The 72089-nt window shown below is 44.9% G+C and overlaps 2 protein-coding genes across 3 annotated transcripts; one reads left to right on the forward strand and one right to left on the reverse strand.

The window, feature by feature from the left end:
- Window positions 1-9143: 9143 nt before the first annotated feature.
- Window positions 9144-11702, reverse strand: LOC120673606 (GDSL esterase/lipase At5g45910-like). Its single transcript, XM_039954539.1, has 5 exons — window positions 11282-11702; window positions 10960-11169; window positions 10688-10836; window positions 10299-10575; window positions 9144-9610 (listed from the first exon to the last, which is right to left on the reverse strand). The coding sequence occupies exons 1-5, from the start codon at window positions 11550-11552 to the stop codon at window positions 9393-9395; spliced, it is 1125 nt and encodes a 374-aa protein (XP_039810473.1). The 5' UTR covers window positions 11553-11702; the 3' UTR covers window positions 9144-9392.
- A 42790-nt stretch (window positions 11703-54492) lies between these two features.
- On the forward strand, window positions 54493-62331 carry LOC120673611. Of its 2 annotated transcripts, none has more exons than XM_039954551.1 (13): window positions 54493-55049; window positions 56306-56381; window positions 56481-57022; window positions 57216-57278; window positions 57435-57520; window positions 57811-58289; window positions 58424-58774; window positions 58960-59692; window positions 60003-60233; window positions 60334-60458; window positions 60551-60927; window positions 61166-61271; window positions 61353-62331. In XM_039954551.1, the coding sequence occupies exons 2-13, from the start codon at window positions 56375-56377 to the stop codon at window positions 61979-61981; spliced, it is 3729 nt and encodes a 1242-aa protein (XP_039810485.1). In that variant the 5' UTR covers window positions 54493-55049; window positions 56306-56374; the 3' UTR covers window positions 61982-62331. The 2 variants fall into 2 exon arrangements, with proteins under 2 accessions (XP_039810485.1, XP_039810492.1); XM_039954558.1 differs by having other exon boundaries at window positions 54500-55049; window positions 57219-57278.
- The last annotated feature ends 9758 nt before the right edge of the window (window positions 62332-72089 follow it).

Genomic DNA, 72089 nt, shown 5'->3' on the forward strand with positions numbered 1-72089 from the left:
AAAGGCTTTTTAGCAGTAGGAGAGACCGAAGGCAGATACTGCCCTGGTGAGGATAATAAAAGTTGAGTGCCTCGAGAGAGTCATCCTGGGAACTTTGCCATGTTTTCAAAAAAATCTTATAGATGAATCTCTTTGCTTCAGACTATGACATGACAGGTAAGGTACGAGTCAAAGTGATTTTCTGATCAACAACCTGATTTGTCAAACTTTGCTCGGGACGAACAAAGGACAGCTTGGGGGATCTTGTTGACGCTCACTAACAACCATTTCTAGGCGTCAACTTGATCAAAAAATCATGAGAGTTTGCATTTCTTACACACATCTTTATCCAATAAAGTCCCTAAACCACACTTCACCTTCTAGAAAATGCAAGTTGTGTTTTTGAGCTAATATGCAGGTTGCAATCACACTTTGACATGACATAAAATCACAAAAATTATCAGAGCACCAATTCAGGCTCAAATGGACCAAGTGTAGCCCAAGAACCCAGTTCAGACCACTCAAGACAGGCCAAGACCAACGGGGTTAGGACAAGGAGGCCCAGGACAGCCTGCTGGATGAAGCTGGGGGCGGTTGGCGCTTCGGGCAGGCCGACCGACCTACCTGGTCGGCCGACCTGGCCCGTGGGCCCCACCACCTCATCCAAGCCACGTGTCGCCTCCTCATAGGTCCCCTAGGTCAGTTCTGCAGGTTTCACCCCATGGCTCCCTGTTATAAATACAAGGGGGGGAGGTGGGGTAGAGAATAGGACACACACACACACACACACCACACCTCACTCACCTCTTGCTTAGTCTTTATCTTACCCCTGTTTATGCATTTGAATATCCAATCGAGATCAAGTTCATCAACTAGTATGTATCTCTTCACTCACCGCCATCCCTGCGGCAATATAAATGACACCCCGGTATACTCCCTGGTAAAATGCTACAATGGTATTCCGTGCACTTGCGGATTTATTCGTGGTTCATCAAATACTGCCACCCCAAATTGGCGTTTGCGGGCGTCATCGCTGCTTTCCCGGTGGTGACATTGGTGGGCGCCAACAGCGCATCGCGGTTCTGGCCGAGCCGCTGCTTGACCGGCACGTCTCCGTGTCCCCCATCATGGGCGCGATGATTTGCGTGGGAGTCACCTCGCTGGGGTCCGTTGTCGCGCGGACCACCCCATCGTGATGGTGAACTGCGCGCTCCACTCGCCCCGTGATGTTTGGGCCGGCGCCCTCTGTCCCTTGGGGCAGGAGCATCCTTCATCCCAGATGCTGCCGGGTCGGGGCGTCGCGCCTGGTCGTAGCTTCGTCATGATGCTGAGCTTTCCACCTGTTGGTCGGCCGCGAGGTGTAAATGTTTGCGCATTTTCTCGCGGGCGCGCTGCTCTTCAGGCGTCGTGGCTGCAGGGAGCGCCTCGAGCAAGGCAGCTGTCGCGATGACGTTTTGGCTGGCCCGGGCAAACACCGGGGAGCCTTGTCGGTCTTCCATTATCTTGCAGTTGACCTCGCTCGCATGGGCGCGAGCGCGTCCCCCGTTGGTGCGCCGCCTAAGCTCCCACTCGAGCTCTGCGCGTTCTTGCTCCAGCTGAGTCTGGGCTTCCTCCAGCTCTTTCTGGTGAGCGATGGTGCGCAAGCCGGATCCGTTGCCCACTCTCCGTCCGTACCGGCGGAGAGGGCTGCCGTGTCCTTGACTTCCTGGGACCACCCTGGGCTGCCCGTCTTCACCCGACAGGTCCCCCGTCTTCCCGGCGACCCACGTCTCTAGGTCTCGGGCGAGGCGGACCCTCCCCCATGAGGGTCGGGCGAGGCGGAGCCTACTCCGCGGTGTGTGGTCAGGTGAGGCGGACCCTCCTCCGTGAGGGTCGGGCGAGGCAGACCCTCCTTCGTGAGGGTCGGCTCAGAGCTGGGCTCCCGTCATCGGAGCGGGCCGTTTTCTTAGTTTTGGCCCTTGCGGGCCGTTAGCTGTTTTCCTGGGCTTTAATCACCTCATGTCACACCTCATGTCACTCTTTTATCAGCTTGTTTCCTCTCTGATGGACTAAGTTGGGGTACCCATAATCCTCACCCCCAACAGATCTCCCTCACAATTTCAGTTCAAAAATAAAGTAGAGCTACCGAAAAGGTAAACACAATTGACCTGAAATTTCACTATGCCCACCATGACTTCATCAACAGTATGCATAATAAAATGTAGCCTTTTCTTAAACATTACTCCCTCCATTTCAAACTATAGGTCATTTTAGTTTTTCTAGATACACAGTTTTTGCTATACATATAGATATTAGATATAGTTAGCAAAATAAACTGCAATTTGGAGTGAAGGAAGTATTACAAAAAAGTGGCTACATTTGTATTCTTGACCGAAAGGATGAATCTGGACACGTCGGCTGATGCTTTTGGGAGCCTCATTATCGACCGCGGCGAGTGCACAGTTGGTTCTTTGCTATTATACGTCGGAGTAAATGTCTACCAGAAAAGCTCTTCATCAGGAAAACTACCCCAAAACATAGTTCGATTCAGATTTCAAATTCCAGAGAGAGATCTCAGACTATATATTATGCATGTATTTGGTTAAGATTGGTTGTTGTTCCGATTCCGCAACATGTTTCAATTTATTTCTCTACTAGATGTATACCCATGCGTTGCTATGGGTTGTATAAAAATCTCAGAGTAAGAGCATCTCCAAAAGGCTTGTTAAACCGTTCGACTCGATAAAAAAAGGAAAACACTTGTCAATCTTTGTTCTCGCCTCTGCATCTCGCTTGCCATCGGCCCCTCTCCGCTATGCATCTCTGCCAAGCGCCTGGGACTGCCCATGCCCCCTCGTACCCCCTCCCATTCTTCCATCTGCCTAGCCTCGCGCCATTCTGCTGGAGCCAAGCTCGCTGCCGACAGGGCCCCACCGCTGCAGCTCGCTTAGCCTGATTCACCACCACCTGCACCACCTCCTCCACTCGCCCTACCTCCCCAGAAACCCACCTTCGGCTAGCTGCTGAACAAGTACACAAAGGCCGTTCAAAATGATCGGCCGCTAAAAAAGAGACCAAGGTCACCACCGTGCAGATAAAGGTCTTCATCTCCTAGGGGAGAATCTAACAAGAGCAGTGGTGATGTTATTCTGTTTCCTCCTCAGAAAGTGTATGCTACCATGCCATAGGTGCCGCCGGCGTCAAATTCTTCATGTCCAACATGGGAGCACAAGGAATCTAGATGCGGTGTTTCCCTATGCCTTATCCACCACCACATCGCAAGGAGGAAGGCTCGAGGACACCAGTGCATGACCGATTGGGTCCACGCCAATCAGGTCCAGTGCAGCATGCTACACCGGTCAGACCGATCCCCGACCAATTAGACCGGTCTCACCAGAGACCGGTCTGTATTTCTTCTCTGAAGCAAGAATACCGTATCAAAGAGAAGAAAGAGGAAATACAGCCTGCTACTAGTTTAGAGAATGCCAAAGCCGATGAAATTGTGCAAATCGGCGATGTTAAAGTGGTTGTACAAGACACGGGAAAGAGACTGATGGTATTTGGTAAATTGGTTGATCCCTCTATTCAGAAGCCTGACATGACCAATGACCATGAGGCCAGCACCAGTCGCGCAGTAGACAAATACCATCAACCCAGGTTGTGTCCTTTAGGCTTGACACACACTCAGAAGCAAAAGTTGCAGCATCTACAGAACAAAGAGAAGAGGAAATAGGAGGCAGAGAAGTTGAGGGACGAGCACTTCAACAAGTACATGCCCATGGTTCCTCAAGACAAAGTATGACAGGTCAAGTCAGTTCACCAGTCAGCAGCAAGACCGGTTGGACCGACACCGCCGACCGGTCAGACCAGTGCATCCAACCGGTCCGACCGCCCTGAGCCACCGGTCCGACCGGTTGAACCCAGCATAGAGCGGCCAGCCAAATCGGCAGTATCCATTTTGGCTTCTCACAATAATGAAGCACCATTGGTTTATCCAACACAAGGAGATGAGGAGCTGGTGGATTAGAGGCATCTCCAGAACACAGCAACATGGAAATTAACATTGTGCACTTATCTTTGGATTACTTTGTGGTTCCAGAGGAAGAGGTTGCACATCTTTAGTTTGGGCATCGTGATGTTGTGTTCCAGAAGCCCGGTGAATCAGATAACCATTTGAAGGCTCTTTACATGAGGGGCCACATCAATGGAAAACTAATTTCTTGCATGCTTGTAGACGGTGGGGTTATTGTGAATCTAATGCCCTACTTGTTGTTCAAGAAGCTGGGCGTGAAGGACGAGGAACTGATCAAGATAAACATGATGGTTACCAGTGCGGGTAGAGGTGATCCCATCTGTGCCAAGGGGGTTGCTTCCATGGAGTTGATTGTCTAAAGAAAGAAGCTCGCCACAACCTTCTTCATCTCCGAAGTGCAAGGTTACTTCAGTCTAATCCTTTGGCGTGATTGGATCCATGCCAATCAATGCGTGCCTTCTACCTTGCATCAATTTCTTTTTCAGTGGATCGGTGATGAAATGGAAGTGATGCATGGTGACACTTCATCTTTCATTGTGAAAGCCGATTCCAACTCTATTGGTGCTCATGACAACATCAAATGCCTATCGAGCTGGATCTGTCCGATTACAAACAGATTAGTTGCACATGCTCATGACAACATCAAATGCCTATCCCTGTTACACTAAAGCCAATGGAGAATTGGCTAAATCATTTAATGTGATCAAGATGAGTCAAGCAGGTGACTCAAGCACAACCGGTCAGACCGGTCCGACCGGTCTAACACAGATTAGCTGCAACAACAGATTGAGCACTATAAGGTGCGGACGAACGATATGTGCAAGACCATTGAAGGATTTGATGATATAGATAAGTTGGGCCAAGATTTTATGTCAGCCGATCCCTTAGAGAAGGTAGATCTTGGTGATAGTACTATCCCTAGGACGACTTTTGCAAACAAAAATTTATCGACTGAATATAAAGTTGATTTGATTAATTTTTTGAAAGAATATATTGATTGTTTTGCTGGGGAGTATTATGAAATGCTTGGTCTGAGTCGTGATCCAGTTGAACATCGGCAACTGATTAAAGCCGGTTTTAGACCTTATAAGCAACTTGCTAGGCATTTCAATCCTATCATATATGACCGAATTAAGGAAGAAATTAATCATTTATTAGATGCTAATTTTATTTGGTCTTATCGTTATGCTGATTGGATCTCTAACATTGTACCCGTTGAGAAGAAAGATTCAGGCAAGATTAGAGTTTATGTTGATTTTAGAGATCTTAATAAAACTACTCCCAAAGATGAATATCCTATGCCTATAGTCGATATGTTGATTAATGAGGCTTCCAGATATCGTGTTTTTAGCTTTCCTGATGGTAACGTGGGCTACAATCAAATATTCATGGCCGAAGAAGATACGTCTAAAACGATCTTTAGATGTCCTGAATTTGTCGGTTTGTTTGAGTGGGTTTTTATGACTTTTGGATTGAAAAATACTGGTGCAACTTATCAAAGGGCTATGAATTTAATCTTTCATGATTTGTTTGGGTTCATCTTGGAAGTATACACTGAAGATATTGTCATTAAATAGGATAATTTCAATCATCATTTAGCCAATTTAAAACTTACTCTTGAAAGGATGCGCAGGTATGGTTTGATGATGAATCCATTCAAATGTGCTTTTGGTGTATCTGTTGGAAAGTTTCTTGGTTTCATTATTCATGAGAATGGCATCGAAATTGATCCTAAAACAATTGAAGCCATGAGGAAAGTTGAGGCTCCTACCTACAAGAATAATTTGTAGAAATTTCTGGACAAGGTGAATTTCTTGAGGCGATTTATATCAACTTGTCTAGAAAGATTGATGCTTTTACTCCTATTCTTCGGTGGGGGCAAAATAACAGCAAGCATTTGAGAGAATCAAACATTATTTGTCTTCGCTACCAATACTCAAGGTGCCTAGGGGAGGGGTTCCTTTTAGGCTTTATGTGGCTGCTGAAGATAAAGTTATTGGGGTTGTTTTGACTCAAGAGATCGAAGGCAAGGAGTATATTATCACCTATATAAGCTGACAAATTATTGATGCGGAGACAAGGTATACTTTTATTGAGAAGTTGTGCTTGTCTCTATTATGCTTGTACCAAATTGAGGCATTATCTACTACCTATTACTTGCATAGTGGTATGTCAAACCAATGTGATCAAACATATATTGCACAAGCCGATTTGTGGTAGAATCGGCAAGTGGGCTTATGCATTAGTTGAGTATGATTTGGCTTGTGAACTTTTAAAATCCACAAAGGGCTAAATTGTAGCGAATTTTATTGTTGAATATTGGATTAATGATGAGCATAATTTGGAAGTCCCCTATGTTACTTGCACACCATGGGAGTTATATTTTGATAGATCGCTATGTGATGATGGTCAAAAAATTGATGTCGTTCTTATTTCCATGAATGGCGCTGTTTTTGAATTTTCAAACTGATTGGAAGATACTCCCTCCGTCCCATAAAACAAGTCATCCTAGGAATTCTAAGACAAATTAACAAGAAGGTAAAATGACCATGTTTGCCCCTATATATTATCTATATTTGGCACTAATTGATTCTTGCATGCACATGCACTTTCTAAATAGAGTAGGGTGACTTGTTTTTTTGGGATAAATTTTAAATCCCAGGATGACTAGTATTTTGGGACAGATGGAGTAGTTGCACAAATAATGAAGTCAAATATGAAACACTTCTATTTAGCTTGGAAGTTTTACAATCCATGTGCGTGAAACATGTTGAAGCCTTCGGTGATTCACTTCTGGTGGTGCAGCAAGTATTCAAGGTATGCCAATGTTAGAATGGTTCTTTGAATTCATATCTTGATAATATTTCTTTATTCAATGAGATGAAAAGACTAATGCTCTGGCTCAGCAGGCATCTAGTTATACTATCGTGAAGAAGTATTTTCACGTATGAAAGCTGATGCAAGTCAGAGCCGAGCTGCAAGTTTTTGACCAATCGGTCCGACCAGTCGGAGAAAGCGACCGGTCTGACCGCCCAGACTGCTGAAAACATCAATTCAGCTATGGAAGATTATTCAATTGTCAAAGCCGAAGATCAAGATTAGAGGGTTCCTATTGTTTTCTATTTAAAAGATCTTGGTTGAGGTGTAGAGAGGAATATTCGGCGTATGGCATTTAAATACATTTTGATCGATGATGAGCTTTATCGTGGGACCACAAAAGATTTACTTCTCAAGTGTTTAGACTCGGATCAGGCCAAACTCGCCATGGGTGAGGCTTATGAAGGCATTTGTGGTACACATTAACAGGCTCCAACACTGAAGTGGTTACTCAGAAGAGCCGATTTTATTGGCCTATCATGATGTCTGATTGTTTTGAATATTACAAAGGGTGTGAAGAATGTCAGCAGTTTGGGGATTTGCAGTTAGTGCCCGCTGCATTAATGCATCATATTATCAAGTCATGACCATTTCGAGGTTGGGATTTCATTAGACAAATTAATCCTCCATCTTCAAAGGGACATCGCTTCGTGTTGGTTGCTACGGATTATTTCACCCATGGAGCAAAGCGGTTCGTTTGAAGAACATGACACATAGAGAGGTGATTGAGTTCATTACAGAGCATATTATTCATAGATTTGGTATTCCTCAAACTTTGCGATGGATCAAAGTTCTTCATTTATTTCAAAATTGCTCAATTCATCTCTATATTAGGCTCAGGCCAATGGTTAAGCCGAGCCAAGTAATAAGATTCTTATTAATCTTATCAAGAAGAAAGTTCTAAAAGGTGGCATGAAGTATTATCCTAAGCATTATGGGCTCATCGTATATCTAGACATGATGCTACTAAAATTACTCCTTTTGAGATTGTATATGGTCAAGAGATTGTTTTACCTATTGAGGTAACTCTGGCCGCTTATAGATTGGCTTAACAAAATGACCTTTCTGCTGTTGATTACCATGATTTGATGATGGATAGTATTGATGAGGTGAACGACAAATGATTAAAGGCTTTAAAGGCGATTGAAAAAGACAAGCTTTGGGTGGCTAAGGCTTACAACAAGAAGGTAAAAGATAAATCTTTTCAGGTTGGTGAGCTAGTTTGGAAGACAATATTGCCTTTTGAGTTGAAAAGTAATAAGTTTGGTAAATGGTCACCAAGTTGGGAGGGTCCATATAAGACTATCAAAGTTATCTTCGGGAACTCATACATGATGGAGACGCTGCAAGGAGAACATCTACCTATGGCTATCAATTGAAGATACTTGAAGAAATATCATTCCAGGGTTCTGATACTTGCTTTTTGGCTTGCAAAGCTCACCAAAAAGGCAGAGGGCATATGTTGACAACTAAAATTGGCAAATACCATGGTTGACCGGTCTGACCGGTCGGCCCGACCGGTCAGACCGGTCCGACCAGCTGTAATCCGAATAGGTTTATATTTGTAGATAAAATTCTTTTGTAAATGATCTCATAAAGGGGTACGTCTTCTCCAGCCTGTATATAAAGTCTAAAGCCGATTGAGGTTATTCCCAATCAAATCAATACAATCTATCCTTTACTTTTTACTTCTCAAATCCTAACTTTTCCAAACCCACCTGCTTCTTCGCTCGCCTCTACGGCATTCGAGTGGTCTGATCGGTTGGTGCACGAAAATCATCCGGCGATGATCATTGCGATCCGCGTGCACTAGCGCATTCATGTGTTGACCAGAATCACAGTATCCTATGCAACTTAGGAGTTTCGACATTGGTCTGGGTTGAGTGATAAAAAGGTTAAAAAAATGGCAGTATTAATCTACAGTTGGTTATGGGTCTTTTTTTAGCAAGTTAATTATAGGCAAATAGTATTCTTTTTAGGGCTATCCTTGAGCAGGCAAAATTAAGGGCTTGTGATTTTTTTTAAATCTAGAAACATGGAGCATGTGACGGACATATATGATGTGTTGGGAAAAAGTAGATATACACTTAGGTGTCTCTGCTATGTTTGGGCTATAAACACCATCTTTTGGATTTAACAATATGCTTTTCTCTCTTATCTCAGGTGCTCTGTGTTTTATTATATATTTTCATACTTTATTTATTTTGTTTTTTAATTTAACCACTAGCAATGCACGAAGAAGAAGTAGAATGTGCCGCGGAATAGAAATGCTCCGTTTTAGAAATCCAGAATACCATTACCATTTGATTTGTGACGAATCTACGGCACCAAAAGCAAGTTGCAGCAACGACGATGGACATACTATTACATTTCCACAGTTGCCGTCGTTTCTTTCTTGGGCAACTTAATAAACACCTCCAAATTACAGAAATAACAAATTCGATAAGCCAACAACAATTAATCCCCTCCTCAATTAACCCAATCTAATAAATCATATCAATAAATACTAGAAATCCTGGCTTATTTAGCTGTGAAGGATGGGCGGGCGGCAGTAGCGCCCTTTGAGCCAGCCGTCCGTGATCTGCTTGTCCGCGGCCTCGGTGAGGTGGATGCCGTCCCAGCTGAGGTGCGCGGCGGGGCTGGCGCACGCGGACGCGCCCTGCATCCCGCACCGGGCGCTGTTCTGGTAGTTGTACTTGCCACCGCCCGACCCGCAGCACGTCTCGAACACCGAGCTCAACCCTGCAGCACCCGTGAGGAACAGAAAGAATGAAGATGTGTGGGAGTACGGCGGCGGCCACAAGCTAAGCCAGCATAAAGGGCAGGATCGGAGCGGTGGCTGGCCGGCCGGCGATGTCGGCGGTGTGTTTGGTTGGGAGAACAAACAAAGCCAGCCGACGTTGATGGGAAACGCTGGACACCGCACCACCTAAGCAAATGCTCACCAGTATGCTGCCCCGCCCGCACGACATGTTCACGTTTCCGCGTAACGGCTAGGCATGGGTCTCACTCACTGATCGAGGAATCTCAGCTCGATCGGTGCACATGGGCATGTGTGGCGCTCAGTGCTGCTAGTGGTAGTGCACGATGTTTTTCAGCTCAAATAAAATAAAAAAATTCCTTTCCCAACCTAGCTACCGCGTTGCTTGTTTTTGTACACACCTGTGGAGTGCAGTGTTTGTCAGGATGGCGCGTTGAAAGGTTTGTTCTGTGTGCGAGAGGGGGCCTGGCTAGAAGAGTAAGACTAGCTAGCGCCGTGTTCAGTTCCCAAATTCAAAATTCCAAAAAAAATTTGCTTGAAACCGCAGTAGCCGCCAAGCCGGCCGGTCGTCACGGACGCTCGGTTTGCTTGCGTGACATTTCCCCTTATATCACAGCTAGTTCAATCTGATTTGCAACTTGCAATATATAATTTGGGGATCGGACGCACCGTAATTCTGCGGGTTCCTGACCATGTCGTAGACGCCGGAGTAGAAGTCGGCGTACATGATCCGTGCCGTCTTCCTGTGCCTGCTCTGGATGATGTCGACCCTTTTCTGGAGCAGGGTGTTGTGGTATGTGGAGAGGTCATTGAACTTGTTGAGGCAGCCGAGGCCGTCGTAGTCGCTGCTGTTGGAGCTCTGGTAGATGGTCAGGTAGATGGGGAAGCACCCGATAGGCAGCACCCCCGGCACCACGATGTCCGTCGCGCCCATGGCGATCAGTTTCTGCACGGAGACGCAACAACAGGACCTACTGCGTCAACAATGCAAGAGACATACAGCAGCGCTCTAGCTAGTACTAGTCTTGCAGCTGGTCGTGCGGCGAAGATCAGCTCACATCGATGCCCCTGGAGATGGTGTTGACGATCTTCGGGGTGTATTTTCTGGCCTGCTCGGTGCTGTAGCCGCCAAAAATCATGGCGTTGTAGTCGTTGCCGCCGAATTCGCCGAACACGAATAGGGAGTTGGCCAGATAGCTTGCGCAACCGGCCCGGTCGTACACACATGATAAGGATGAGTTGCATTGGGCCCAGCGAATGAATTGATCGATAGGAACTTATTAGAGAAAGAAGAAGGTAATTAATGAAGCGCGTGTTGGTGAGCACTGACTTTGCCCGCAGACGGAAGTGGCGATCTGCTGGAACCAGTGGAGCTGAAAGCTGATGGGCCCGTTGTTCCAGATCTTGTCGGAGAGCCCCAGCGACCGGAAGAAGGGCGCGTCCATGGCCGTCGCGCCCGTGATCGCCATGTTCGCGCCGTGCTTGAAGTCCGCGCTGCTCGACTTGGACGGCGGCAGGAACGGTAGTCCGAACTGGTCGCCTGAGTGTAATGAGGCAGAGGACCGTCATCGATGATGCATTGAATCTGAGACGATTTGGGTCGACTCGACAGTGATCCCGAAAGCATCCGGAAAGATCGAGAAGCAGCGTACTCAGGAAGTCGACGATGACGCGGCCGTCGGAGCAGCGGCATGTCGGGGTGCCGAAGTAGGTCTCGCCGTAGGGGGGCTGGGTGAAGGTGATCTGCGACGGCCTGCCGTTGGTGCACAGGTTGCCGGTATCTGTGATGGAGTCGCCGAAGTTGAAGATGGCACTGTAGTTCTGCGCCGCGGCGAGCACCCACGACGCGCAGAGCAAGGTCAGCATCAGCGCCGACGCCGGCGGGGCACCAGCAATCCTAATTCGGCGGCTCCCCATGGCCATGATCGACACACGCTTGATGCCGACCAATTTGACCACCAGTACGGCACGAGGAGTGGCAGGCAAAGCTCGCAACTGGCGATAGGAAATGGTGGTGCGGCGTCTGCCTGTGCAAGATCTCGGCTGCTCAGCACAGTGTAGAGCAGCAGAGCAGAGCACTCGAATGAAACGGGTGGCTGGAGGCCGGTTTTTATAGCACCTCGGTGCTGTTCATTGTCCTGGGCCCTGGCTCCCTTTCCAGCCAGGCCCAGATCTAGCACTTTTCTTTTGATCTTGCCCTCCAGCCGAACGTGTCTCCTGTTCAGCTATATCACTTGAAGCAATATTCCTATTAGGGACAATTTGATCAACAGGAGTAGTCAATATTTTTTCGATAGTTGGATTTTCTATCTCTTGTGTCAAATCTGAAATTTTACTTAATCTCCCATCTTTTATGACACGATAAACTTGTTTAGTCACTTTATGTTTCTTTTTCTGCATAGACCGATTTTTATGATCAATACTGTCATTGTTGGTAGGTGGTGACCTATTAATTGCGGATTCCTTGTATGTAATGTAATCTGAACAAAAGTATCTAGGACGAAACTACATATATGAATTAAAAGACCATGACGGATAAAAATAATAAGGCATGTTGTAATAAGGTCCACATGGCATAGGCATATATGAACCATGAGACGGAAACGGCATTGCCATAGGAGAATAATTCCATTGCCGATTCTGATCATGAAATTTTTGTATTGGAGCAAATTTTGTTTGCTTGGAATTTTAGGCCGACTCGCACCATTGACATTTATTTGCCTTTTGGATTTAGCCAGAAGCTCTCTATGAATATAATATACTTTGGGTTTTCCTTTTGATGCCTTCCACGGCTTTTGGCTTCAACTGTTTTCCTGTGACATCCCGAAAAATTCACTAAAATTAAATCACAGCGCTAAAATAATTTTTATCGTTGAGCTCATACTCTTCCCGCCCTATCTCCTAATCTCACGAAAGACCGGTCCCGACATCCGAATCAATCACTGTCTCGTCTCTTTCTTTTTTCTATTCCGCGCGTTGCGTAACGCCGACCGCCGCATCACGCCCGACCGGCGCGCGTGCGCGTCCGGCCGCGATCGCCGCCGCGAGATCCGCCGGTCGATATCTCTTTCTCTCTCTATCTCTCTCTCTTTTTCTTTTTCCCTCCCCCTTTTCTTTTTCCGTTTTCTTTTCTTTTTCCTTCTCTCTCCCTCCTCCCTTTCCTCCGTGCCGCGCACCGCACGCTGCAGAGCAACTCGCTGCCCACCACCGGCCGCTCCCCGCCCTCGCTCCACGCGCGCGCTCTGCCCCGGCCGACCAAACGCGCGGCACACATGTGCCTGCTGCCCACGCACTCGCCTGCTGCCGCTTGCGCGCGCCCCGCCCACGAGCACACGTGACGCACCGAATGCGCCGCGCCGCCCGCTCGCCGCCGACTCGTCCCGTCGACGTACCGCACGCGCACAGGCCCGAGAGCATCACGTGTTCCACGCGGCCGCGCCGCTCGCCGTGCCGTCTGTCGACTAGAGCATCGCCACCGCCTTCCTGTGCTCGCCTGGCCGACTCGCCGCCCGCGCCGCCGTACGCGCACTGCTCGCTCACAGCGCCGCCGCCTCGCCGCTCGAGCCGCGCGGCGACAAGCACAGTAGCAGCAGGTCCCCCCCTCCACGTGCACGTCAAAGCCCTCGGCGCTCACGCCGCTCCACGATGGCCGAGCCGGCTCCAACGCCATTAAGGCCGGCCGTGAAGCTCGCCGGGCCGCCACCAACGCGGCCACCGCCCCACCGCCTTACCCCGCCCTTAAATAGACCTCCACGCCGTGTTCCGCCATCACCACAACCTCCACCGCCATCCCTAGCCTCCTCCCCGAGCTCCCGGTGCCGCCACCACCGCCATAGCCGCCGAGCACGACGGCCACCGCGGAGCCGCCTCCTCGCGCTGCCTCTGCCCAAGGTAAGGGGTGCATTCGGACCCCCTCGCCTCCCTCTCACTCTCCCTCCTCTCCTTGGCCGCCGTCGAGCCCCACCGCGGCGCCACCATGGCCGCCGCCGCCTGCTGCCGCCCGCCGCCATGGATCTCCGCCCTGCGGGCCTCCTTCCCCAAAATCGAGGGGGGGGATCGACCCCTTGAGCCTATCTCTCCCTTTTCCCCCTCATCTCGGCCGCCCCCGAGGCCCAGGCCGCCGGCGAGGGCCACCGCCGCCAACCCCGTGCCGCTCCCCTATTTCCCAGCGAGGGGAAAGGGAGAAGAAAGGCATTTTTGTCTTTAGGCCCCTGCATTTCCCGTTATTTCTTAAAGAACCCTCTCACCTCTCAAGTCCTTTTACAAAAGAAACCCTTCCTTTTATTATATTTCAAAACAGACCCTTCCACTATATAACAAATTTATAAATAGACCCTACCTTTTTCTAGATTTACCCAGACACTCTCTAGAATTCCAATCAGGACCTTTCACTAATTACAAATAAGTCCCTGGACCTTTGTTTGGACCCTAAACACCCGGTTAACTTATCATTCCATGTGCCAAACAATCTCCGATCGACCTAAATCTTTACCACGCCATTCCTATTATAGTTCTGGCCATGCCATTAAGAAACCGTCCAAAAATATTACTCCTATCTCCATATCTTAATTGTTTCCGATTCGAGCTCAACGATAAAACCTTTATTTCTTTTTCTTGATTGTGCATTTGTTTGTATGCGTCATAGATCGCGGTGTGAATGAGGGAGAACCCGTCAACGAGTAGTACTGCGAGCAAGCGAACGAGGACCAATTCTGCGACCCCGAGTCCGAAGGACAGTACTTCGATCAGGACCTCCTAGAAGGCTTTGAAGACGGCAAGCTCAATTCCACCCTTTGATGCATATTTTGTCCTAGTTTTTATAAACCCAACCCATTGGCCTGTTTTATAAAATTGCATATGTTTTGCCTGCTGAAAACATGGTTGGATAGCCACCCCTTGATTTGTTATAACCACTCCTTGACCACCTAGATTAATGTCTGAATGTGTTTTGTTTGGATGTTAATCGCTGCTAGAACGCTTAGGACATTATACACAATACAACTTGTTTTATAAAGAAAATGTGTGTGTGTGGGAAGGGAGAAATGTGGAATTTCGAAAGATGAGTTTAGACAGGACGGATGGCATTTTTGTGTGATTTGCCGATTAGTGTGCTTGTACCTGTGTGGTTAAGCAAGGAAGGGAGATATCCATCTTGTCACAACTAAGGACCAAGTTGGTGTGTCATCTCACCTAACTCTATTATCGTGCAAACCACTCGACCGTTGAATGGGTAACGGCTTAGCATAAACCTCACTAGTTAGTCTAATAGTCATCAGGAGAGCTGAGAGCAACGGGTGATCAAGGAGAAGGGATTAGCTCTATGTGACTTATGCCCTGGTTAAAACCTTTGTGATAGGTCAATGGCCCCTAGCTAAGGTGGGTAACACTACTACAAAACAGGCCTTTGTTCCTGGCCATTTGTCCCGGCAGCCTTTGGGCCCGGGACAATAGGTGGCTTTTGTCCCGGGTCCAACGGCTAGCCGGGCCAGCGGGGGGGACGGGGGCCTTTTGTCCCGGTTGGAGACACCAACCGGGACAAAAGGCCCGCGTAGCCTTTTGTCCCGGTTGGAACCACCAACCGGGACAAAAGTCCCCCCTTTGTCCCGGTTCGTGCCTCCAACCGGGACAAAAGGACCTTGCGCCCCTTATCCCCTTCCCTCTCCCCCCGCCCGAGCCATTCAGCTCACTTGTTTTCTTGCTGTTCTTGGCTCGGGATAGAGGAGTTCTTGCTCATTTCTTCACCACATTTGTGAAGATCTTTGATTCCCCGTCCATCCATCTGCTCTAAAGGTTTGGGGCTTGTTTTTCTCTTCTTCCTTGGCTTGTATAGCTCATTTCATACTTTAGAAATAGAGAAAATGTGTAGCTAGCTCATTTCTTGGACATTTAGCTAGCTAGATTGCATATGTAGGTGTAATTTTCTTTTAGATTTAGATGAGTATATGGATAGTAGAAATTTTTAGAATGAGTGTAGATACTTCATGTGATGTACTTGTATATATGACCATATTGTGGATAGTTGATTTTTTTATTCGTTAATGAATTAATGAAATGAGTATATTATAGAATTTTTTGTATTATGAATGAATTATTTTGACACTCTAGTGATGTATTTAATCAGGCTCACATTGAAACCATCTAGAAGCTAAAAAAATCTTTATTTCGAAACAAGTATACGTCGTTAATCTCCATCCAACGGTGATGGCACTACCTTTCAGGGATACGCGATGCGCTATAAGGACGTCGCAAATCGGTTGGTCGCATCACCAGCACTTCCGATTGATAAGAAGACAGCATTTGACGCAGTCAGCATGCCGTTGTTGTACTGAGAGCATATGAACGAGCATGCTGCCTGTGCCAAGTGCTGTGCCTATTAATCGTAAATGTTGGTGCTGCGACTAGCCGATTGGTGACATCCTTGTACCGCACCGTGTCCCCCCGAAAGGCAGTGTCATCACCGCAGGGTTGAGGTTACTGACATATACATTTTCAGAAATAAAGGTTTATTTTTCTTCTAGAGGGTTTCTGGATATTGAAAAGAGTGTACTCCTGGAACTGAAGGGTGTCAAAGTAATTAGAAGTTATAGAGATTTCTTTCAATTAATTAGAGATTTCTTGAGGATTAATGATACATTTCGTCTTTTTTATATAATTTCATTGTTATTTGCAAGAGTTATTAATCTGATCATTGTAATTGTAATAGTAAATAATTTTTGCTTTGTAATGGTAAGAATTTATAATTTTGTGGAAAATAAAGGTATTTTTCAGTAAAATATGGCTTCAGCAGCTGGAGGGAGTGGCGCCGGTGGGGGTGATCGTTGTCCTTCTGGAGAGAAGGGCACAACTCGAGTAGGTCGTCGGTCCAAAAAACCTAGTGCTTTTCATAGGGCAGCGCTCCGTTATTTGGAAAAAGAATATAGAGAATGCATGGCAAGGGGCGAGGAACCTCCGTTTGATCTTGAGGATTTATTGCGGCGTTACGGTTCGTCACCACCAAACTCGGAGGTTTCAGCTCCGCCATCTTATTCTGCGCCAGCAAGAAATCCGTTAGAACATTCTGCGTTCCAACGCAAGGACGGTTGAAAACCTATGTGTTGTTGACCGAATTTTTAAATTTCATGTATAGTACTCCTTTGTTAAGTTCTGTAATGGATTAAGTACCCCTTTTAATTAATCAAGATGTATGATGGATATTGCATATCTTTTAATTATTCATGTTATGTTACATTTAGTTTAATTTAGGTTTGATATATTTTATTTATTCGATACGTGTAAAGAATTCAAATCGATTTATTTAAAATGCAGATGGACCGGCAATGGATGTACAATGCTGACCGACGTTCGAAAGAATTCATTGATGGCCTGCATTATTTTTTGTCTGTGGCTGAGGCAAACAAGCAGAATGGTTTTATGTGCTGCCCGTGTGTTCATTGCAACAATAACAAGGATTACTCATCTTCAAGAATCCTACACAAGCCATATTTTCGCAAATGGTTTCATGAAAAAGTATGTTTGTTGGACGAATCACGGAGAACAGGGGGTTACCATGGAAGACAATGAAGAAGAAGATTTTGACGACCACTTTCCCGGGAATGCTGGAATCGGTGCATTCGATGACGATATTCCCATGGAAGAGCCCGAAGTAGATGTAGCAGAAAATGATCCCAGCGACGATCTGGGGCAAGCATTGCACAATGTGCAGGCAGACTGTGAGAGTGAAACGGAGAGGTTGAAGTTCCAGAAGTTGTTAGAGGACCACCATAAGTTGTTGTACCCAGATTGTCAAAATGGATTTAAGAAACTTGGCACCACCTTGGAGTTGCTGCAATGGAAGGCGACAAATGGTGTATCCGACAAGGGATTTGGTGAATTACTCAAACTTGTTAAAAAAATGCTTCCTAAGGACAATGAATTGCCTGCCACAACGTATGAAGCCAAACAACTTGTTTGCCCTTTGGGACTGGAAGTGCAAAAGATACATGCATGCCCCAACGACTGCATCCTCTACCGAGGCGAGTACGAGAATTTGGATGCATGTCCCGTATGCAGTGCATTGCATTACAAGATTAGAAAAGATGATCCTGGAGATGTCGAGGGGGAGCCTCCCCGGAAGAGAGTTCCTGCGAAGGTCATGTGGTATTTGCCTATAATACCACGTTTGAAGCGTCTGTTTAGAAATAAAGATAATGCTAAGTTGATGCGATGGCACAAAGAGGAACGCAAGAAAGACTCGATGTTGAGACACCCCGCTGATGGGTCGTAGTGGAGAAAAATAGATAGAACGTACCCTAAATTTGATTTGGATGCGAGAAACATAAGGTTCGGTTTGAGTACGGATGGCATGAATCCTTTTGGTGAGATGAGCAGTGGTCATAGCACTTGGCCTGTGACTCTTTGTCTGTACAATCTTCCACCATGGCTCTGCATGAAACAAAAGTTCATCATGATGCCAGTGCTTATCCCGGGTCCAAAGCAGCCCGGAAATGACATTGATGTGTACTTAAGACCATTGGTCGAAGAACTCTTATTGCTCTGGGGCGATGAAGGTGTACGGATGTGGGATGAATACAAACAGGAAAACTTCAACCTACGAGCATTGCTGTTCGTAACGATCAATGACTGGCCTGCTCTTAGTAACTTGTCAGGACATTCGAACAAGGGATACAAAGCAGGCACACACTGTTTAGATGATACCGATAATATATGGTTGACTCACTGTAAGAAGGTTGTATACATGGGTCATTGTCGGTTTCTTCCCATCAGGCATGCGGTACAAAAGAAGGGCAAGCATTTCAAAGGCCAAGCGGACCACCGAACAAAACCGATGCACCGTAGTGGTAAAGACGTCTTCAACATGGTAAAAGATCTAGAAGTTGTTTTTGGAAAGGGATCTGGTAGCCAACCTGTTCCGAACGAAAACGGAATGGCGCCCATGTGGAAGAAGAAATCTATATTTTGGGAGCTACCATATTGGGAAGTCTTAGATGTTCGTCATGCAATTGATGTGATGCACCTCACGAAGAATTTTTGCGTCAACCTGATAGCATTCTTGGGAGTGTACGGAAAGACAAAAGATACAGTAGAAGCACGTCAAGAATTGCAACGTATGGAAGAACGAGATGCCTTACATCCACAACAGCGAGATAATGGACGACAATACTTAAGTCCTGCCAGCTATACTCTTAGCAAGGAAGAGAAAGAAACCATGTTTGACTGCTTGAGCAGTATAAAGGTTCCATCTGGATACTCATCCAATATAAAAGGAATCTTAAATTTGGCAGAGAAGAAATTTACAAATCTCAAGTCCCATGACTGCCATGTGCTTATGACCGAACTTCTTCCGGTTGTGCTGTGGGGGATTCTGCCTGATAACGTCCAGTTAACCATAGTGAAGATATGTGCCTTCCTCAACGCTGTTTCTCAGAAGATAATTGACCCGGAGAATTTGATAAAGCTGCAAAACGATGTGGTGCAATGTCTTGTTGGCTTTGAGCTGATATTTCCACCATCTTTCTTCAACATCATGACACATCTTCTAGTGCACCTTGTCAAAGAGATTGATATTCTCGGACCAGTATTTCTACACAACATGTTCCCATTCGAAAGGTTCATGGGGGTACTCAAGAAATGTGTTCGTAATAGAGCTCGTCCAGAAGGAAGCATCGCTAGTGCCTACGGAACTGAGGAGGTCATTGACTTTTGTGTTGACTTTATTGATGACCTTAAACCGATTGGAGTCCCTGAATCGCGATATGAGGGGAGACTAACTGGAAAGGGTACATTAGGAAAGAAATCTTATGTCTGCACAGATGATTTCTCATTCAAGAAAGCGCATTATACGGTTCTTCAACAATCATCCTTGGTTGACCCATATATCGAGGAACACAAGAAAATTCTGCTCTCCAATTTCCCTGGAAAAGTCTGAGGCATGGATTACACGTGAGCACATGAACACTTTCTGCAGCTGGTTGCGGAAGCATCTAATGCATAACATGGATATAAGTGAACAACTGTTCTTATTGGCTAGGGGACCATCTTGGAATATCTTAACATACCAAGGGTACGAGATAAATGGAAACACATTTTATACGATAGCCCAAGATAAAAAGAGTACCAACCAAAACAGCGGTGTTCGTATGGATGCCACGGACAATAATGGAAAAAAAGACACATATTACGGCTACATTGAAGAGATATGGGAGCTGGATTACGGTCCCAATTTCAAGGTGCCTCTATTTCATTGCCAATGGGTTAAGCTATCTGGAGGAGGGGTAACAAAAGATGAGTATGGGATGACAATAGTTGATCTCAACAATCTTGGGTATAGAGACGAGCCATTTGTCCTAGCCCAGGATGTCGCTCAGGTTTTCTACATTAAGGACATGTCCAGCAAGCCAAAGAAGGGGATCAACAAGCAAAAGGATGAGCCTAAGCGACACATAGTTCTATCAGGAAAGAGAAACATCGTTGGAGTGGAGGACAAGACAGACTTTTCAGAAGAATATAATAATTTTGTTGCCATTCCACCTTTCGAAGTAAATGCTGATCCATGCATCCTGCTAGCCAATGATGATGCTCCATACTTGCGCCGTGATCATAATCAAGGGACATTTGTGAAGAGAAAGTCTGTTACCGCTAATCCTTCATGTACTTGAATCATTTTATATTATTGTATAAAAACATAATCGCAATTCGAATACTTTTATTATATATGTACTGTACAATTATACTTTATGTGTTATTTATATTATTTTATATATTTTTCACTTAATTACTAGACTCAATTATAATTTTCATTCAATAATGGATTACTCAACTAATTTTATTTATTTCATGAAATTACATTCACATTAACACACTATACTCTCTCACTAACACACACAATCTCACTAACACACACTATCTCTCAAACTCACACACTACTCATTAATATCATGAAATTGCTTAATTTTATCTAAAATTCACTTTTTAAACGTTAATATCGTGATAGAATCCACTTTCTATCGAAAAGCAACAGTTTGAAAAAAAAAATTCACCTAATATATTTTTGCATGGTCAAAATAACAAAAATGATTTCAAAAAAGTTAGATATTTCATTGACCCAATCACTTGAATGAAAATTAATTATTTTTGTTGCGTGTATCAAGTTTATATAGAGATAAGAAATTTTGTTCCATAATTTTTGGAATCATAATTTTATTAACTGAATTAACAAATGAAAGCCAATTTTAAAAGAGAAGTAAAAAAAAACAAAAACAAACATAACATTAGGCGGGAACGAGGGAAAACAGGCCCCTTTTGTCCCGGGTGGTAGATCTACCCGGGACTAAAGGTGGGCCGCGGGCTGGGAATTTTCCCGGCCCGCCCAAAAACCCCTTTTGTCCCGGGTGAATCCACCACCCGGGACAAAAGGACCTTTTGTCCCGGGTGGTGGCTTCACCCGGGACAAAAGGGGGGGACTTTTGTCCCGGGTGAAGCCACCACCCGGGACAAAAGGTCCTTTTGTCCCGGGTGGTGGCTTCACCCGGGACAAAAGTCCCCCCCCCATATATTTCCTAGCTTCCTCCCTCCTTCGCCCTTCCTCCCTCCCGCCGTCCGTTCCCCTGCTCCCCCCCACCGCTCGAGCTCCCCGAGCACCGCCGCCGTCGACGTTGCCGCCCAGAGCCCCGCCGCGCGAGCCCACGTCACCGAGCGCCGTCGTCCCTGCGAGCGCCGCCGCCGTTGACGTCCGCCACCCTCGTCTTCGCCGCCCCCGGCCTCCACTCCGCGCGCACATTGGTATACTAGCAAGCTGTTGTAAAAAAAATTCGTCTTTCATCGTATTATTGGTATTGCGCACCGCATTGGACATGGAGGATCTGATAGTGTTAGAATCGATTGATGAATGACTATGATCAGGAGCTAATTATTGTTTTCAGCGTCTTGAGCTTTGAAGTAATTTATTTAAAGGTTGAGCAGTAACATGCTACCAGAAGAAATTAAGGTACTACTAATAGATGGATCACTGATCTAGCATTGTGGAACAATAACTATGTAGATAATTTTTACCAGAATTCTGGCAATTGTCGAATGTAGTAAATGTTAGCAAGGCATTAGGCATCATATACCTGTGAATTGTAAGTAAACCATCATGAGTTATTAATTCTTATTAGTCCATATTTGTACATATCCCGCTCATGAATTTTTTTTATGAAAGGCACAGTTTTGAAAGCAGAAAAAGTAAAACACTACTCTGCTTTTCTATGTGCATGAATAGTATGCTCATCTTTTGATGGATCACGTCAAATATTGTACATGAATCTGTATTTGCAACCTTCTTTTTTTGATAGTTATTTGCAACCTTCTTGGTTAACTAGACAAAGTTCCTGAGTTATTTGCAACCTTCTTGGTTATTTTGACATGGAGAGAGTATCATATACAACTTATGGACCCAATTCAATAAAGCCTAGCAAGGAAGCCCAAAATGCAAAAGAATCATTCTCTCCAGTCTCTGCTCATAGCTCGCCCTAAGCCCACATCCCCCCGGCTCCGCGTTCGCCCCAGTGCGCCTCCGGCCCTCGGCTTTGAGCCCTTCGCCTTCGGCCCTCGGCCCTCCGCCTATCCCCAGCCGCAAATTTCTGGAGTGGATTATTTAGATAATTTTTAAGGGTTTTATTTGTATTCATATTTTAGTTACGATGGACCCGCGACACACAGACGCGGAAGACGAACAGTTCCTGTTGAATATGATTGGTGAAGGTCAAGGAGATGTCGCTGAACAAGCTGATGATGGCAGCAATACCGACATATATTTGAATATGTCCGGTGATGGAATTGAGGCACCATCTATTCAGGATGACGCTGCTGCTGAACAAAGTGCTAATGTACATATCAAAACTATACTTATTTGTAGTGACAATCATATTTTCATCTGAATCTATATGAATACTATGAATGTTTTTTTATAGCCGTCTGGATCATCGTCGCAGCAGAAAAAGACGAAGCGAGGCCCAACAAAAAAACTGGAAGGGCGGTTCATTATAACGGAAGTTGGTCCAGATGGCGAACCGATCGCTCCAGAAGCTGCCGCCAAAAAATTCATAAGACAATCCGGATGTATTGTCAGGGACCACATCCCGATCAGCTTTAGGCTCTGGAAAGCTTCCAATCCAAGCGAGGAACGGGATGCGGTACCCGAAAGAGAAAAAGAATGGTGCTGGCGGGAGCTTAAGAAAAACTTCACGGTTCCAGCTGAATCCGAAGAGATATGCAAGCACTGGACCCTGAGTAAGATGGCCGAACAACTGCGATCATTCAAGAAAATTTTGACGAAGAAATATATCAAGACCGGGACCACACCCGTATTTACCGGCGAGCTCGAAAAGCTCAGGGGTCACTGGGATGCATTTGTGGAATACAAGTCTTCAGAGCTTGGGCTTCAGAAGGTGCAGAAGGCCAAAGACAACGCCTCGAAGAAAGTGTACCATCACACTCTAGGCCAAGGAGGCTACAAGCTTGCAGTACCCAAATGGGAGAAGATGGAGCAGGATCTGCTTGACAGAGGCATCCGACCTGCGACCATGAACTAGCCTGAAAGGTCAAGGACCTGGTTTTATGGTCACGGGGGAAGCTTGGACCCATTGACTGGTGACTGCATCTATGGGCCAAACATCCAGTGAGCAGCCCAGAGACTACAGGAGGCCATACAAGCAGCGGCCGAGGGAACATTCCAGCCGGATAGAGAGAGGGACGAGCTGACTTACGCCCTTGGGAATCCAGAGCATCCGGGCCGCACAAGAGGCAAAGGCGTGGTTCCGTGGAAGTATGGGTTCAGGGATTACATTGATTCATATAGAAGCCGGCAAAGAAAAAAGAATGATGAGCGGGAGCACCTGCGAAGGCTAGAGGAACGGCTCATGTCACACGATCAAAGACTGGAGGAAGAGGTTCAACGCCAAGTGGCCGTAGCAATGAGCCAGCAACAGCAAGCGCAAACGTTGCCTCCAGAGCCTAGTGTCGCAGCCGATCACATGTCTCAGCGGAAAAGCAGCTGCGCTTCCACAGACGTCGCCGCTGCCGAGCCCACAGGGATCCAGGCCGCAGTTGAAGCATCGGCCCCGCAGCGATTTCCAGTGGATGAGATCACCCACCAGACACCTTGTGACCTGCAGACTGCCGTTAAGAACTTAATGTTCACTGTTGCGTACGGTACCGCCATGCCAACCGAACCAGGCGACGTGTACCACGGGTAGCAAATTCCGCCTAGATACACAAGAGTTGGCGTGGAGCAGGTGTGCCAGGGTTGGGAGACGCTCGAGCTTGATATTCCTGGAGGCGATGGGGAGAGGACACTAGCAGAAGCCATTCATGGCTACATCCTATGGGATAAGCGCTACATTGTCCTAAAGTCGGATGATCAAACACCAAGACCGGCATCTCAGCATGCCTCTCCAAGACCGGCATCTCCGCAAAACTCCCCAAGGGCAGCACTGTCTCGGCAAGGTTCACCGGCACATTCTCCATCACCATCATCTCATGCGCCGATGAACACTCAAGCGTCACCGTCGCCTCCATGGTCACCCCCCTCCGCCGCCGGCAAAGAAGCAGAAACGGCCGCCGGCAAAGAAGGTAGCTGCACCGGTAGGGAGCCTCCAAAGAAGAAGGAAAAGAAGAAGAAAACCAAGGAGGCTCCTATTAAACCCTGGGACATGAGCCTTGAAGAATGCGATCGGATAACTCAAGAAAGAGTTAAAGAGCACTTCAAGCCGAAGCCGAAGCCGGAGCCCGAGAAAGTCATAAATCCGATAGATTTGAAATTTTTTAAGGGAATGTGCGAAGCAAATAAGAGAAAATTCATTCCGAGAGACCCTCCTTCAGACTACGAACGCACAATTATCAAAACTACTGAGAAAAAGAAGAGACAATCAAAGTCGTCGTCGTCCGATGTTCCACAGCTCGGAGCCCAAAAGAAACAATCAATAGAGCCTCTCGTAGTGGGACAGACGACGCAAGAACAAGACTTTGTTACATTTTTGAAAGAATCAAACCTGACGGCCGCTCAGATTGCAGGGGGAGAAGATATTCCAAAGGCCGATGTGGTCGTCAAATGGACGTTTGAGATCGGCAAAACTCTTGTACCCCCCGAAGTAGTGTCTGTGCTTCCAACGCAAATGTATAAGCTGCACTAGCACTACATGCGTGCGATGGCCGATTGCATCTTCATGCAGGGCGCAAAGATTAAAGATGACGATTTCTTACGGGGGGAGGCCATTATATGGATAAACTGGGAAGAAATTTACCAACTATTCCATCAGGAGGCCCTCGACATCTCTATGGTCGGCTTGTGGGTTCTGTAAGTATTTTACTCTCCTTACGTATTGTTTTGCATTTTGTCAACATACAGATCTCTTGATTTATTCGGTATCATGTAGAATGGAGATACATACTTGCAGAAGAAAGGGATACTCTCACCTCGGCTTCATCGACCCAATTACTTGTAATTGGAGGCTTCTACGGGACAATCCCGATGACATATTCCAAAACTTGTTCAAGTACATAAGCGTTCATCACAACTGTTGGTAGGTGGTGACCTATTAATTGCGGATTCCTTGTATGTAATGTAATCTGAACAAAAGTATCTAGGACGAAACTACATATATGAATTAAAAGACCATGACGGATAAAAATAATAAGGCATGTTGTAATAAGGTCCACATGGCATAGGCATATATGAACCATGAGACGGAAACGGCATTGCCATAGGAGAATAATTCCATTGCCGATTCTGATCATGAAATTTTTGTATTGGAGCAAATTTTGTTTGCTTGGAATTTTAGGCCGACTCGCACCATTGACATTTATTTGCCTTTTGGATTTAGCCAGAAGCTCTCTATGAATATAATATACTTTGGGTTTCCTTTTGATGCCTTCCACGGCTTTTGGCTTCAACTGTTTTCCTGTGACATCCCGAAAAATTCACTAAAATTAAATCACACGCTAAAATAATTTTTATCGTTGAGCTCATACTCTTCCCGCCCTATCTCCTAATCTCACGAAAGACCGGTCCCGACATCCGAATCAATCACTGTCTCGTCTCTTTCTTTTTTTCTATTCCGCGCGTTGCGTAACGCCGACCGCCGCATCACGCCCGACCGGCGCGCGTGCGCGTCCGGCCGCGATCGCCGCCGCGAGATCCGCCGGTCGATATCTCTTTCTCTCTCTATCTCTCTCTCTTTTTCTTTTTCCCTCCCCCTTTTCTTTTTCCGTTTCTTTTCTTTTTCCTTCTCTCTCCCTCCTCCCTTTCCTCCGTGCCGCGCACCGCACGCTGTAGAGCAACTCGCTGCCCACCACCGGCCGCTCCCCGCCCTCGCTCCACGCGCGCGCTCTGCCCCGGCCGACCAAACGCGCGGCACACATGTGCCTGCTGCCCACGCACTCGCCTGCTGCCGCTTGCGCGCGCCCCGCCCACGAGCACACGCGACGCACCGAATGCGCCGCGCCGCCCGCTCGCCGCTGACTCGTCCCGTCGACGTACCGCACGCGCACAGGCCCGAGAGCATCACGTGTTCCACGCGGCCGCGCCGCTCGCCGTGCCGTCTGTCGACTAGAGCATCGCCACCGCCTTCCTGTGCTCGCCTGGCCGACTCGCCGCCCGCGCCGCCGTACGCGCACTACTCGCTCACAGCGCCGCCGCCTCGCCGCTCGAGCCGCGCGGCGACAAGCACAGTAGCAGCAGGTCCCCCCCTCCACGTGCACGTCAAAGCCCTCGGCGCTCACGCCGCTCCACGATGGCCGAGCCGGCTCCAACGCCATTAAGGCCGGCCGTGAAGCTCGCCGGGCCGCCACCAACGCGGCCACCGCCCCACCGCCTTACCCCGCCCTTAAATAGACCTCCACGCCGTGTTCCGCCATCACCACAACCTCCACCGCCATCCCTAGCCTCCTCCCCGAGCTCCCGGTGCCGCCACCACCGCCATAGCCGCCGAGCACGACGGCCACCGCGGAGCCGCCTCCTCGCACTGCCTCTGCCCAAGGTAAGGGGTGCATTCGGACCCCCTCGCCTCCCTCTCACACTCCCTCCTCTCCTTGGCCGCCGTCGAGCCCACCGCGGCGCCACCATGGCCGCCGCCGCCTGCTGCCGCCCGCCGCCATGGATCTCCGCCCTGCGGGCCTCCTTCCCCAAAATCGAGGGGGGGATCGACCCCTTGAGCCTATCTCTCCCTTTTCCCCCTCATCTCGGCCGCCCCCGAGGCCCAGGCCGCCGGCGAGGGCCACCGCCGCCAACCCCGTGCCGCTCCCCTATTTCCCAGCGAGGGGAAAGGGAGAAGAAAGGCATTTTTGTCTTTAGGCCCCTGCATTTCCCGTTATTTCTTAAAGAACCCTCTCACCTCTCAAGTCCTTTTACAAAAGAAACCCTTCCTTTTATTATATTTCAAAACAGACCCTTCCACTATATAACAAATTTATAAATAGACCCTACCTTTTTCTAGATTTACCCAGACACTCTCTAGAATTCCAATCAGGACCTTTCACTAATTACAAATAAGTCCCTGGACCTTTGTTTGGACCCTAAACACCCGGTTAACTTATCATTCCATGTGCCAAACAATCTCCGATCGACCTAAATCTTTACCACGCCATTCCTATTATAGTTCTGGCCATGCCATTAAGAAACCGTCCAAAAATATTACTCCTATCTCCATATCTTAATTGTTTCCGATTCGAGCTCAACGATAAAACCTTTATTTCTTTTTCTTGATTGTGCATTTGTTTGTATGCGTCATAGATCGCGGTGTGAATGAGGGAGAACCCGTCAACGAGTAGTACTGCGAGCAAGCGAACGAGGACCAATTCTGCGACCCCGAGTCCGAAGGACAGTACTTCGATCAGGACCTCCTAGAAGGCTTTGAAGACGGCAAGCTCAATTCCACCCTTTGATGCATATTTTGTCCTAGTTTTTATAAACCCAACCCATTGGCCTGTTTTATAAAATTGCATATGTTTTGCCTGCTGAAAACATGGTTGGATAGCCACCCCTTGATTTGTTATAACCACTCCTTGACCACCTAGATTAATGTCTGAATGTGTTTTGTTTGGATGTTAATCGCTGCTAGAACGCTTAGGACATTATACACAATACAACTTGTTTTATAAAGAAAATGTGTGTGTGTGGGAAGGGAGAAATGTGGAATTTCGAAAGATGAGTTTAGACAGGACGGATGGCATTTTTGTGTGATTTGCCGATTAGTGTGCTTGTACCTGTGTGGTTAAGCAAGGAAGGGAGATATCCATCTTGTCACAACTAAGGACCAAGTTGGTGTGTCATCTCACCTAACTCTATTATCGTGCAAACCACTCGACCGTTGAATGGGTAACGGCTTAGCATAAACCTCACTAGTTAGTCTAATAGTCATCAGGAGAGCTGAGAGCAACGGGTGATCAAGGAGAAGGGATTAGCTCTATGTGACTTATGCCCTGGTTAAAACCTTTGTGATAGGTCAATGGCCCCTAGCTAAGGTGGGTAACACTACTACAAAACAGGCCTTTGTTCCTGGCCATTTGTCCCGGCAGCCTTTGGGCCCGGGACAATAGGTGGCTTTTGTCCCGGGTCCAACGGCTAGCCGGGCCAGCGGGGGGGACGGGGGCCTTTTGTCCCGGTTGGAGACACCAACCGGGACAAAAGGCCCGCGTAGCCTTTTGTCCCGGTTGGAACCACCAACCGGGACAAAAGTCCCCCCTTTGTCCCGGTTCGTGCCTCCAACCGGGACAAAAGGACCTTGCGCCCCTTATCCCCTTCCCTCTCCCCCCGCCCGAGCCATTCAGCTCACTTGTTTTCTTGCTGTTCTTGGCTCGGGATAGAGGAGTTCTTGCTCATTTCTTCACCACATTTGTGAAGATCTTTGATTCCCCGTCCATCCATCTGCTCTAAAGGTTTGGGGCTTGTTTTTCTCTTCTTCCTTGGCTTGTATAGCTCATTTCATACTTTAGAAATAGAGAAAATGTGTAGCTAGCTCATTTCTTGGACATTTAGCTAGCTAGATTGCATATGTAGGTGTAATTTTCTTTTAGATTTAGATGAGTATATGGATAGTAGAAATTTTTAGAATGAGTGTAGATACTTCATGTGATGTACTTGTATATATGACCATATTGTGGATAGTTGATTTTTTTATTCGTTAATGAATTAATGAAATGAGTATATTATAGAATTTTTTGTATTATGAATGAATTATTTTGACACTCTAGTGATGTATTTAATCAGGCTCACATTGAAACCATCTAGAAGCTAAAAAAATCTTTATTTCGAAACAAGTATACGTCGTTAATCTCCATCCAACGGTGATGGCACTACCTTTCAGGGATACGCGATGCGCTATAAGGACGTCGCAAATCGGTTGGTCGCATCACCAGCACTTCCGATTGATAAGAAGACAGCATTTGACGCAGTCAGCATGCCGTTGTTGTACTGAGAGCATATGAACGAGCATGCTGCCTGTGCCAAGTGCTGTGCCTATTAATCGTAAATGTTGGTGCTGCGACTAGCCGATTGGTGACATCCTTGTACCGCACCGTGTCCCCCCGAAAGGCAGTGTCATCACCGCAGGGTTGAGGTTACTGACATATACATTTTCAGAAATAAAGGTTTATTTTTCTTCTAGAGGGTTTCTGGATATTGAAAAGAGTGTACTCCTGGAACTGAAGGGTGTCAAAGTAATTAGAAGTTATAGAGATTTCTTTCAATTAATTAGAGATTTCTTGAGGATTAATGATACATTTCGTCTTTTTTATATAATTTCATTGTTATTTGCAAGAGTTATTAATCTGATCATTGTAATTGTAATAGTAAATAATTTTTGCTTTGTAATGGTAAGAATTTATAATTTTGTGGAAAATAAAGGTATTTTTCAGTAAAATATGGCTTCAGCAGCTGGAGGGAGTGGCGCCGGTGGGGGTGATCGTTGTCCTTCTGGAGAGAAGGGCACAACTCGAGTAGGTCGTCGGTCCAAAAAACCTAGTGCTTTTCATAGGGCAGCGCTCCGTTATTTGGAAAAAGAATATAGAGAATGCATGGCAAGGGGCGAGGAACCTCCGTTTGATCTTGAGGATTTATTGCGGCGTTACGGTTCGTCACCACCAAACTCGGAGGTTTCAGCTCCGCCATCTTATTCTGCGCCAGCAAGAAATCCGTTAGAACATTCTGCGTTCCAACGCAAGGACGGTTGAAAACCTATGTGTTGTTGACCGAATTTTTAAATTTCATGTATAGTACTCCTTTGTTAAGTTCTGTAATGGATTAAGTACCCCTTTTAATTAATCAAGATGTATGATGGATATTGCATATCTTTTAATTATTCATGTTATGTTACATTTAGTTTAATTTAGGTTTGATATATTTTATTTATTCGATACGTGTAAAGAATTCAAATCGATTTATTTAAAATGCAGATGGACCGGCAATGGATGTACAATGCTGACCGACGTTCGAAAGAATTCATTGATGGCCTGCATTATTTTTTGTCTGTGGCTGAGGCAAACAAGCAGAATGGTTTTATGTGCTGCCCGTGTGTTCATTGCAACAATAACAAGGATTACTCATCTTCAAGAATCCTACACAACCATATTTTCGCAAATGGTTTCATGAAAAAGTATGTTTGTTGGACGAAGCACGGAGAACAGGGGGTTACCATGGAAGACAATGAAGAAGAAGATTTTGACGACCACTTTCCCGGGAATGCTGGAATCGGTGCATTCGATGACGATATTCCCATGGAAGAGCCCGAAGTAGATGTAGCAGAAAATGATCCCAGCGACGATCTGGGGCAAGCATTGCACAATGTGCAGGCAGACTGTGAGAGTGAAACGGAGAGGTTGAAGTTCCAGAAGTTGTTAGAGGACCACCATAAGTTGTTGTACCCAGATTGTCAAAATGGATTTAAGAAACTTGGCACCACCTTGGAGTTGCTGCAATGGAAGGCGACAAATGGTGTATCCGACAAGGGATTTGGTGAATTACTCAAACTTGTTAAAAAAATGCTTCCTAAGGACAATGAATTGCCTGCCACAACGTATGAAGCCAAACAACTTGTTTGCCCTTTGGGACTGGAAGTGCAAAAGATACATGCATGCCCCAACGACTGCATCCTCTACCGAGGCGAGTACGAGAATTTGGATGCATGTCCCGTATGCAGTGCATTGCATTACAAGATTAGAAAAGATGATCCTGGAGATGTCGAGGGGGAGCCTCCCCGGAAGAGAGTTCCTGCGAAGGTCATGTGGTATTTGCCTATAATACCACGTTTGAAGCGTCTGTTTAGAAATAAAGATAATGCTAAGTTGATGCGATGGCACAAAGAGGAACGCAAGAAAGACTCGATGTTGAGACACCCCGCTGATGGGTCGTAGTGGAGAAAAATAGATAGAACGTACCCTAAATTTGATTTGGATGCGAGAAACATAAGGTTCGGTTTGAGTACGGATGGCATGAATCCTTTTGGTGAGATGAGCAGTGGTCATAGCACTTGGCCTGTGACTCTTTGTCTGTACAATCTTCCACCATGGCTCTGCATGAAACAAAAGTTCATCATGATGCCAGTGCTTATCCCGGGTCCAAAGCAGCCCGGAAATGACATTGATGTGTACTTAAGACCATTGGTCGAAGAACTCTTATTGCTCTGGGGCGATGAAGGTGTACGGATGTGGGATGAATACAAACAGGAAAACTTCAACCTACGAGCATTGCTGTTCGTAACGATCAATGACTGGCCTGCTCTTAGTAACTTGTCAGGACATTCGAACAAGGGATACAAAGCAGGCACACACTGTTTAGATGATACCGATAATATATGGTTGACTCACTGTAAGAAGGTTGTATACATGGGTCATTGTCGGTTTCTTCCCATCAGGCATGCGGTACAAAAGAAGGGCAAGCATTTCAAAGGCCAAGCGGACCACCGAACAAAACCGATGCACCGTAGTGGTAAAGACGTCTTCAACATGGTAAAAGATCTAGAAGTTGTTTTTGGAAAGGGATCTGGTAGCCAACCTGTTCCGAACGAAAACAGAATGGCGCCCATGTGGAAGAAGAAATCTATATTTTGGGAGCTACCATATTGGGAAGTCTTAGATGTTCGTCATGCAATTGATGTGATGCACCTCACGAAGAATTTTTGCGTCAACCTGATAGCATTCTTGGGAGTGTACGGAAAGACAAAAGATACAGTAGAAGCACGTCAAGAATTGCAACGTATGGAAGAACGAGATGCCTTACATCCACAACAGCGAGATAATGGACGACAATACTTAAGTCCTGCCAGCTATACTCTTAGCAAGGAAGAGAAAGAAACCATGTTTGACTGCTTGAGCAGTATAAAGGTTCCATCTGGATACTCATCCAATATAAAAGGAATCTTAAATTTGGCAGAGAAGAAATTTACAAATCTCAAGTCCCATGACTGCCATGTGCTTATGACCGAACTTCTTCCGGTTGTGCTGTGGGGGATTCTGCCTGATAACGTCCAGTTAACCATAGTGAAGATATGTGCCTTCCTCAACGCTGTTTCTCAGAAGATAATTGACCCGGAGAATTTGATAAAGCTGCAAAACGATGTGGTGCAATGTCTTGTTGGCTTTGAGCTGATATTTCCACCATCTTTCTTCAACATCATGACACATCTTCTAGTGCACCTTGTCAAAGAGATTGATATTCTCGGACCAGTATTTCTACACAACATGTTCCCATTCGAAAGGTTCATGGGGGTACTCAAGAAATGTGTTCGTAATAGAGCTCGTCCAGAAGGAAGCATCGCTAGTGCCTACGGAACTGAGGAGGTCATTGACTTTTGTGTTGACTTTATTGATGACCTTAAACCGATTGGAGTCCCTGAATCGCGATATGAGGGGAGACTAACTGGAAAGGGTACATTAGGAAAGAAATCTTATGTCTGCACAGATGATTTCTCATTCAAGAAAGCGCATTATACGGTTCTTCAACAATCATCCTTGGTTGACCCATATATCGAGGAACACAAGAAAATTCTGCTCTCCAATTTCCCGGAAAAGTCTGAGGCATGGATTACACGTGAGCACATGAACACTTTCTGCAGCTGGTTGCGGAAGCATCTAATGCATAACATGGATATAAGTGAACAACTGTTCTTATTGGCTAGGGGACCATCTTGGAATATCTTAACATACCAAGGGTACGAGATAAATGGAAACACATTTTATACGATAGCCCAAGATAAAAAGAGTACCAACCAAAACAGCGGTGTTCGTATGGATGCCACGGACAATAATGGAAAAAAAGACACATATTACGGCTACATTGAAGAGATATGGGAGCTGGATTACGGTCCCAATTTCAAGGTGCCTCTATTTCATTGCCAATGGGTTAAGCTATCTGGAGGAGGGGTAACAAAAGATGAGTATGGGATGACAATAGTTGATCTCAACAATCTTGGGTATAGAGACGAGCCATTTGTCCTAGCCCAGGATGTCGCTCAGGTTTTCTACATTAAGGACATGTCCAGCAAGCCAAAGAAGGGGATCAACAAGCAAAAGGATGAGCCTAAGCGACACATAGTTCTATCAGGAAAGAGAAACATCGTTGGAGTGGAGGACAAGACAGACTTTTCAGAAGAATATAATAATTTTGTTGCCATTCCACCTTTCGAAGTAAATGCTGATCCATGCATCCTGCTAGCCAATGATGATGCTCCATACTTGCGCCGTGATCATAATCAAGGGACATTTGTGAAGAGAAAGTCTGTTACCGCTAATCCTTCATGTACTTGAATCATTTTATATTATTGTATAAAAACATAATCGCAATTCGAATACTTTTATTATATATGTACTGTACAATTATACTTTATGTGTTATTTATATTATTTTATATATTTTTCACTTAATTACTAGACTCAATTATAATTTTCATTCAATAATGGATTACTCAACTAATTTTATTTATTTCATGAAATTACATTCACATTAACACACTATACTCTCTCACTAACACACACAATCTCACTAACACACACTATCTCTCAAACTCACACACTACTCATTAATATCATGAAATTGCTTAATTTTATCTAAAATTCACTTTTTAAACGTTAATATCGTGATAGAATCCACTTTCTATCGAAAAGCAACAGTTTGAAAAAAAAAATTCACCTAATATATTTTTGCATGGTCAAAATAACAAAAATGATTTCAAAAAAGTTAGATATTTCATTGACCCAATCACTTGAATGAAAATTAATTATTTTTGTTGCGTGTATCAAGTTTATATAGAGATAAGAAATTTTGTTCCATAATTTTTGGAATCATAATTTTATTAACTGAATTAACAAATGAAAGCCAATTTTAAAAGAGAAGTAAAAAAAAACAAAAACAAACATAACATTAGGCGGGAACGAGGGAAAACAGGCCCCTTTTGTCCCGGGTGGTAGATCTACCCGGGACTAAAGGTGGGCCGCGGGCTGGGAATTTTCCCGGCCCGCCCAAAAACCCCTTTTGTCCCGGGTGAATCCACCACCCGGGACAAAAGGACCTTTTGTCCCGGGTGGTGGCTTCACCCGGGACAAAAGGGGGGGACTTTTGTCCCGGGTGAAGCCACCACCCGGGACAAAAGGTCCTTTTGTCCCGGGTGGTGGCTTCACCCGGGACAAAAGTCCCCCCCCCATATATTTCCTAGCTTCCTCCCTCCTTCGCCCTTCCTCCCTCCCGCCGTCCGTTCCCCTGCTCCCCCCACCGCTCGAGCTCCCCGAGCACCGCCGCCGTCGACGTTGCCGCCCAGAGCCCCGCCGCGCGAGCCCACGTCACCGAGCGCCGTCGTCCCTGCGAGCGCCGCCGCCGTTGACGTCCGCCACCCTCGTCTTCGCCGCCCCCGGCCTCCACTCCGCGCGCACATTGGTATACTAGCAAGCTGTTGTAAAAAAAATTCGTCTTTCATCGTATTATTGGTATTGCGCACCGCATTGGACATGGAGGATCTGATAGTGTTAGAATCGATTGATGAATGACTATGATCAGGAGCTAATTATTGTTTTCAGCGTCTTGAGCTTTGAAGTAATTTATTTAAAGGTTGAGCAGTAACATGCTACCAGAAGAAATTAAGGTACTACTAATAGATGGATCACTGATCTAGCATTGTGGAACAATAACTATGTAGATAATTTTTACCAGAATTCTGGCAATTGTCGAATGTAGTAAATGTTAGCAAGGCATTAGGCATCATATACCTGTGAATTGTAAGTAAACCATCATGAGTTATTAATTCTTATTAGTCCATATTTGTACATATCCCGCTCATGAATTTTTTTTATGAAAGGCACAGTTTTGAAAGCAGAAAAAGTAAAACACTACTCTGCTTTTCTATGTGCATGAATAGTATGCTCATCTTTTGATGGATCACGTCAAATATTGTACATGAATCTGTATTTGCAACCTTCTTTTTTTGATAGTTATTTGCAACCTTCTTGGTTAACTAGACAAAGTTCCTGAGTTATTTGCAACCTTCTTGGTTATTTTGACATGGAGAGAGTATCATATACAACTTATGGACCCAATTCAATAAAGCCTAGCAAGGAAGCCCAAAATGCAAAAGAATCATTCTCTCCGTCTCTGCTCATAGCTCGCCCTAAGCCCACATCCCCCCGGCTCCGCGTTCGCCCCAGTGCGCCTCCGGCCCTCGGCTTTGAGCCCTTCGCCTTCGGCCCTCGGCCCTCCGCCTATCCCCAGCCGCAAATTTCTGGAGTGGATTATTTAGATAATTTTTAAGGGTTTTATTTGTATTCATATTTTAGTTACGATGGACCCGCGACACACAGACGCGGAAGACGAACAGTTCCTGTTGAATATGATTGGTGAAGGTCAAGGAGATGTCGCTGAACAAGCTGATGATGGCAGCAATACCGACATATATTTGAATATGTCCGGTGATGGAATTGAGGCACCATCTATTCAGGATGACGCTGCTGCTGAACAAAGTGCTAATGTACATATCAAAACTATACTTATTTGTAGTGACAATCATATTTTCATCTGAATCTATATGAATACTATGAATGTTTTTTTATAGCCGTCTGGATCATCGTCGCAGCAGAAAAAGACGAAGCGAGGCCCAACAAAAAAACTGGAAGGGCGGTTCATTATAACGGAAGTTGGTCCAGATGGCGAACCGATCGCTCCAGAAGCTGCCGCCAAAAAATTCATAAGACAATCCGGATGTATTGTCAGGGACCACATCCCGATCAGCTTTAGGCTCTGGAAAGCTTCCAATCCAAGCGAGGAACGGGATGCGGTACCCGAAAGAGAAAAAGAATGGTGCTGGCGGGAGCTTAAGAAAAACTTCACGGTTCCAGCTGAATCCGAAGAGATATGCAAGCACTGGACCCTGAGTAAGATGGCCGAACAACTGCGATCATTCAAGAAAATTTTGACGAAGAAATATATCAAGACCGGGACCACACCCGTATTTACCGGCGAGCTCGAAAAGCTCAGGGGTCACTGGGATGCATTTGTGGAATACAAGTCTTCAGAGCTTGGGCTTCAGAAGGTGCAGAAGGCCAAAGACAACGCCTCGAAGAAAGTGTACCATCACACTCTAGGCCAAGGAGGCTACAAGCTTGCAGTACCCAAATGGGAGAAGATGGAGCAGGATCTGCTTGACAGAGGCATCCGACCTGCGACCATGAACTAGCCTGAAAGGTCAAGGACCTGGTTTTATGGTCACGGGGGAAGCTTGGACCCATTGACTGGTGACTGCATCTATGGGCCAAACATCCAGTGAGCAGCCCAGAGACTACAGGAGGCCATACAAGCAGCGGCCGAGGGAACATTCCAGCCGGATAGAGAGAGGGACGAGCTGACTTACGCCCTTGGGAATCCAGAGCATCCGGGCCGCACAAGAGGCAAAGGCGTGGTTCCGTGGAAGTATGGGTTCAGGGATTACATTGATTCATATAGAAGCCGGCAAAGAAAAAAGAATGATGAGCGGGAGCACCTGCGAAGGCTAGAGGAACGGCTCATGTCACACGATCAAAGACTGGAGGAAGAGGTTCAACGCCAAGTGGCCGTAGCAATGAGCCAGCAACAGCAAGCGCAAACGTTGCCTCCAGAGCCTAGTGTCGCAGCCGATCACATGTCTCAGCGGAAAAGCAGCTGCGCTTCCACAGACGTCGCCGCTGCCGAGCCCACAGGGATCCAGGCCGCAGTTGAAGCATCGGCCCCGCAGCGATTTCCAGTGGATGAGATCACCCACCAGACACCTTGTGACCTGCAGACTGCCGTTAAGAACTTAATGTTCACTGTTGCGTACGGTACCGCCATGCCAACCGAACCAGGCGACGTGTACCACGGGTAGCAAATTCCGCCTAGATACACAAGAGTTGGCGTGGAGCAGGTGTGCCAGGGTTGGGAGACGCTCGAGCTTGATATTCCTGGAGGCGATGGGGAGAGGACACTAGCAGAAGCCATTCATGGCTACATCCTATGGGATAAGCGCTACATTGTCCTAAAGTCGGATGATCAAACACCAAGACCGGCATCTCAGCATGCCTCTCCAAGACCGGCATCTCCGCAAAACTCCCCAAGGGCAGCACTGTCTCGGCAAGGTTCACCGGCACATTCTCCATCACCATCATCTCATGCGCCGATGAACACTCAAGCGTCACCGTCGCCTCCATGGTCACCCCCTCCGCCGCCGGCAAAGAAGCAGAAACGGCCGCCGGCAAAGAAGGTAGCTGCACCGGTAGGGAGCCTCCAAAGAAGAAGGAAAAGAAGAAGAAAACCAAGGAGGCTCCTATTAAACCCTGGGACATGAGCCTTGAAGAATGCGATCGGATAACTCAAGAAAGAGTTAAAGAGCACTTCAAGCCGAAGCCGAAGCCGGAGCCCGAGAAAGTCATAAATCCGATAGATTTGAAATTTTTTAAGGGAATGTGCGAAGCAAATAAGAGAAAATTCATTCCGAGAGACCCTCCTTCAGACTACGAACGCACAATTATCAAAACTACTGAGAAAAAGAAGAGACAATCAAAGTCGTCGTCGTCCGATGTTCCACAGCTCGGAGCCCAAAAGAAACAATCAATAGAGCCTCTCGTAGTGGGACAGACGACGCAAGAACAAGACTTTGTTACATTTTTGAAAGAATCAAACCTGACGGCCGCTCAGATTGCAGGGGGAGAAGATATTCCAAAGGCCGATGTGGTCGTCAAATGGACGTTTGAGATCGGCAAAACTCTTGTACCCCCCGAAGTAGTGTCTGTGCTTCCAACGCAAATGTATAAGCTGCACTAGCACTACATGCGTGCGATGGCCGATTGCATCTTCATGCAGGGCGCAAAGATTAAAGATGACGATTTCTTACGGGGGGAGGCCATTATATGGATAAACTGGGAAGAAATTTACCAACTATTCCATCAGGAGGCCCTCGACATCTCTATGGTCGGCTTGTGGGTTCTGTAAGTATTTTACTCTCCTTACGTATTGTTTTGCATTTTGTCAACATACAGATCTCTTGATTTATTCGGTATCATGTAGAATGGAGATACATACTTGCAGAAGAAAGGGATACTCTCACCTCGGCTTCATCGACCCAATTACTTGTAATTGGAGGCTTCTACGGGACAATCCCGATGACATATTCCAAAACTTGTTCAAGTACATAAGCGTTCATCACAACAAGCAAATGATATTGTTTCCTTACAACTTTGCGTGAGTGATTCCTTCCGTCTAACTCTTTCTATTCTATAATCGAATTGTTTAAACCTTAACTACCAAGAACTGCCTCCGTATAATCTTGCAGTGAACACTTTGTCCTAATTGTCATAATTCCCGAGAAGAGCCTACTCGTGGTTATGGACTCATTGAGGAGACCTCCAGAACAATACGAAAATCTTCTTAACATGATGAAAAAGTAATTCTACCACTACTCCGTCCATGACCGATAATTTGAATCACTTTGTTACTTGACTATAATTGTTCTAATCATGCACAGGGTTTGGAAAGAATTCGCTAAAAATCATCCAGGCAAATTTGACAAGGAATTGAAGATCAAGACAGATTTTCTGGTACACGCTTGGATGATTCGTTGCACGATTCATTAGTTTTATTATATATTCATGTAAATACCTGATAATTTCTTCTCTCTTAAAGTGTATGAGGCAGAAACCAGGCACTGTATTGTGCGCATACTATGTATGCGAGAACATCCATGGTCTGGTAGGTCCTCCAAAGGGCTGGACAGATTGGGAGGAGGAAGTAAGTAAAAAAACTTGTTAATATTTGAACTCGTATTTTAATTAGTCGAAATTAATTATCCCCTTTTTCCATAGGTCGGGGAGATGCGCGATAAACTCATACCGGAGGAAAAGATTATGGCGATTCAAGAACAATTCTCCGGATTTATTGTTGAGCAAGTCCTCGATCCAAAAGGCGAATTCTACTATGATGGAATATCTAATATTGACAATCACAGTAAATATGACAATATACGCGTATATATGTAATTAAGAACGAATATAACTATGTAAATATATATGTGTGTCTATGTATTAAATTTCTATTTATGAGTATGTATGTATGTATTAAATTTCCAAAAGGCGAATTCTACTATGTAATTAAGAACGAATATACCTATGCAAATATGATGGAGTATGTATGTATTATATATATAAGCACTCCAATAATATATATGTGTATATATATATTTATATAATATTGGTCCTAGACATTTTCATATGTAAAGGAATTCACATGTATAGATATGTGTATACATATATATATATAAGTGAATTAATTTATATATGAAAACTATCTAGGACAAATATTATATAAGTAACTATATATATATGTATATATTAGTGGAGATCATACACACTGAATTCCAATACATAAGTTTAATTGAAATGCAAAAGTATAATTGAAATAGAAAAGAATTGAGAAAAGAAAAACATGAAAAAAAAGAGACCTTTTGTCCCGGTTGGTAACACCAACCGGGACAAAAGGGTGCGCCAGCCACGTGGGCGCTGGCTGCACCTTTTGTCCCGGTTGGTGTTACCAACCGGGACAAAAGGTCCTCTTTTGTCCCGGTTGCCACACCCGGGACAAAAGGGCACCCCCTTTTGTCCCGGACAGGCGTTCCCGGTTGGGAAACCGGGACAACAGCGGTTTCCCAACCGGGACAAATCAACGTTTTTGTAGTAGTGTAATGGCTTTGTTGGGATCTGCACCGACACTAAGGTGATCGAGTTGCGGTACTCCGCTTGTGGGTAAAGTTACACAACTCTGCAGAGTTAAAATCTATTCGAATAGCCGTGCCCACAGTACTGGGCGAGTTACGGTGTGGTCACATAACTAGTGTTTCTTCTAGGAATGGACGGGTTGGCGTGAGTTGTTTTGGGAAAAGTGTCCGGCAGTTGTGCCGTGTGCTACGGCGGATGAGGAGTCCGGTAGCAACTTAAAACCTGGATCCTGTGTGGATCAACACTACGTGTTACTTGGTACAAGAAAACTTGCTTTGAAAATCCTTTCTTTTAAATGAACCCCTGCATCAAAATTTGCTTTCCGCAAATAAAACTCAAGCCTCACCCTTGATTTACCATGTGCATTATATTCTGTTTATACCCCCTCCATGGGTGTGGTTGGACTTGCTGAGTACGTTTGTACTCACCCCATTCTTAATTTTTACAGAGAAAGATCCAGACTTCGTTCCCGAAGAAGTTGAGTAGAGGTTCCGTCCTGCACCCAACCTTGCCTGTGGATAGGGTCACCTGTAGGAAGTTCCGTATGGCGCAAGACTCTGATAACCCCCTCTTCATAGTTAATATCGTTGTGTGGGTGTTAGTTGTTATCCTCGCGATAGTGGCGCTTCACTGCCCACTTCCGCGTAGAGTTGTACGGTGATGTACCATCTGATGTAATAAAAGTGTTATCAGCCTCCCGGGACTGTTATTGTATCACTTTTAAGTCTTCTCTCATGAGGGGACGCTTCATTTCCAAACTATAATTTCAGGTTTTTTGGGTTTAATCATCTTATGTTTGAATTTAGCGCTTGAAACCCTAGAAGAGGCAGTTAGACCAGTGTTAGAACCGGTCGGACCAGTTTTGTTGCAACTAGCCTCTTTATCTTAGCCTTGTTGCCCCCTGAGCGTGGAAATATCTAATACAATTTCTATGTTCTCGCTAGGGGATTTTGATTCAACAATTTCGGCTTGAGACGGCTGAATGTTATCTTGACCCGCAACATTAGGCAAAATTTCGCAAGGATTACTGTTCGGCTTTTTAATAGCCGACTTTTGAATAACAGGAATTGCAACTGAACTATCTTCCATATCAATCAAATGCTTGACAAAACCTGATAGAACATCAGATAAAGTACCTGAAGATTGCATCTCCATTAATACATCGATGGTGGATGGTGGCTGCAGCTCCTTTAATTATCTGAACAAATCCTTTGCTCTGTTGTATGAAAACAGGACAAAAGTAGACCTTCGACTGCTCTGTCATATTCTCACCGATCCTCTTCAAGTAGTTCTTCTGTATTGCTAGGGTTTGACAAGTCGGCCATGATAGCCTGATTCTCATACCCCAGCGGAGTCGCCAAAAATATGTTGGCGCTGATTCGGGGCCAACACACGATCGCACTCGAACATGCAACACGCAGTGACGCTCCTAGCAGTGCCTCCACAAGTTCCATTCAGACCAGTTTGGTCACCGGTAAGACCAGTCTCGTCGGGGCAGCCCGATGAAGATCTAACGAACGCTCACCCGGGAGGGACCTCATCAGGGTAAGCACACCTTAGATTGCCCTAGGCTCGGCAGGCCAGCTAGGACGTCTTCAAAGGCCATTGAGATGAAGGAAGAACATCATATTGAGATTGGATAAGATTAGGGTAAATAAAAGGTAAAAAGATAAAATGTGTTTGATAGATGCAATTGGATACCCTCAATCAGTCGTGGCCCTTTATATTTATAGGGTGGGATGGACTTGCCCCGCAAGAAATTCTATTATAAGATCTAAATCTATGAAAATCACAAGTTGTACTCGCACTCTGCTTTGACCGGTCAGACCCACCAGAAAGACCGGTTGGTTGTGTCAGGCCGGCTACAGACTCTTCGACCGATCAGACCACCTAAACACACCGGTCAAACCGATCTCTGCCAATTTTGGTCGTCAACAAGTTGTACCATAATAGGTTGGGTTCTGAATTTTTTTCCTTTGCTTAGTACATGTTAAATTGATTTTTTTCAACATCTACACTTACATGGAAGTAGATATTTATATCCATTTAGGGCTCCAGTTCCTTTGAGGAAAAGATTTGATTTGTTTTTTGTATCTTTATTACAAACATGCATCATAGATTTTTTTTTCCAAGATTTAGTGGTGCCATAATAGGTTGGGTTTTGACAACCGGCTTACTAAAGTTTGTCTCAGCTCAGTCAAGTTTCAGGCGTTCAAACCGGCGTATACAAAAGTCACATCATCGGATCAACCGGTGATCATAAATGCAAAACAGACCTAGCAATCAACCGGTGCTTTGATCAATCAACCGACGAGTTCATTTTTGACAGCATCGGTTCAACCGGCGTTCAAAAACAGATCTGGTAGAGCCTCGGGTGAACTACACCGACGCAATCAACCGGCGTTCAAACCCTACGCGTCGGATCAACCGGTGTAAGGAAAATCGCGGGTCCCACCTGTCATATATGAGTCGTGCTCGAGCCGCCGCCTCTCTTTCCTCTGTTTCGCCCGCATTCATCTCGAGCCGCCGCCGCCTTCCCTTCTCGCCGCCGCCGTCTCTTCACCCCCCGCCGCCCGTGCCCCGCCGCCACCACTCGCCGCCCTCTCGCCTGCACTTCAAGCCGTCGCCTCCCGCCCCTCTCGCTCTCCCAGCTCGCCCTTCGCGCCTGCGCCGCCTCTCCTGCGCTCGCCGCCGCCGCCGCTTTCTTTTCGCCCTCACCGCCGCACGAGTCTCCCTCGCCGAGCGCCGCCGTACTCCACGCCATCCTCGTGCTCAGAGCCGCAGCCCCGCGCCGCAGCCACATCCGCAGCACCTTTTCACCCAGTGCTCGCCAGGTGCTCGACGTTTTGCCTGAGCTTTTTTTTCTTTCGCGCCGCGTTCGTGTTCCGCACCCACCGTCAGTCGAAGATGGGTCGCGAGAAGAGGAAGGGTAAGGAAGTTGTGGTCGAGAGCCCGCTCGCAAGCGGACTCGTGCAGAGAAGGAGGCCGAGAAGGCCGAGATGGTGGCCAAGGCCGCCGAGGAGCAGGCATCAGGCCGCGCTCGTCCGTTCCAGATCAGGGAGGACCCCAGAGGCAGAGGCAAGGGCAGGGCATGGGCAGAGTGAGAGGTGCCAGGGCCACCAGAGCCGCGACAGCAGCAGCAGCAGAGTCAGATCAGTCAATACAGCTGCAGATTCAGATTCAGAGGCAGAGCAGTCCGAGCAGTCTCAGGGGCAGAGCACACAGGAGTCACCGACTCTACGACGGTCTGGCCGCACTCGGCAGACATCCCCAGCAGCAGAGACTTCACCAGCGACCGAGCGTCGCACTGGACCGAGGACGAGGAGGTCACCAGCCACAGGAGCCTCGCAGGTCCACAGCTGCAGCAGCAGCAGCTCGTAGAGCCGAGGCCCTAGAGGCCGAGCGCGCAGTGTTCCGTATGGACACTGTTGGCGTCTGGAGCCAGGTGTGCTGCTCCAGAACTTGACCCGAGCCAATGCGGCCAAGGTCAAGAGGCTCAGGTGGAGTGTTGACGAGGAGGTCTGGTTCCCGGTGACCCGAGACAGCAGAGTCGACAGGAGGTTCTGGACTTTGCTACAGGCCAGTTCTACGAGACCTACCCAGAGGGCGGGCCACCGGATCTTTCACACAGGGTCTTGACTGGGTCTCACTGAGGACAGCCGCAGGGGGAGCAGATGTGAGAGCACACTTTGCTCACTTCAGAGGTCTGCCTAGACTGCTAGAGATGGAGCAGAACCGTTATATCGAGGACTGGGTCAGAGTGTTCTACTACGCTACAGCTTGGATAGCCCCGAGCGCAGAGCTGTACACTTCATGTTTGGAGGGCAGGACTTTGGGTTTGTCAAGGGCAACCATTGCTGGCATTCTTGGAGTTGACCTGGTCGACGTCTCGCTGCACGAGAGGGTTTAACGGGGACTCAGATCCGCCCCGCAGGGCGATGGTTGGCGGGATTGCTCCTTCTCACGAGGCGATCACTCAGTGCTTCCGCCAGCCATTCCCAGCCTCCTACGCCAGAGTGCCGAGCTTGCTGACCCCAGAGGCTTACGCTGTTCACATGGCACTCCGGAGGACTCTGTTACCGAGGAGTGGCTACCCAGAGGGGTTTACGGGACTGCAGCAGCTCCTGCTTCTACACATCCTCACTCACGAGCCCTTTGACATAGTTGACTTTATTCTGGCTGAGATAGAGGATGTGATCACAGACGGGATGGGTGTGGTGCGACAGTTTCCCTATGCGCACTGGATCAGTTACATTTGCTCTATGATAGTGCCAGCAGAGTCACCCATCAGTGCTCCTTACCGTCACGACGAGGCTCCCAGGTTCCCTGTCTACCGACCCACAGCTCCACAGGACAGGAGGAGGGGCAGACACGCAGATAGAGCAGCGATGGCTCGACTGTCACCGGAGGTTCAGGCACGAGTGGCAGAGGAGGATGAGGCACTCCTAGCAGCAGAGGCACAGCTTCCCGGGGGAGATGATGAGATACACTGGTCTGAGCTTGAGTCAGACTCCTCCGAGGACGTAGAGTACTTCCCTGTAGCAGCCCCAGCTAGTCACGACCACGAGGCAGGAGGGTCTAGAGAGCCAGCTCCAGAGTCACCAGCAGCTGCTACAGTCTCTGAGTCTCAGGTGACTCAGCCGTCCGAGCTCACTTCACTTCTACAGCAGCTCGTGACCCAGCAGAGAGAGGACAGACTTGCTCAGGAGGAGGCCAGGAGAGCCCATGAGGCTCAGATTGCTGCTATTCAGAGAGAGGCAGCCCGAGAGGCGTGCAAGCGACAGAGGAGCGTTTTGTCGGCCTCATTGATAGAGTTTCACAGAGGACAGACGCTCAGTTCCAGCAGATGCAGCAGGGCATGATGGCGATGTTCGGGATGATCTCCCAGCTTACTCTCACACCGGACTCGCCCCACAGCAGCAGCAGCCCGGACTTCAGGGTGTAGGAGCACCTCAGCTTGCCGTCACACCAGCTCCTCCTCCTCCAGCTCCTACTGCAGCTCCAGCTACCTCAGCGACACCGGAGACCACATTCTCGATGTCAGCACTCTTTGGGTCTGCCGGTCGTCCGCTCTTTTCACCACTGCCGGCGACCACACTCTTTCAGGACTCACCGCCAGCGGTTCAGTCGGTCGGCCCTCCCCTCCTCACTTCAGGCAGCACCTTCAGGGGGAGGAGCAGTAGAGGAGTCCCTGCTTCCACAGTCGACGCAGCCGGCAGCCTCAGCAGTCACCTCTTCAGAGATTGATACTTCTTCTGCTGACCCGGTTACGACTTCTACGGATCCTCTACCAGGCAGTGCCAGCACGAGAGCCTCCACGACAGTTACTCCCCCAGTGAGCTCAGACCCAGACCAGCAGCTTCCGTCTGTCACCGAGGGTGAGAGTTCTCCGTCCGACGACGACGACCCGGACCGCTTCGTCGCCGTACCACGACAGCACGACCCGTAGCTCGCCTTTTGGTGCTTTGATGCCAAAGGGGGAGAGGTGTTAGGGGGAGCACCAGAGTTAGGGGGAGGGTAGAGCTAGAGAGAGCTCGTAGTTATCAGGACTTTGTTTCTTTGTATCACATTTGGTGTTAATTCATGGATATGTACATTTGTCGCTTGAGTATGCCGTTCTTTGAGACATATCTATGGATTTCGTTTGAGCCTTTGAGCTCTTTGGTCCTGCTTTCGAGTTTGCTTGTGTTTATCCTGTTTTATCTTTCTCGCTCTCTCGTTATTTATGTTTGTGTTGTCATCAATCACCAAAAAGGGGGAGATTGTAAGCATCTAGGCCCTCAAGGTATGTTTCGGTGATTAATGACAACCATTATTGTGACTAATGAGTTTGTGCAGCTTAATAGATCATTATCGCTCATTTGGTCATATGTCAAAAGAGGCCCCTCAATTTCGGTTATCCTAAAAGGCGATCTCGGTTTTCAACTTATATATGTCAAGGCTAAGGATCTTTCTAGTCCTAAGTGTCACAAGGTTGAGAAGGACACTTAGGTTAGTATAGGTTTTATAGTTTTGTAGTGATCGCACTATTAAGAGGGGTTAAGGCTTAGTAACTTGAGCATGGACATGGTCATTTGAAAATGGATGCACACTATGGTCACTCAGGTTTCTAGAAGTTCAAATAAGTGGTTCTCAAACTATATCTCAAGAATATTTGGATTTCATTCAAGACTCAAATCAGAAAAGACAAAATCAGAAAAAGTCTATACACCGGTTTAACCGACGCTCTCAATTTTCTATACGTCGGTTAAACGAAGTCAGCAGAGTCTGGACAAATTCAATACACCGGTTAAACCGACGTGTTTGAATTTAACGTCGGTGCATTGGTCCAGAGTTGGTTTTTCCAGGGAAATTCAAGTTCTATTCACCGGATTAACCGACGCTGTTTGAATCAAGACGTCGGTGCAATTGACCAGTGAGATGGTTTTTCAGAGGAATTTAAAAGTTGTACTCACCGGTTAAACCGACGATAGGTTTGAGTTAACGTCGGTGCAGTTGTCCAGAGACTTGGTTTTTCAGTGGTTCAGTGGACAACTACACTCACCGGTTAAACCGATGCTACGTCGGTTAATCTGCCCCAGTTGTAACGGCTAGTTTTCAGAAGAGGCAGTTTACATTCACCGGTTAAACCGACGATGACAATGGGGGGGTACGTCGGATTAACCGGCGCTACGCAGTTTTCTGGCAGCTTTTCTCCAACGGCTCTATTTGTGTGAGCTGCCTATATATACCCCTCCAATGGGTCATTTCGCCCACTCTTGACACCAGGCAACATCCAAACACTCATACCATAGTCAAGAGCCACCTTGAGCTTCATCATTCACATACTTGTGCATTCAATCAATCAAGAAGCAAGATTAAGGACTTGAGTAGAGAGAAGCTAGTGTGCATCCGTTCTTGGTGATCGGTTCTTGCTCAAGTGAAGGCCTTAGCTTGTTACTCTTGGTGATTGGCATCACCTAGGCGATCTTGGTGATCGAGGTGTTTCTCGCGGAGCTTGCCAAGGATTGTGGGAGCCCGGAGAAGAAGATTGTACGTGGCTTGATCTCCACCACGCCGGGATGGTGAACGGAGACTCTTAGTGAGCGCCCTCGTCTCGGTGACTTGGGAGGTGACAAGACTCTTTGAGAGTGTCACAACGTGGATTAGGGGTGTGTGCCAACACATCGATACCACGGGAAAAAATCCGGTTGTCTCTTGTCCATTCCTTTTATTCAAGCATTTTCCTTCATGCAATTTACTCATGTGCTTGACTTAGAGATCATAACTTAGCTCTACCTTGCTAGGCTTTACTTTGTTTTTATCTCTCTTAGCTTGTGTAGGTAGCTTAGTTATCCGGTTGGTGAATTGGTGCCCTACTAGTATTGCATAGGTTAAGGTTGCTTTACTTTGCTTTAGAAATTGAAAAAGGCCCAATTCACCCCCCCTCTTGTTCCATCGATCCTTACAACGGATTTAGAGTGGTTCGGGCCGCCGGAGCGTAATACCCTACATCCACTGTGTGATGTATTGCTCTTAGTATGAATGAGTCTATCCTCTGCCCAGCCGGGCTTGAGACCTTCTCTAGAGGGCGTCCCCTTTTCATAGTGCAAGGAGGACGCGTACACAGGCGTCGGACCCCGACAGGTGGGCTCAACAAGGATGTATAATATACTACGTAGGAAACTTAAATGGAGCTACAGCGGTTGAGAATCTCTTCTCGGATACGCTTTATTGCCCTATAGACTCTCTGACCGAGGGGGGTTTCTTAATCGTCCCATCGGCGAGACGCCCGTTGGGGCAATGTAGCTTGCAGCGTATTCTGTCGAGGCTACCGTGTAGGCGCCATAATGGGCGAAGCCGAGCCGTCGCATCCAACTGGCATAGTAGACTGATATACACGGCGTGGCCGGCGCCAGCGACTGCTCTGCGCTCCTTGGTAACACGTGACCAATAGTGCAACCTGGCAAAAGCCGCCTCGGGCTCTGCTGTGGCAGAGCGCACTTCCTCCTACCGCATTGAATGCAGAAGATGGGCGTGGCTTCCAGTGGAAGCCACGCGGCCCCGCGCACGTGCCCGCACCTACGGACACGTGGCGGCTCCGGACCAGCCCCAGGCAGGTTGTCGGTTCCTCCCTGCTGAGGGGTCCGGATAGTATATGGGGGTCCGGGACCCGGCGGGGGTCCGGTACTCCCTGGGAGGTCCGGGGCCCCAGCTGTTTTGGCTGAGGGCTACCTCCTCCGGGACATGTGGCATCACCGGACCTTCCCCAAGCGGGGAGCGGATTCGGGGCCGTTTGCCGGGTAAGTAGGGCTCCGGACCACAGGGGTCCGGCTGCTCGGTCGTCAGGGCGTAGTTAAGGATAACTACGAGACTCTTGTCTAGACACAGCAAGAGGGGGTACCCCAGTCCTGGGGTACCGACAATACTATATTGAGTTGCATGCACCAACCAATTCAATCCAAAAGATTAAGTGGTGGGGATAGGTGGGCGCTTCACTTATATTCCAAGACAAATCATCATCATGAAAGCTTTTATCTGTTAAACATATCAATACACAAATATAGGTGAGCACTTGAACTGATTAGTTGTTCACTGAATGTGCATAACTCATTTTGACTTTTATAATCTCTTGGAAAAAGTAGCTTAATATCTAATTTATTTTTTTCCATGGTACACAGGTTGCAGAGGAGCGCTTGGTGCCCCTCCAACCCCAAGCCGGCGACTCCCTGACGACCCGGTGGCGGTGGCCTCACCATTGGTCCCACGATCCCTCGCCATCGCTGTCACGTCGTCCTCCTCCGAGCCGGCACTGCAAACCACTAGTGACCGAGGGTGCGTAAAGCTACGGGGACCTTGATCGATACATTTCTGTGTTCAATACGAAAAGCTTGTTTCCTTGGTTGCGTATGTGCGTCAATTGGGCTATGTGCAACTGAATTTAGAGGAAAGGAATTTGGGCTTCTACAACTCCATTATGGACCAAAGAAGTATTTATCTTGTGATGAAATGAAATACCCTAATCAATTGCTTATCCTGCATTTACCCTTGCTCTGATTGTCAATTAACTCACATGGATGTTACTATCGTATTTGAATAGCATATAATTTGGAGTCAATCCATACCATTTGGGTTCTCCATTCATGGTATAGCAAGGTGAAACTAACTAGTGTTGGCTTTGGTAAATGTACCTTGGTGTTAGCTTTCAACTGGATGGTAGAGGGTCTAAATCTCGTTGCCAGATCTTTGTCTTTAACCCAAAATGTTCAGGGAAGGACATGTTTAGCTTTTTATGTACTTTGTTTATTTGATTTTCTCTTGGTTTTTATTTCTTTTAATTTGATTTCTTGTAATGTTAATAACTTGGTTTTCCTATGACGGAATTCTCATTTAATTTCTTTATGATGTATGGCTTTGTTGAGAGAGCAAAAGATGTCAACGACATCAAAATTTCACCAGTGTGCTCCAGGGAAATCTTGCCACGTACTTTGAAGAGTTGAAGAAAATGTTTTTCTGCAGACCAGTTTTAGTATTATGCTTCATATTAAGCATTCAACTTCATACTACAGAGCATGAAGTTTCTTTCACATTTAGCCTCTATGACATAGGTTATCTCTTTTCAGGGTCCTCTACAAGAATTTGAGGCCCCGGTGCGAACTGCAAGTTGGGGCCCTAAGCTAATATAAGGTGTACTTTCACACATCCGCACCATTTTAATATGCGCTATTGTTGACAATCCATTGTCCCTTGTGCATAGTAGAGAGCAAGTAAGATTTCAACAAGTTGAGTATAGAAAAGTAATTTGAATTAAGCATAAAATATTTCTAGGATTAGTAGCTTATCAAGATAATAAGGGCATGTTTGGAGGAGCTAAAATTGAGTGCTAAACTTTAGCACATATTAGAACTCACACATATGCTTAAGTTTTTGAATCTTGACTAAACTTTAGTCCACCTAGTAACACTCCTGTTTGGATGAGCTGTGCTAAAGTTTAGCACATATTAGCTCTTGAATCCAAACAAACCTTAAAACAAAAAAGACCAAACCTTGAAGCTTAAATGAGCAGTAGAATAAAAGATGGGCAGGTGGGGGGCCCATAATTTTGGGGGGCCCGGTGCAGTCGCCCACCTCGCCCACCCTCATCGACGGGCCTGTCTCTTTTCTAGCATTTGTGAGTTTTCGTTTGAAAACATATGTAGTGAATTTCATAACTATTCTTGCTGGCATTGTTTTTCATGAATTTGAGAGAAACACTCAACTATAAATATGTTCCTGACATAAATACATATATCTTCATATGGATCCCACCCAGACCTCAATTTAGGATGGCTAAACACTACATTCCTATGATAGAGCATCAGAAAAATTATTCTCTGTGAGTATCGTACCACTTGCTTACATGTGTCTTGTTAGTTTTGTACTCTGATGATGTCCATAATTTCTGCAATGTTGTGGCTAAAATTAGGGCCAAGTTAGTGGTGAAATGGCCTAATTGGATTTAAAATACAAATACTTAATCTTCAAGGCAAACACAGATTTGAATATGCTTGACATAAGAATTCTTGTACATTGCAATCCTGGTAGAGTTGAGGCAATATTTATGCCAATCAATTAGATACAATATCTCAGGGGATTTTAACTGATGAGATTTTGTCATAATATTCCAATTTAGAAATTTCATTGAGCAAACCAATAAGGCATATGGCAGTTAAATATGTATATTATACTTTACCAAATTTGAACGCAAATAATTGTGATAAACGTTTTGGATGGAAAAATTTATGTACCATGTTTGCATCAATAGTCTTAATGCAAACTTGAAAATATTTTTCACATTGGTGTGAAGTTATAAATTAGATTTGAAAAAAACCAACATATCAATATCCTATTGCATATGGTAAAGTATCACTCTTTCCTTTCGCGCTCTCAACCGAGAATGTTGAGCCCCATCCAAAAAAAGGTGAAGAATGTTTCTGAGACAGTTTTCAGATCAGCACCTCTTACATGCTGATAAAGTTTTGTTCATCTATAATAACATGACCAATTCATAACATGACTGCAACACTATTGTGATACTGTAGTTTTTACCTAAGCATCATGTAGTTCAAGTTTGCTGTGGATGATCATTTTTCATGTACTACCGTATTATGAGTGGCAATGTTTCTCAAAAGTGCGCTAACTTTTTTGTGTACAAGATAATTATTTTATGCTTTATTTTTGTGAGTCTCCTAACTAATTTGACCAGGTTTATCCTATTAGCTAGCTAAAACTAATAACATATTAATTACGGTATATGACTCTAATTATGGGTTTCCTCATGATCTGCAGGCTATTGAAGCTGGGAGGCTGCCAGGTGTTATTCTTGATGAGATACCAAGCAAGTACTACAATGGATTAGTTGTTTGTGAGGTGAGTTATTTTATCACACTTAAAAAATGATATGTGTTGGGTATTTTAGCATCACAAATAAATCCGCAAGTGTACAGATACTGTTGTACCTTTCACCTTAGAGTATTCCAAGGGTTATCGAATCCAAGTACTGGTAGACCTACAGGGTGGCCAGGGTATGCCGTGGCATACCCTACGCCATCCCTCCTCTACCCTAATAATGATTTCTTTGACTCGGATTTGGTCAAATTTGAATTGCATCTTGGCAATTATATATCGATAACATTAGACATGAGGACAACTTCAAAGGTCTTACCAATCTTGTTGACCTCTTAGTTAAGCTAGTTCAAAGTGGGAGGTATAAAGCTTATGATATAATTTATAATCTTCTAAAATTGGTCTTGCTTTTACTGGTGGCAAGGCCAACTGTTTAAAGGGTCATTGACTTTTGTGAAAACTAAGTTGAGAAATAAGATGGAAGAAAGTCTTTTAGATGTTTGATTGATTGTCTATACACATTTATCGAGCGAGATATTTTCTTTCAAGTGGATGAAGACGATATAATTAATACTTTCATGAACTTTAGGCAGCGTAGACTTGAAAAGAAGAAATAAGGTAATCTCTTTGAGATATTGTAGGTGTGTAAGTTTATTTTATGTATTTCTAAAACTTAATGTGCTTCTACTATTTATATTGTAATATGCAAGTATTGAATCAAATTGCTTATATACCGAATTGCTCGTGGATTTTTTTGTTGTATACCAATTTTTTTTATTGTATTGAATATCAAATTGTATGTTGAAATTTTGAAATGGCATACCCTAAGTTTCAATCCTAGGTCCGCCACTTATCCTAGAGAACATATGTGCACTAACTTCTAATCTAGTTGGTCCAAGGACACACCAAGATAGGTGTCAAGGATAGAGAGGATTCGTAAAATAGCACTATAGTTGAATTAAAAGTCGATTTCTTAGGCGCAATACTCGTTTCGGGCAACGGCTTACACTTGGTCTGCCAGGCGACTCTGTCCCATAGCACTACGCTATATCCGAACATGGAGGATTACAAAGGACCAATAGGGTTGTCACCACCTACGGCCTACCTCTAACAATCCGTGGGATATAAGGCAAACAAAGGATAACCCTTAGTCTAGACACCATGTCTACACTATTGATTACTACTGCAGTCTAACTATGTATGAGCTCTCGTAGCAAACTACACCGCGAGTAGGAGAACTGATCTTACTCAACTACAAGCACTACCAGCATATACTGTACCAAGTAAAATACTAGATATAGGAACCACGAATACTTACTAAAACCCAAAGAATGTAGCAACATCTGTAGAGATACAAGTTGGGAGAAGAGTGTCGACACCCGGCACTTCTCCCGAACTTCCTCTCAGTCTCGTAGAGGTACAAATTGGAGAAGAGCGCCAACAAATCCAACGCCCCTTCTGAGTACCTCTACCCCTAACCCAACAAACTCAAGAGGAGACTTGCTGTTGCTCTTGGTGGTTTCTTCATTTGGAGCCCCCGTCTCACGTCTCGTATTTATAGAGGGTGACCATGGTGCTTCTGTCAGGGAATGAGCTGCACTCACTTGGAACAGACGTTAGGAGCCAATATGGAGCTGCCATGTCAAAGGAGGGTGGCCAAAATACATGGTCGGCCGACTGGGCCGGTCAGCATCTAGTTTTGGCTCCGAACCGGCTCATCTTCAGCCGGGTGGCTGCTAGGTGGGCCCTAAGGTCTGTTTTGACTGAGTGCCCGATGTCCTAAGTTGGTTGCATGTGTTTGTGGGCTCTTTGATTCATGTGAAGCTGAACAACGCGCTCTGATTGGTCGACGCCTTTTGCCTTGGATTGAGCGTGTTTTCTTGCTCTTGACGTGTGTTTTCTCCCATATTACACCTGCCTATAAATATTTACCAACACGTGTGGAAACGATTAGTAATAAAGCCATACCACCAGGTTGATGTTCGTCTTTTATGTATTTATGCAGAATTTGACAACCTAAAATTGGTACTTGAGCACCGTCAACAACATGCTAGCATTGTTATTGAACTGTAACATGCAAAAACTGTAGGAATTTTATTCTTTTAAGTAGTGTTTGATTTCTCTCTGATGCATGATTAAAAAATTGTAGTCACAAATTCTGTACCGATTGTTTATCCTATATAGGTGAAATCCTTTCTTTAAAAGAAAAACTATAAGTTCGGCTAGCTGTATTGCAAACACTATATTGAAACAACCTATCAGTAAAAACTTTTTTCTAAGGGTAAGTACATTGATCTAATCTAATAGACGGTCTCATGCATTACCATATCATCTGAAGATGATGTAATAGGTAACACATACAGTGGGCAGGCAAGGAGGTTGCTTGCTTTCTGCTGACAAATAGCCAACACGAAGCTCTAGCAAGCGACTGGGCAGTAGGAAGTAAAAAAATGGAGGTGGTCATGGGAGGCGAAAGTAAAGAGTAGGTGGAAAAGTGAGAGTAAAAACGAGAGTTGTACCGATTTGTACTTTTATTGTATTGTATCATGTATCTAACTATTTACTTACGTACTTTGGAATACGAACATGGTGCATGAATATTTGTCACATCAAATAGTATGTCTTTATTGTTGTATGAAATTTACAAATATTTTATATGATGAAAACGATCGAGGAAGGAAATAGATATGAAAATTGAGTATAGTTAACTGAATTTTGACAAGACTCATCAAGTTTGGTCTGAATGCAAATACATTTGCAAGATTTTTATATTCAATTACAAGTGAGAACTATTGTTATTTGACCTTTTTTCAAGAAGGAAGTAAAATAGGAGAGTGACTTGGCTTTTTAAGTAATTGTATAGTACATTATCATATATGAATAAGTATCTGTGAAAATAATCTCATAAAAGATGTACCATAAAGTGTTGCACTTCATAGATCAATTCAATTAAAGTATTTATATTGAATAATATTTTTAGTTTTGTAGGTAGTTGAGAAGTTCAACACCTATATTTTTGTGGTTATTTGGGGCTTGACTTTTGTTTTTGTTATTGAATAATTTTAGTGCGTGCGGTATTAATTTTAGTTGTTTATTTGATTTTCAAAAATACACGTCCTTCTGGTGCATACATATTATTTTCAATAATTATAAATTTTATTTCACCCACCCTACTATCAATTTTTTTTAAAATAACAGGTCTGTTAAATTGAGATCGGGTGGTAAAAAGATGGTTTCCGACAAATTTTAATAATAATAACCGGCGAAAAAACAGAAACCGTTTCCATTCGTGCCTCGTCTCTCCCGACTCACCTCCATCCCCGTCTTCCCGAGCGCCTCCTCGACGGCATGTCGACTAGGGTTCGCTAGCGCCGCTCCCTCCATCGGCCCCCCTCCTCCGACCCCGTATCCCTTCGATTCCCAACCCCGTTCGTCCCTGTTCTCCCTCAACGCTCTTCTCCGACTATAACCCTATAATCGCCAGCTGCTAGGTCCGCCGCTACCCCTGGTTGCCGCCGCCGGTGGGTTCTACGGAGGAAAACGGGATTCCGCCGGCTTCCTCTGCCAGCTGACGCCTTCGATTTCCCGATCCGGCCGACCGGAACCTCGTTCCTCCGCTCCGCTAGTCTTAAGGTCGGCGACCTGTGCTCCCCGCCGTCTTTGGCTATCTCCTCCGACACTCCAAGCGAAGTCCGGTCTCCCCGTCCGTTCCGGCATCCTTCCTTCCTCCCAGCCGCCAGCAACGGTAGCTACCTCTCATCTAAGCCACAAGCATCGACAGCTGCCTCCTCATCTCGCTACTCCGACGAGGCGTTCCCCAGTTCACGAGGTCAGGCCGCCCTCCATTCCCCAGTTCTATGTGCTTGTCGCAAATTTTCGTAAAAATCAACTGATCCGCGGATGTACTGTGCACTAAGATTAGGTTGATTATGGCACATGTGGGTGGTTGCTCGAGCTATCCATCATTTCAGTGAGGTGTTGAGAGGTGTTCTATCATTATACTTAATTTATTAAACATCCCAACTCGGCAACTCGTTAGCTGAATTAAACTTCTTAGGATCTGAAAGTTAATGGAGAATGTATCTACAGTCTTGTGCACTTCTATGAACAGTCAAAGTAAGAATTACAGGTATGTAATAGGATTACTACTTAACCTTCAGACCTGCGGTTAGCCCATCAATTTCTTGACACATATAGATCAATGTCCGCATACACATCACTTATGTGTTAGATCAATGTCCGCATACACACCACTTATGTGTATCCACACATCTTTCCTATAAAATTGTTGCTTATACTGTTGCACCAGCACCCATCTTCTAATATCTGATATGCATAATTGCAAGTGCTCGAGCTACCTGAAAAGTTATTTGGGCATTCATCATTGGTATGACATCTCTACATGGGTAGCTATATGCTGCATGCAGTTATTAGCTAGAGTTAGCACGCTCTGGTATTTATTTCCATTTTAATCTACAGGAACAAGATTATGTGACCATTATATTCGTGTTATTTAGTTTGAATGAGATTGATAACAGAGTAGGCAGCCAGGCCGAACATACATAGGCAATGCAGAAGGATGGGATACATATTTGGGGGAACGGGAAGCACAACATATAGGCACAAGAATGCCTATCTTACAGCTATTTTCACAAAACTGTGATCATAGATACAGGCACAAAAGTTTCTCTATATATTTATATCTTTTTTTTCGAGACACTATATATATTTATATCTATTCAGCTGTGAATGTGATCATAATTTTTGCTGTAGTCAATAGTTCTGGAGGACTTGTTACTCTGCCTGCACATTGTTGCATAATTAGAACAGCTGCAATTTTCACATCTTGCAGAAAACGAGGCAAATTGGTACATGCACATGGTTTGCTGCAAATCCAGAATATATCAAATCTGTATTTGCATCAAAACGTTGTCTGGATTGACCCAAGATTTGCATATTTATCATTATTATTAGCTAACATGTTTATGCTTTAGTTTGTCAAGTTTTTCTTTCATTTTTTTCTCTTCTTTCTTCCCATGTTTATTAGCCAAGAATCTGTTATTTACTATGTCTTGGAATTAATAGGGCAATTTTCCTCACTGGAAAGGAAGGACACTTGTGAGCCAGAACATTTCATAAATCTTAATAAAGGACATGCGATGTATGCTTTCTTCCCTTCTCATCCCATATGTATCTTAGATGTCTTTCACTCTAAACAGAATCAGAATCAACAATACCACTAATAATTGTTTCTGTTCAGTAAGGAATGCAGATCGGGCGGCACGTAGCTCAGACCGTCACAATAATGTTGTTTCATGGATCTCTGAGATTAAAGCTACATCTAATGTGGCTGTAAGGAAGAAAAGGGGGAAAAGAGCACCTCCATCTTCTAAAAGATTGCGTGATAAAAAGGTGGATAAAGAGATTGACAGTGATGATGCAAACAATGACATTGATGGTACAGATGGACAGATTGGTAAAAATCAGTCTGATGTGCACAGTGAGGAGTGTGTGGATGGGACAACTAGTGATGGCTTACAGAAGGCAGGTCAGTCAGGTAATTCTGATGGTCCAACCTTGGCTTCAGGAGAACAAGTACATTCAACAGACTCTAAAGACATCCTCCAAAAGAAGAGTAGCTCTCAAACCACAAAGAAGGTTTCTCGAAGCTCAACAAGAAGCAGGCAAGGTGCATCTCATTTGGAACAGGAAGGTGCAGATGAAGATGATTCTCATGGACAAGCGGCTGTTGTGAATAAGGATGTTGATGACAAAAGAAGCTCTCACGAAATCAAGGATGATGTGAGTTCCTTGGTCTAATAGATTATCTGTTCCAGCCTTTTCATTTTACCTATGTTTACAGCCTTATGATCACAAAGTTATCATGCATCTTGAAGTGATTTGTTTGCTTCATATCGAAACATATAATATATCTAAAAGTACACCTTCAATTTTGTATTTGCAACTAAGTTTGTTGTAAATGTTCAATACCCAGCAGGTATCTGATACACAGGTGAATACCACATCCTCTGATGATAAAAGTTCAGAAGTTGAAGATGTGAGTTGTGAACCTTAAACTTCTGTTATGTTATTTATATCTCTAGACCTCAATTGGTTGCACGATTGGGTTACTTTCTCATTTCTTCTTTCTGTGATTGAATAATGGCCTTAGTTTTGAATCACCTGAACTGTGTAACTTGTTTAAAAACAATAGGTGAAGGTGTGTGACATTTGTGGAGATGTTGGTGAGGAGGAGAAGCTTGCAGTGTGTAGCAGATGCAATGACGGCGCAGAGCATACGTAATGTTTCTTTGCTCATTGCTTTCTTTTATATACAACTGTTCAATTGCGTTTGGGGATTGTGTATGGTAATGGTTAAAGTTGCTCATTTGCTGTTTCCTGATTTTTAGTTGCTAACTGGAAGGCTAAAGGCAAAATTAGGCATGCCAATGTACTTATAATGAGTTTACACAATTATAACCTTTGTTCATATACCTCCAGGCAGGAAGAAATTGCACTTTTCATCTTTTGTTTACATAAAGAATTGCAAATCTGATGTGTTTTTTTTTCATGTCCCATCTTTACTTCAGGTATTGTATGCGGGTAATGATGGAAGATGTTCCAGAGAGTGAGTGGTTGTGTGAGGACTGCCAAACTGCGGTAGAATCTGAAAAGAAGAAACTAGAAAAATCTGAGGTGAAGGTTGGCACTTCAAAAGGGCAGTCCTTTGAAGGGGAAATGAACAAACCTGCCATTGCTGCAAAGAGCAGAAGTTCTTCCGACACTGAATTGGAGGCTGAAAATGTAGGCAACAAAGAGTCCGATACCGCAAATAAGGGGAATGATACGGTCAAAAACATGATGGAAGAAGATGCTGCAATTACATCCACAAATCGAGACACTATTTCTGAAACTGGTGGCGTTTACATGGGGGCTGACTCCAGAAAAAGAATGCCATCTTCACGCGAGAGCTCACTTGGGTATGATGCTGACAAAGGAAAGCAACCTCATCTAGTGGGAACCTTGTTGGCGTCTAATGCTCCAAAGAATCAGGCAACACAAGCTCGTGGTAAATTGTTAATATCATTATTTTCAGATGTAGACTCTTTACATAATTTCCTGAATGTTCAATTTATGGTACTTCTGGGTTTGCCCTAAAGACATGGCACTAGATGAAACTCTACTAAACAAGGTTTACTGCAGGTCAACTTACCAAATCCACTTCTTTCAACAACTCAAAGGTTCCCAAAGTGAAGCAATTGAACGAAGTTCCTCAGAAGCCCAAAAATTTGAAGGAATCTTGGTCTTCAATCATTAAAAAGGAAGGGCCAATCAGTATGACTACTAAGTCAGCAACCTTCAAAAAGCCTAAACCTTGTGAAGCAGCAAACAAGGCAAAGTCTTCAATCACACTTGCTGAGGAGCCAAGGGTGGCGAATCAGCTGATGAGCCAAAATGTAACAAATGATCAATGTTCTTCTATATTAGGGACTCCCTCCACTACTGCTTCAATGGTTGCTCCTGTTATTTCAAAAACTGATACACTTGCTACAGGTAATAGCATGGCTGACTCGAATAATTTATGCACTGCTCATTTACATGGTTGTAAAATTTATATTGATAAATTTCCTTGTCCCCTCCTTTCCATGCATCTCATCATTTTTTTAATGTGTCATAGATCATTTATTTTTCTAATTGCATTGATTTTATTGTAGAGTAACATTAATTTGTTCTTTCAGGAAACAGTGAACTAAAGAAGCCACTTTTAGCAAAATTGGCTGGAAGTACAATGCTACCTAATACTGAAAGATCCTCGGGTGGTATTCTTGGCCCAGGTGCTCAGAGAAAAGTAACTCAAAACTCGGATCCTTCACATCGGGATACTAAAACAAAGGATGTCATTGGGTTCAAACAGGGTGCTTCTAGCAGTAATCGTACAATCCGTTGCCAAAGATGTAATGAAGCAGGCCATTCCACACAATTTTGTGCCGTTGACAAACTTAGTGTGTCTGCTGTAAAACCTTTGAGCGAGCGAAACTTGAAGGATGCATCTGCCAAAAGAAATAGAATGTCTGAAACTAGCACATCAGCAGCTACTGAAAAAGATGCCTCCAGACCAGGGAATCAATCAGAGCAAATCCTAAATTGGGGTACTTATCAGAATCCATTATATGGGCCTAAAGATGTTTTACCTGCCTCATTCAGCCATGTGAAAAAGCCCTCCCCATTGTCAGCTCGAGCTAATGAACAGGATATGAAATATATTTTGTCCACCCAAGGGAGCACAGCTTCAGTAGATTCTAGCAAGCTGAAGTTCAAAGATGATCATCCCACTTTATCTGCCGCAACAGGAACCTCTGCTGACAATGGTCGTACTATGCCAAGTGATCGAAGGGATGAATCTGCTCAAGCCTTTTCAACTGGTGATGAACCAATGGCTTCAACTGTCCCAGAGATGGACTGGATATGGCAGTATGGATATTCTTTCCGTTCGATCCCATATGTGGAATTATTAACTTAAACATTTTAAATATATTAATAAGTCCCTGTACATGTCATTACCAATCTACATTCTACAGTCAACTAAGAATCCCTCATTGGATAATGCTTTCACATGCTTTCTGTGTTTCGTTTCAATGATCTCAAGTGTGCTTCTTGGTTCATTCCATTTTGTTTTTAGACCTGATTATCACTCACTGGTGTGCATTGTTTGCTATGATTTATGATATTATCTAGATTTGTCATCATATGCATTTTAACCTCTTCTTTCTTGTCTTAATAGAGGTGGTTTTGAGCTGCGGAGAACTGGAGAATCACCTGAGCTATGTGATGGTTTCCAAGCCCACTTATCGTGTTCTGCTTCACAGTCAGTGCTGGAAGTAGCAAAGAAATTCCCTTCTAATGTCCAGCTTGAGGAAGTACCTCGGCAGAATTCATGGCCAACACAATTTCAGGAAAATGGTCCAACATATGAAAATGTTGGTCTTTTCTTCTTTGCTAGAGATGTTCAGAGGTGTGTTGTAGCTTTTCTGCTTATTCATACTTATTTCAGTCGTTCATACTTCATTTTGTATAATTTGAAACTCTAATCTAAATAGCTCATATTTTTGCAGCTATGAAAACCACTACAGTAAATTAGTTGAAAATATGCTGAAGAATGATTTAGTTCTCCGAGGAAGTGTTGACGCCGTTGAGTTGCTTATATTTCCTTCCAATATCCTGTCAAAGAACTTCCAAAGTAAGAATTCTTCAACAACTTGAAGTTTTATTTTATCTCGTGTTAGGTTTTACTGTGATTGGTGAATTGATCATATTCTTATTCTGTCTAAGGGTGGAATATGTTCTATTTTCTATGGGGTATATTCAGAGTTAGCAGAAAAGATTGCTCAAACCTTCCATCTGATGTATCGACAACTAAGCTGGAACCTAATTTTAATGAGGATCCCCAGGCTGTGGTTCCCAGTACCTCTGTTTTGTCATCTAGTCTTTCATTCTCAAAAAACAGGAATAGTTTTGCCGAACAGCACACCATTTTGGTAAAGTCTGCTAATTGTCTACCCAGTTTGGAAGCCAATCATGAGGTGTGTTTGAATGGAGAGAACTCTGTGAATCAGCCTGTGAGTGGAAGAGCTAATGATGATCTAGATTCAACAAATAGCAATGGTGCTATGGGTCCCTCTGCCATGGCTACAGAAATAAAAGAACAGGTGAATACTTATATCTAGTTCTGTCTGATGATAGCTCATGCTTGTTGAACTGTTTTTCTACATAGTTGCATTCATGAACTTCTAGAAAGTTCTCCAGTCATGACTTTGTTGGTGAACTGCTTGGGAGTTTCGTATGCCTTTATGACAACTGGCATTGTATCAAATCAGTTTTACATGATTATTTAGATGATCCCTCATATCAGTATCTGAAGGTAACATTTTTTTTATACACGTGCAGAAGCCTGATGTTAAAAAATTGGACAGTTTTGGTGGTACTTCTAGTGAAAGAGATTTTGATGTGAACACAGTGTCTGTTGCTTGTTCCATCTCAACCCATCAGAAAGGTAACTATGTTCCCCATCGTAGTAGGAGTTCATTATTTACCACACTTTTGTAACTTTCTTTTTTACTTTATCTTGTTGAAGAACCTGGCAAGGAGGGCACAATTATCAACCTTAACGATGCAGAGGACCCCATGGATATAGACCATGTAAATACTGGTGAGATAACAGGAGCACTATATGCACATGGATCAGGTGGTGCACGCAAAAGAAATATTGAGATGGCCAATGGAGGTGCTGAAGTTGATGGAGTACTCGAGCATAAGAAAATCAAATTGGATACTGTAGTATCTACAAACTCTGGTTTAAGTGAGAATATCAACAATGGAAGGTTATCATCTAAGGTGCATCCCTTTGCTGCTTCGTCTGTGGATGATGCTAGTACCAATAATTCGATGGCCGGAGCCTCCAGCAGCGATACAAAGTGCATATTTCCTCTAGATCTAAATGCAGTGGATGACACATTATCTGAGAACATTGTAAATATTCCATCTTCAGATGATGAAGAGTCACTGGAACCTGTTCCATCAAAGGTTGGAGAGAAGCAGGCTGGGGAAGAAAACCTGTCAACTGATATAACAGGCCCCCTCTCCCTCTCACTTGCATTTCCATCAAGGAAGGAACAAGCTAGTAAGCCACAATCGGGGCCCCAAAGACAGTTTCCTGAGAGGAGCAATAGGAATAATACATCATCCATTTGGGGCCAACAGTGATGGTGAGTTACCCAAGCAGTCTTGCTCTTTGAAGCAATCAGAACATTGAAATCCCAAAACAGATGCACTTGCAATGATGAGCTCCAATGATTTGACTGGGGGATGATTCAGTGCAGAAAGAGCCGAGGTTCCCCCCCCCCCCCCCCCCCCCCCCCCAGAATTTAGAGCTAGAGATTGGGGCATCAAATGAAATGCCATGTTTTAAAGATCTGCATTGTAAATCGCATGCCCGTTTTTGCCCTTAGCTTTTAGTGGTCGACAGTTGAATGGTACCAAGCGCGAGTAAAATGCTGGTGTTTTAACTGCTGGTCACAAAATGATGGTCCATTCTGTTCATTGCTTCTTTTTTTTCTTTGTCTATGAATTTGCTGCGGGTGCAGCCCCAACAGCATTGCGCAAGCATTAGACAAATACCTTAACTATTTCATATCCCATATATGCAGTTTAATCAACAAGAAACTTTGTAGATTGAATTCTTTGATGCAGCGGTGCTATGTTTAGTGGTGTGTTAGAGCAATTTGTAGGCCCTATTTTGCAATAGCAATTCTAGCAATAGTCTCTACTCTAGGGTAGTACAACTTATATACTCACAACACACATACTCACGCTTCTATTAATACACGTACACAAACTCTACTCATGAGCATTTTCGAAGACTGAGTCGGCAACTTCAAGATTGACAAGTCACCATAGGTGCTTCGGTGTTGACGGGAATGTCACTTACCATAGAATGCACAACGCCATTAAACTCTAAAATATTAATTTGCTCGTATGGGGAGTCGAACTCAAGACTTGAGGTGTTACTGAGACTTGTATTCCCCCCTTTATCCCCCCCCCCTTTCAAGTTACCCTCTATATATCATTGGAATCACACACTAAAATTCATGCAAATATTTCTAAAGCATAGTGATAATCCCTATTCTAACTCATAATTTCAGACATACTAATTCAAATTTTTATCCAAAAATTTTCAAACAAAAAATAACAGCAAACATGAATGTAATGGAGATAACCAACAAGGCAATATTCGGATACATATTTCACCGGACAGCTAGCAATGCAAGATGGATAAACAACTCTCAAGTTGATCCAATACTACTGCATATTCCAAAAAGTCGTGAATGCAAGTCATACACTTGTCAAGAACGAAAACAATGGAGACACTTTATTTGACATATTTCAAAGATATTCAGCAAGGCAACATCTCTACGGATAGTTTTTTGAACCGCATGTTGTAAACGGCCAAGAGCCGGTCCCAATTGATCTTGTAACAGATCCGCAACCAAATGAATACATTTATTTTTCAAGTGATTCATATCGTCATCGTCAAGTATACCTGTTCCAAATTTCATTCCAATCAACTGATCCGTAGCGGCCAACCTTGGTTTGACTAAGACATATCCATTTAATCCTGGTATAGTATAAGACCATAGTGATATAAGTATCATAGCAAATAATAACTACAAAATAGTGATCCCAAAAATCCACTTCAGGTTTTAGCACTCCTGAGGTTGAGTCACACTATATGCATTTTTTGGATCCTTTAATGAAACAGTGATGGGAAAAGTTTGAATCGAAACAGTAAAAAGAATACCATGCCCAATCCTCATAATGCCAGACCAAGCAATTGTAGAAGTTACATAATTCTGCGGTTCCCGCAATCACAGAAATAGCTCCTTCATCAGGTTTCAGTGCAACAGACAAAGTTCATACAGAATGAATGCATTCTACAACTACTAGTGTCAAGAAACCTGCATTATGCACAACTGAAAAAAGAGAGGAAAAAAATCTTACCTTGCAAGATGTGCCCGTCGGCGTCTAGCCTCTTGCATTGCTATTGATGGCGGCCTTCCTTCCTACGTCGACTTGGCGTGGACGTAAACAGCGGAGGGGTACTCGCCGACAACGACGAGGCGGTGCGGTGAGGTCAAGGCCGGGTTGTCAATGCTGATGGGTGGCGATGTATCGCGGGAGGTATGGAACCCCATGGATCGAGGTGGCGCGGGAGGGGCAGCCCTCTTCATCATTGGTGGGATGTGCGGTGAGGTTGGGTCGGCGGTGGACAGAGCGGTGAGGTTTAGGGTTCCCATGTGGGATGAATTGGCAGCAGAAGGGAATGGGGAGGAGAGTGGTGGAGGTGAACGGCGAAGGGGAGCGCGCAAGGGCATCATGCAGGAGGGAGGAAGGGCCGCTGCGCAGGAGGGAGAGAGGAGAAGCTAATCGGGAGGGTGCGCCATCACAGGAGGTTGGGGAAATGACCGAGTAGGGGCTTCCATTCCTACCAGCAGGACAAGAGGCTGGGAGGGTCAATCTAGGGGCATCCCTAGTGTTGGGGCATGAATAGGGACCTTTTTGGAATTAATTTTTTTTTTTGCCCTTGATCCCTAGATCTCGAGTCTAGATCTCGAGTAGGGGCTAGAATTAGAATTTTGCTAGAGTTGCTCTAAGGTGCAGGCTCTGGAGCCATGGTTTTTACTCTCAAATCCTCAACTATAGCAACAATTTCTAGATTTTACTTATGACATGTGGGACCTATTAGTGCCTTACTTTTCCATTTTTTTTCTTTTACGTTGATCTTCATCTGTACAAGTCGAGCTCCATCCATGCTCGGACGGTGCTAGCAACGAGCGGACGCATGGCGTAATGGGAATGTGGGTGATGGTCATGATTATGGCGGGCCCCACATGCTGTAGCGTGATGCCATCAGATGCTCGCATGTGCATGTACAACGTAGACCGGCAAATTAGCTGAGTTTAATCATCCTCTATGTTCCATAGCTTTTGCAATTTTTGTTCCACCGTTTCATTGAGATGTGACACATTTTTATTTTTGATGTTTCAAAGACCTTAAATTTTTAGATAAAGCTGATTGCACAAAACCCATTGAATAAAAGCCTGCTTCTATGTTTTAGAGCATAATAGAAGTAAAGTGGTGGTACTTTAACAAGAAAATTCCCTATTTGGCCCTTTTAAAGTTACCTCTTCCCTTCTTGGCCTCTTTTTGTTTTTTCAAAACTTCCGTATATGACCCTTTAACTTCGTTTCGTCCCTTTTATGGCCCTTCTGTTAGTTCTGTTAAGAATTGCTGTAAAAAATATGGGTCCCACTGTCAGATTTTAAATCAAGTTACCAAACTACCCCTGGACTAAACAGGTTGAGCAGCAGTTAACCCGTTGAAAGGCCCTTGTTTGGTTTTGGTAATTGAGTGACAACTTAGGTGGACTAATAAGTGTTTATGTTGAGATACACAGGTAATCAGTCCACACAAAGACACTAGCATGAGCAACATGTGCCGTGGTGGAGAAATGGCTAAGTGTTGATGCTATACTCATATAGTGTGATGAAGGAATTCATTGCACATGAGACATGACATGGAATATTGCTTGTGGCTAAATAGAGAAGATCGAGACAAGGCTTTGCATCGATGAACCAGTTGCAAGTGTGAAGGGCAAGTTAGAGGCTTTGAAGCGACAAACCGCATGTGGCGGGGAAACTTGAGCAAAGACTTGGCATCGATGGACCAAGGCAATGGTGAAGAGCAAGTTAAGTTGAGATTGATGAACCAATAAGGTCACATGATGATATGAAGTGGATCATATCATTCAAGGATGATCAAGCCAAGTATTGACTCATGATAATGATCAAAAAGCTCGATGGATGTTGGTGCTTGTGTGGCACCAACATTTGAGAAGATGAAATGGAATGCGCAAGGCAAAGGTATGAATTGTAGGGCATTTCATTTCACCGGTCATAGGTGTGTAGAGAAGTGCATGACCGGATTTTGGATAGATGACCGTACTATCAAGAGGGGCAAACTTGTTTACATATCGGTCATCTAGTACCACTTGAGTGATCTAACTTTGCATACATTGCTAGGATCGAGCACGTTCAAAGTTATACAAAAATGTTTTGAAAATGCTAACTAAGGTTTAAAGGTTTTGAGCATCCCGTGGGAGATCATTTGGAGTTAGTATGCTTTTTTAAAAAAGGGTTTTTGTTGTGCTCCTAACAATGGGTTGGATCTTGGAATGGATTTCTGGTTTGGTCCATTTTGTTTCGGATACTTTTTTAGATGGTTATGTAGTCCTCTAAACAAGTTTTTCATAGAGTCCAAGATCACCTAATTTTGTTGGAGTTAAAAGTTATGAGCATTTTATGGGCTACTTGGGGGCGGACAATATGCCGGTTTCTTGTTTGAGTTATTGTTTGAGTTCGAACTAAATTGTTCTGGACTCTGGGTGATGTTCCAAATTGTACTACGGACAGTCTGGTCCTTGCGGGTGGACGGTTCGCCTCCTGTTGAAAATTCTTGGATAGAAACTCTGCGGTTTCTTGTGCGGCGCGCAAGTTGAACGGTGGACAGTCCGCCCCTAGGGTGCAGATGATCTGCCTGTCACTTTCAGTTTTAGTCAGAGACGTTCACAACTTGGTGTGCTCATAGTTTTGATCCGCGGACGGTCCGCTCATTGGGTGCAGACAGTCCGCCCGGGCTCTAACGGTTGACTCTAAAACACATTCATTATAGTTCTAGCCGTTGTTCTTGAATGGCTGACAGTTCGGTTTCTATGAGGCGGATAGTCCGTGAATGCTCTGTTTTCACGGAATTTGAATGTAACGGCTACTTTGAGGCCTTCCTCTATAAATAGAGATGGTGGCAGGCCATTTGAAGGTGCCGAGCACCATGGGGACTTCATGTCCTTGTGTGAGAGTGCTTGAGCCCTACAACTCACTTGTGGCTAGTGCAAATCATATTCGCTAAGTGAGAGAACGATTCTAGTGCGTTGTATTGAGAGATTGCAAGAGTTTGGAACTAGGTGATTGAGTTGCCAGCTCATGGTGCTTGTTACTCTTGGAGGTTGCCACCTCTTAGACGGCTTGGTGGTGGTGTCTTCATGAAGCTTGCAAGAAGATTTTGCAAGGCTCCGGGACTGTGATTGCGAGGGGTGTTGTGCTCGCCCCATGGGAGATACAAAGAGCAACTCTAGTTGAATCGAGGTGTGAAGAGCATCAAGTGGTCTGACCGGGTCGAGTGCTAGAGCTCGTCTGAGCACTCCACATGGGAGAGTGTGTGTTGAGAGTCACCACTAGAAAGAGGATCGGCGACATCCTTGAGCTCGCCACAACAAGGATTATGTGGTTGGCAAACCACTGAACCTCGGGATAAAATTCACTGTGTCAACTTGTTCTTCCTGTTGGTTTAACTAGTTTACTTCTGTAGTAAAATAGTTTTTCTCTCTTGTGCTAGTTAGCTTGTGTAGCTAAGTAGCCACGCCTAGTTTGTGTAGCTAAGTAGTTGTAAGCTCTTTAGTTTAGCTTGTGTAGCTTTGCTAGTTGAGTAAGTTCTATTTGTGCTTAGACTTTGTGCTTTTGCATACTAGTATGAGTAGGAGCTCCCTCTTTGCTTGAGTATTAGTGCATGGTTTGTGTGATCTTGCAACCTAGTTGAGTTTAGGTGAGCTCTACTTAGAACCGACACCTTAGTTACTCAATTAGGATCTTTTTGTAAGGTGCAAGTACTAGATATAGGGGTGTCGTCTTGGCTAGACCGATTTGTTTAATTCAGCTTTTGTTTTGGTTAGCCTGCAACATTTTAAGTTTTAGAAAGGACTATTCACCCCCCTCTAGTCCGCCATCTCGACCCTACACCCATTTCCTCCTCCCAAGACCTCTCTTCCTCACGAGTCCACCTGCAACCCTAGGTTAGGAGGGGCGGATGCGCGGGGATAGGGGCGCGCTGACAGGTGGCTGTGGCGCAGGGGGTAGGCTGCGCAGCGGTGCCCGGCCCTTGTCTGACTGGGGGTGCGGCAGCGGCTACCCGGGGTGCCCCTGGCGCAGCCGCGTCGGCGGCAGATTGGCCTGGCAGAGGCACGGAGGATGGTCCCGACGCGGCTCAGCGGTGTCTGGTCCCGGTGGGGGCGCGCTAGATGCGGGCACTGCGGCTGCTTGGGTAGGAGCACAGGCCCCTGCGGCGCAGGCTTGTGCGGCACCCCACGTACGGCTTCTTATTCTTATGCAACAGCTTAAGCATGTTATAGAATCACCTAAGGGTCTAGATATATGCACTGATTGTGGGTAGGTAGTGATGACAGGGTAGGTGAAGTGTTCCCATAAGTAGAACATAGAGAATGCATGTTTCACCTAGTGTCTAATTTCAAGAAAAGATATAGTGGAAATGTCTTTGATGAAAATCTTTGGGCAGCAGCATACTCATGGAATCCTTATTTGTTACGAAAACATTGGACTAAAATAGAGTCAACAAATCTAGATGCAACTGATTATCTAAGGAAGTACCACACAAGCTTGTGGACTTGGAGTTAATTCTCCACCATTTGCAAGGTGGATTATGTAACCAAAAACTTGGTAGAGTGCTTCAACAATTGGATTAAGCACCACAAGTCCTTGAACTTGGATGACTTAATGGATAAGATTAGGCAAATGCTTATGATCAAGTAGAACCAAAGGAGAAAATATCTAAGAAGCTAGATGGATTAGTTTTCCCCCACATAATTAAGAACTTGAATGAAAAGAGTAGAGAAATAAACTTAGAGGTGGTAGAATGCTCAGAGGAAGTTGCAGAAGTCAATGCCTTGGGAGGTAGTGGCTTTAGGTTTGTTGTCAATTTGAATGAGAGGACATGTTCTTGTAGAAAACGACAAGTTTCTAGCATTCCTTGCAAACATGCGCTTGCATTTATCACCTCACTTAGCAATACCCCTCTAGAGAATCATGTCGACCATTATTATTCCATTGAAAAATTTAAATCTGCTTATGCCCAACTAATCCCTGCTATGGATGACAAAAGGCAATGGCCTCCATCTAGCAATGGATTTTTCATGCATCCACCACTATTGAAAGCCACAACTAGTAGGCTTAAAACTGAGAGGCATAAAGGCTACACTGAGAAGAAAAGAAAAGGTGAAAAGTACAAGTGTCCAATTTGTAAAGATACTGGCCATCATTGGCTGAGCTGCAAGAGGGGTAACCTGAAGGATATTGCCTCTATGATGGAAGAGAGGTAATAAAATGTTACTGGTTTTTTTACTCAGTACTACTCCATGTTACAAACAATTACTTATATTACCATCATTGTTCATCCTCATGTAGAGGACCACCAAAACAGAAGGCAAAGAAAACCATGACAACTCAATCATCAATTGTGCCTTGGGAAGGTGAAGCCCCTGCAGCCTCTATGTCTTTTCCACTAAGGTGAGAAATTTCATACCTAGCCGCAGTGAGAAAAATCTGCTTATGCTTATGTTTCAACTCTAAACACCTTTCTTTCCTCATACTAGCCAAAATTTAGATACTACAGCAAACAAAAAGGAAAAATAGGGCAACTCTACTTCTAGATCATCAAAAAGGTAATCAGAACTACTAAAATTTACATTACAACCAATGATATTTTTCTTTTTTTTTCACTAAGTTTTGTCTTTTACAACATAGCCATAGCATGGAGGTTGACAATAAGAAAAAGGGAAAGCACGCCAACTCAAATTCAGCAGGCAAAAAGAGGTAGCAAATGCTGGTTTTTGACTAAAATCGCTGTAGCCTTATGTTAGGACTCTAGGATCACACAGTGCACGGATCGAGTGGGTATTCCATTGACTTTCCTTTTCACAAGTACAAAAGAGTCCTAGATCTAGAACAAAGAGAAGTAGATGGAAGTACACAGAGAAATGAGGGAGAGACCATCACCGCTGGCGGAGCTTGTGGTAGCCATCTCAGGTTCGGTGATGTAGATCTGCGCTAGGGCAGCGGCGAGTGACGCAGCGGCTTCGCGGTCGCGGCGGCGTTGTCGTGGACGACGGCGCCAACGGCGACGAGTCGAGGACAAAGGCGGCGGCGGCGATGATGGTGCTTCCCACTGCTCCAGCGCCCCCTCCAGATCGGCTTAGGGTTTAGGAATGTGGGTGAGGGCGTCGGCGGCATGGTGAACCTCGTACCGAGTGCCCCGGCCTCTCACCCCTATTTATTTGGTGCTATATAGTGGGGGCCCGCCAACCATTAATGGGTTGGGCGCCCCCGATCAGAGCGCGGGATTAAGGGGCCTAATAGGCCGTTGGGCTTATTAGGAAAGAGATCAATCCAACATTCTCCCCCTTGATCTCACTTTGTACTTTAACTTTATACTTTAATTTTAAACTTTCTCCTTTAATTGTTCCATCACAGATTAATGAATAGAGCATGCTTTATCGTCACGGTCCAAGATCGATAGACTCAACAGCTACCACACACATCACTGTTTTGAAACAAATTCTTTATCTTTTGGGCCCTTTTATTCTCCAGAAATCACAGGCTTTGCCTTAAACCTATGCCGGCTATGTGTTCATTGAACACATTGGGTGGTAAGCCTTTTGTGAGCGGATCCGTAAGCATTTTTTTTCTACTTATATGCTCGAGAGTAATGGAGTGATTCTGGATTTTCTCTTTCACAACATAAAACTTTATGTCAATGTGTTTGGCAGCACCACTTGACTTATTGTTGTGAGCATAAAACACTGCTGGTTCATTGTCGCAGTACATTTTAAGTGGTCTTTGAATGCTGTCTACCACTCTTAAACCGGGTATAAATTTCTTCAACCATTCAACCTGCCCCGAGGCCTCATAACATGCCGCAAATTCAGCGTACATCACCGATGACGCAGTGACACTTTGTTTAGAGCTTTTCCATGATATAGCTCCCCCTGCGAGTGTGAACACATAACCAGATGTGGATTTTCGGTCATCGATGTCCCCCACAAAATCCGCATCTGAGTACCCTTCTATCTCTAGGGAATCATATTTTCTATATGTTAGCATAAGGCCTTTTGTGCCTTGCACATAACGTAAAGCTTTCTTTACCATGATCCAGTGTGCCTGTCCTGGATTACTTTGATATCTGCCAAGTATTCTAGTAACAAATACTAAGTCAGGGCGTGTACAAACTTGAGCATACTCTAGGCTTCCGACAGCTGAAGCATATGGAACCGCTTTCATTTGATCGATCTCATACTGGTTCCTGGGACATTGAAATTTCCCAAATCAATCGCCCTTGACTATTGGAGCAGGTGAAGGCTTGCGCATATGCATACTGTACTTCTTTAGAACCTTTTCTAAGTATGCCTTTTGTGATAGTCCTAATACCCCATTTGTTCTATCTCGGTGAATTTCAATTCCCAAAACAAATGAAGCTTCACCAAGATCTTTCATGTCAAAATTTGAGGATAAGAATTTCTTTGTCTCCAGTAGGAGATCGACATCACTACTAGCAAGCAGAATGTCATCCACATACAGGATCAGGAAAATAAATCTTCCGCTTTTGAACTTTGCATAAATGCAATTGTCCTCCTCATTTTCCTTAAACCCAAATTTCCTTATTGTTTCATCAAATTTTAGATACCACTGCCTAGAGGCTTGCTTTAATCCATAAATGGATTTCTTTAAGTGACATCCCATATGTTCTTTTGCTTCCACGACAAAACCTTTCGGTTGTGCCATGTAAACATTTTCATACAGATCTCCGTTAAGGAATGCCGTCTTCACGTTCATCTTATGTAACTCTAAGTCATAATGTGCCACTAATGCCATTATTATCCTGAAGGAATCTTTACATGAAACTGGCGAAAAGGTTTCGTTATAATTTATCCCTTCCTTTTGCGTGAAGACTTTTGCCACGAGTCGTGCTTTGAACCTTTCTACATTCCCTTTGGAGTCATGTTTGATCTTGTAGACCCATTTACAGCCTACTGTTTTGGCTCCTTTAGGAATTTCCTCTAAGTCCCAAACACCATTGGAACTCATTGATTTCATCTCATCCTTCATAGCTTCCAGCCATTTAGATGAGTCAACACTTCTAATGGCTTCTTCATATGAAGTGGGATCACCCTCCATATGAATCTCTTTAGTATTATATACTTCATAATTGCTAGAAATAGCCGACATTCTTTCTCTTTGTGACCTTCTAAGGGCCACTGCCTGTGGCACATTTTGTGCCTCAACTTCTGGCACATTTTCTATAGGGGGCTGTAGCTCCCCCTCATGTCCAACCGTGTCTTCAGGCGGTTCCTGGATGATAGGTTCTGAACCTCCGCTCACTATTGGTATGGGTGGAGTTGCGACAGGTGTTGACA

This window comes from Panicum virgatum, chromosome 2K (assembly GCF_016808335.1).
Source record: "Panicum virgatum strain AP13 chromosome 2K, P.virgatum_v5, whole genome shotgun sequence".
NCBI classification, from domain to species: Eukaryota; Viridiplantae; Streptophyta; class Magnoliopsida; order Poales; family Poaceae; genus Panicum; species Panicum virgatum.

What these genes read in the sequence shown, in the direction of transcription:
- LOC120673606 (XM_039954539.1), bottom strand. Translation starts at nt 11,552, where the DNA reads ATGGCCATGGGGAGCCGCCGAATTAGGATTGCTGGTGCCCCGCCGGCG. An exon ending in CACTTCCGTCTGCGGGCAAA is followed by an intron (nt 10,837 to 10,959) that starts GTCAGTGCTCAC and finishes ACGACCGGGCCG; the next exon opens with GTTGCGCAAGCTATCTGGCC. An exon ending in CCATCTCCAGGGGCATCGAT is followed by an intron (nt 10,576 to 10,687) that starts GTGAGCTGATCT and finishes GTCTCCGTGCAG; the next exon opens with AAACTGATCGCCATGGGCGC.
- LOC120673611 (XM_039954551.1), top strand. An exon ending in AACTGATACACTTGCTACAG is followed by an intron (nt 58,775 to 58,959) that starts GTAATAGCATGG and finishes TTGTTCTTTCAG; the next exon opens with GAAACAGTGAACTAAAGAAG. An exon ending in CTACAGAAATAAAAGAACAG is followed by an intron (nt 60,928 to 61,165) that starts GTGAATACTTAT and finishes ATACACGTGCAG; the next exon opens with AAGCCTGATGTTAAAAAATT.